This window comes from Vicia villosa, linkage group LG1 (assembly GCF_029867415.1).
Source record: "Vicia villosa cultivar HV-30 ecotype Madison, WI linkage group LG1, Vvil1.0, whole genome shotgun sequence".
NCBI classification, from domain to species: Eukaryota; Viridiplantae; Streptophyta; class Magnoliopsida; order Fabales; family Fabaceae; genus Vicia; species Vicia villosa.
Genome location: NC_081180.1, coordinates 46127022 through 46199110, shown reverse-complemented (window position 1 = coordinate 46199110; position 72089 = coordinate 46127022). Strand labels below are relative to the sequence as shown.

The window sequence follows — 72089 nt, the reverse complement described above, 5'->3', positions numbered from 1 at the left end:
TCTTGAGTTTTGACTGTATAATGACTGTTTTGCCCTTGGGAGTCGACTGTTGACCTAATCAGGATTTGAGGGACTAAATTTGCTCTGTTTGACTTGAAACTTTATATGGAGATACTTTGGGATGTTAGTGACCCTATGGAACCACCTTGAGCCATTGATTCAATGATTTTCCTCTGAATTATTCAAACCCTAGTTTAGAACTTCTGTGTGGGAGACTGTGTTTTGGAGCTTTGTATTTTGATTTGAATTTGAATAGAAGGAATAATGTGGGCAAATTTTGGGGTATGACACAACAACACTTAGGGAGTACATTGAGAAATATAGAGTCTACGACTTTCTGGTAGGACTCAAATCTGACTTTGACCAAGTTAGAGTACAAATTCTTGGCAAAGAAAAGGTATTGAATATTAATGATGTAGTGTCTATAGTAAGGAGTGAAGAAAGTAGAAGGGAATTAATATTAACACCACCACCTGTGGAAAGCTCTGTATTGCTTATTGAGAAGAGTTCAACCATGCTAGTTGATCAGAAGAAAATGGGAGAAGCCTATGTCAAGAAGAAGGGCGAAGAGGTGCGGTGTACTTATTGCAACAAGCCTCGTCACACTCAAGAAAAATGTTGGAAATTGAATGGAAGACATCCTAATAGAGAGTGGGGACAAAAAAGAGACTTATCTAGAAAGGGAGGACATGCACACATGGCTGAAAGTAGTAGTGGAGACAGTTTAGAAGGATGGTGCACCTTAACCTAAGTGAAATAGAAAAGTGAGATTTCTCCTCAGTAAGTTAGAGAAACCAACAGGTACTTGTTCTTTAACACATTCAGGTACGTTTCTATTATTTTTTCCATTTGGCAACTCTCCATTTTCTTTTGGACTTAATGCTTCAGATATACCATTTATACAAACTGGATACTAGATTCAGGATCCGTTGACCATATGACACCCTTACTCACACACTTCTCCATTTATTCACCTTTCCCCAGTAACAAAAAAATATCCACTGAGATGGCACCCTTATGATTGTAGCAAGTGAAGGAACAATTTAACTTAACTCATCCATGACTCTTAAAAACGTCCTTCATATCCCAAAATTGACTACTAGCCTAATTTCCATACATAAACTCACAAAATACCTATCATGTAATGTTATTTTCTATAATAACTCTTGTGTTTTTCAGGACAAGAATTCGGGGAGGACGATTGGAAGTGTTAGAGAATGGAATGGTCTTTACTACTTGGATAATAAAGATTCATGCCCAGATTTTCTCAGCAACAATTCCTTTTTTTCCAGAATAAATAAAGACCAACAGGGAGAAGGTTCTCTTATACCATTGTCGCCTGGGTCATCCTTCGTTTAGAGTCATTAAGCAGTTATTTCCTCTTTTATTCAAAACATTAGATGTTGTGAGTCTTCATTGTGAGGTATGTAAGCTTGCTAAACACATGCGTGTACATTTCTCCGTTAGTAATAAAATGAGTACTTTTCTATTTTATCTAGTTTATACAGTTGTGTGGGGTCCATCTAATATGCCAAATATTTCAGGTGTTCGTTGATTTATCACCTTTATTGATGATTGTACTTGGGTTACTTGGGTCTACTTACTTAAACAAAAATATGAACTTAGTTATGTGGTTCCTCAATTTCTCTCTATGGTTAAAAATCAATTTGGTATGAGTATTAAGAGGATTAGTTCTGATAATGCCAAGGATTATTTTAATCATAATCTTAATTCTGTGTGTCAAAATAGAGGTATCATTCTTGAGTCTTCATGTGTTTAAACACCCCAACAAAATGGAGATGGTGAAAGATAAAAATGGGCATTTTTTAGACCAAACATGTGCTATGATATTTCAAAATAAAGTTCCCAAGAAATATTGGGGCGGCGCTGTTTTAACTACATCATATGTCATAAATCGTTTGCCTTCTAATTTCCTTGATTCCAAAACTCCTATGGAAGTCTTATCATCGTTTTATCCTAATGTGTCTACCTCTAATAACCTCGCTCCTAGGATATTTGAGTGTACATCATTAGTTTATATTCATAGTGGTGGTAGAGGGAAACTTAAAGTGTGTCTTTATAGGATATTCTTCCACCCAAAAAGTTACAAATGTTATCATCCACCATCTCATAAGTTCTTTGTCCCTCGAGATGTTACTTTCCATGAACAAGAAAGTTACTTCGTTCAAACTCATATTCAGGGAGAGAACATAAATAAGGAGGATGAGCGCCTTATACTTCCTCACCTTACTCTTGGACCTGAACATGATTTTGAAAAAGATGAAACTGATGTAAGATATGGGGAGAATTTAGTATATAAAAGAAGGAAGACCATTCTTGAATCTATTCATATCCAAGAGTCTGCCCAGGAGAGGATGCGCCATACCTGGTGGCGCATACACCTAAATTTGCATGCATTCCCCATGCCAGGACGCGTATATAGTATGGTGGCGCCCATTCGAACCGCTGACGAAAAGTCTATTGCCCATGTCCTCATAGTTTCGTCGTGTTGGTGGTGGTACAGGTTTAATGTAAGGTCGGAAGTTTAGGGGCATTGATTCGGGGTGGTAGAGAGGGAATGTTTCTTTTAGTCTTTGGAAACCATATGTAGATGATTGTGAATAGGTTGGGTTGCATGGGTCATATTCGTCAATGGGGTTCATATCGGGGCTAAGGTTTCTTGTGGAGGGGTCATAGGCTTTGTGGTTGTATGGTATTGGTTCTTGGTATTGTGTTTGAGTGTCTGACATGTATTGGTCTTGGGGTTTGGTGTTTGAGGTTCGTTAACGTCTTTGGGTTGGTTGTTGAGGGGTGAAAGCTTCTCGGTAAGAAGGTTGTGTTTGTTGTTGGTGGAAGGTGGTTTGGTAATACACCTAGGTTGGGTTTTGGGAGGTGGATGCTTGTCGGTAAGAAGGTTGTGTTTGTTTTTGGTTGAAGGTGGGTTGGCAATATGTTTGGGGTGGTTGTTGGGAGGTGGATGCTTGTCTATAAGAAGGTTGTTAGGCTGGTTGTTGGGTTTGATGTTGGGCATTTAATGATAACGCTTGTGTGCGTGGGTCGATCAAATACATCGATTATGACACAAACATATGAGGCACTAGTGTAGCTGATATATACAAACTCGTGTAGTTTAGTTGGTCTCATTTTGTAGGGCATGATAGAGAATTATAGGACATGTTGGTGACGATTCTTTCACATCAGACACCATTCCTTAGAGATGTATTTCCAATTTTGATACCTTCATTGGGCATCAACCCTTTGGAGATACCATTGACCCAAACACGTGGGGGTACCAGGGATTTCTTGATGCATGCCAAATTGCAATTTCTCACAATCACTTTGGTGCATCTTCACGGTGGTGAACCAAATAATCGATATTTTTACAGTCCAAACTTCTGCATCACGGAGGTTGGGTACATGGTTCAGACCCAAATATGGCCTCCAAATAAATTGTTGTTAGGAAAAAATATTATTAGATTTTTAATGAATCATGTTAATATTAAAATTAATTAAATAGAAGTAGAATATATGAATAGTTTAGTGGTAATTCATGGTCGGTTCAAATGTGATCCAAAAGATTACGATATAGGATGACATTCAATCTAGGACATTTGATGTAGTTCATCCCTTGTACACACAACCTAAAACAAAAATTGAGAAAACAAATTATTTATAGTTATTTTAAGTATAAATTAAGAAATTGAAATAACATTATTAATATACTTTGTTGTGTATGAGAACATGTATTCGTCGTTGTGCTGGGGGTTAGAAGTGACATTCTCGGCCAACTACGTGCTTGGAGCAAGAAAGCACATCCATAAAATGTATAGGTATCATTTACGGCATTTTTACACAATGAACTATATAGATGGGCCAAAATGGCGGAACCCCAACTATAAGTCCTTATTTGATCAAGGTCTTCAAGCAAACTTAAATACATAAAATCTATAGTATTTTTGCTACTTTCTAGAAATAACAAGTTACCAAATAATATCATAATATAACATCTCGTTTTAAGTATTATATCAACCTCGGTCAAATTTTCATTCAAAGTTAGCGAGCCATGATACTCTTTAAGATCCTTTAGATTAATACCTTGACCTCTCGATCTCGACCTCAGCCTTTCTTCTTTCATATCTCTCCCTAACATTTGCTCCATAGGGCATTGACCTGTTGAACTGAGCCATTTACCTTTTACCATTAATTGGGAGACTCAACAATATGTACACATTCTCAAGTGTGACTGTACATTCTTGGAAGGTGAAAAGTGTGTGTTTCGGGTGTCCATCTTTCTAATAAATAAGGTATAGATTTTGGATCAATAGTGAAATTAGATATATTGATGACACACTAAAACCTGCACATTTTAGATAAGGCATAATTATTGGGTTGGGATAGATATACGCGTGTGAACGATAACAAAACCTATTTACATCCTAAAAAAATAATATTAATAGTAATAAGTAAAGTAAGTATGTTGATGATGAAAATAAAAGCATTGATACATGAATACATACAAAGGATGCAATATTATCGACGATTCCTCTATGAGTATCACCTATAGTTATGAGAGACATATTTGATAAAATTGGATAGTTTGTGAACATGATGCAGATGAAGTGAAGGAGGTCTGTATTTATAGTTGAATAAATATTAATGAGGCTGAATGAGGTGGTTGTGCATGGCCGTGCATGGCTGAAACATGGCCATTTCCCTTGTCCTTTGGCGCCACCTAAGGAGATGCATACACTCTTCTTTGTTCTCATGTGCCATCATGCATGGCTTGTTCTTGGTCAAAGTAAGCTTCAGCATGGCAACATAGGTGTAGGTTAGGCTTGAGTGGCAGCTTGCATGAGCTCGTGACAGCCTAGGCAGGTTGTGTCACATCACCATGTATATAGGCACCACCTACAATGGCGCATGCATGTATTTTTTGAACCTAGGCACCATCTAGAGTGGCGCATGCATGTATTTTTGCTTGTGTGCGCCATTTGCATGTGTTTGCATAATGGTGCATTTTATCTTGTGCACCCCATCTACAACGTTCCAACTCAGTTCTGAAGGCTCTCTGGTTGTTGGCATGCATTTTGCTAAAACATACTAAGGAAGTTCATGTTTGAAGAGATGCTAGATGACTTAGCATTCATACTTCAACATGTTAAACAAGATATCATGACATCCTGGCTACAGAAGCTGATCTGACAAGTAGATCATGCGGTTTTATTTGCTACAAGAATCTTTAATTAAGGTCAGAATATTCAAAGAAATCAACCAGCTGATATTTTTGACAAGATGGTTTCAATAAGAAGATTTCCATGTTGTCTATTACTGGAGACATTATAGGAAAGATTGGATTGAAGACCTAATTTCTTGGAGAACAAGTAGCAGAATTTTGGCAGTCTCACTGCTGCGATTTGAAGCCCATTCCAGAAAAAGACATATCTATAAATAGAAGGGTTGTAACCTAATTTATGTGTGGAACTGATATTATTTGTTTCAGGGTTTAGGAATCCTTATTTTCCGTGTGTTCCATATGTGTACATTCAGAAATCTTTAGGTGTTGAATGTTGTTTTGATCTCCGAAGCTTTTAAGCAAGGAGGGTATTTGCATCCTCGTAAGCTTTTAAGCATAGAGGAGTAGTTTGTTCTGGAAGAGTATCTTCTGGTTATTTTCTTTAGTTTTTATTTTTGTCACAGGGATTGTGATTGGAAGGGATTTTAGGAGGGCCTCATACCTAGGTGAGTCTTAGGTAGAAGTCAGAATAAGGATAGTGATTAAGTGAGAAGGGTAAACTGGGACTGTTTAACTTCGAATTGATACTATCGGATATTGATTTCATCCTGGCTTAGTATCCCCCTGAGTAGAAAGGATTGTTCCGAACTGGGTAAACATAACGCAGTGTTATTTACTTTCTACACGTTTATTATTATTACTGTTATCATTCGTGTTCATAACTCAGATATCGTGTCGTGACATCTTATTCGACATCACATATCTAATACCAGAATTTCAAGTTCATTTCATCTGAAGTGTTTCATCTTTCTCTTATTTAAACTCAACCTAGTTTAATTCAAACCTCATCTCAAACCAACATAACACTCACAACAAATACTCACTAAATGGCATATGCACCACAATACACTATTAACGCTCACATCAATGGTGAGACGTACCAGTGTGATGTATATGGGTTTCAAATTAGAAACACCGATAATACTCTATTTACAATTAATAGAAAATCCAACTTCTCAATTTTCAGAAAGAGAATAGAGGGGAAGTTAAAAAAATTAAGTTTCACAAATATTTTATTAACAACCTGTTTTTAGTGAGCCCAACCATGTCAAATATTTTAAGGTAAAAGTGCAAGATGACGATCTTGAATATTTTGGGTACGACTATATCGATTTGTACATTTTGCTACAACAACCACACATATTACAACTGAAATAGATATGACTGACAAAATGAAAGAAAGTATAGTATATGTCGTCAAGTTAGACACACAATCCTAATTGTGGAATAAGCTCCACAACATAATCATTGTTTGTATTATATGTAATTTACTTGTATTAGTCAATGAAATTCGATTTTAAATTCTACTTTAATTTTCATATTCAATCCAACATTCAGGTACATTAAAACAAAGACATTCACGCATAAAATGACTAAAACAATAACGCGATAATCAAATAAAACGACTACACACATCAATCGATCTACGAGATTACAACAATCAAGACAATATCATCATAACCATACATCATCAAAATGACATCATTGTCGGTTTTAACAAGTTTTTCAAGAATGAGTTTTTCCGTTTTGGTTGGACACTTTCACCAACCTATCAATTCTTCTAATCTGTTCACCTTCAAGAATGTCTCCATCTAACCAACATATCAAACTCCTTTGAAAATGCTCGAACATCTCCGTGTTCCAAAGCCTGGTTTTCATCAGAGGTATTGTCGCAGAGAAAATAACTTGAGCATTCCTTTTGAAAATTGTAAACACCGGAAAAATGTTTGAAGACATATTTAAGAATGAATTGAGAAGATATGGTAAAATGGTGCAGATGAATCATGTATTTATAAAAATAAAAATAAAATAACACATGAGCCACACTGCATGCATGACACATGCACTATATCAGATGAGTGCATGCACCACCATACTATATGCGCTAGCTGACATGATGTATGCATGCAATTTTAAGTGTATGCGCCACCAGATATGACACATTATTTCCTCGACAATTTTTTTTTTTTATTTTGAAATTTGACTACTTGCATGATTAATTTAAAATTTTGGTTATTAACGTAATTTTGTTGAAAAACCTAATTATTGATAAAAAGTTTTCGTGGATGTGCTGGTGCAACTTTCCCATAATAATACTAGTAGATATTTTGCTTTTGGTGGAACCTTTAATATCTATAGATGGGAATAGAAAAAGCGACCAAAAAGTAACCTCGTGGGGCAAGTTTTCTCGTGAGCCACCATATCCTCTGTGGGCACACCAATGATTCCATGCCATTTTAGCTAAAGTGCTTTTCTTTATGTTCCTATTCTCCACTTCCCACTACAATTTTCATTATTTATTAGTATAATATTTTAAGTCCTCATTTCTCAAATTTCGCTCCATTTCAACTCATCTTGATCCACAGTGATCTATAGTTTTACCGCCATGACTGCAACTGCTACTTCCACCCTGTTTTCAATTGCAATCAACCCAAACCATGTTCTTAAGCCAAAACGTTTCATCCTTCAACCGAATCTTCCTTTTTTCAAATCTCTCAAATGCATCCATTCCAAACCCAACACCTCTCTTTCCTGTTCCACCGTCGCTTTTCCCGAAACCGCCGAGCTGGTAGTGCCTTCCAAGCTCCGCCATCTAGCGGATGAGTTTCAGTCGTTTCCCGAGCCAATGGACAGGATGAAGCGACTTTTACACTACGCGGGACTCATAACACCGATGGATGAGTCGGTTCGGGTTGACACGAACCGGGTTATGGGTTGCACTGCCAGGGTTTGGGTTGAGGTGAAGATCGACGGTGAAGGGAAGGTGAGATTAACGGCTGATAGTGACTCGGAGATCACGAAAGGGTTTTGCGCGTGTTTGGTTTGGGTTCTTGATGGGTCTGAACCGGAAGCGGTTTTGAAAGTTTCAACGGATGATTTGGTGGCTCTTAATGTTGGTTTACCGGGAACCGGTCGTTCTAGGGTGAACACGTGGCATAATGTTCTTGTTACTATGCAGAAAAAGACGAAACAGTTGGTTGCTGAGAAAGAAGGGAAAGTTCCGTTTGAGCCCTTTCCTTCGTTGATTATTACTGCTGATGGCTTTGTTCCTAAGGGTAGCTATGCTGAAGCCCAGGTTAGCACTGTCTTTTCATTTTATTTTCTTTCCAATCATTATTACTAACATTTTTATGACTTTAATTTTAGTGGTAGGCTGTTTGCTTGGGATTGAGCTCTTTTAAAAACTCGAAAGTGATTAGTTAGATCATTTATAATAAGTGTCTCACCTATTTAGAATTAAAGCACATTAATTTAGTAATTACTATTTTCAAAGTGTTGGATTGGAGGAATTTGATGCTTAGCGAGTGTTTGCTTATGTGGTGAAAATAATTGTAGGTAAAAGTGAGTTGAACTAAGGTGATTGAAGTTTTGACAAATTTATATAAAAAATTTATATAAAATTGAATTGAATAATAAATTTCAGCATAAAAATCACATTTAAACTCAAAAGTAGAAATTATATTTAAACTCAAAAGTAGATATTCGAACTTTAAGGAGAATCAATTCGGGAGGAAAAATCAATGATATTTTAGAACAACACCTTAAAATCATTCAAAAATCAAAGCTACACCTCTAAATTTGCTTTTGGTTCCTTCAAAAATTAAATCAAACATACACTTAGTAAGTTACGCTAACATTAAAAATTATGACATTAAATGAGTAATATGTGTATTTGTCTATGACACACGGAGATCCCAAATACGACTTCGACATTGACACGATGATACCGATAAAAATTTAAAGAAATAAATAAATTAAATGTAATCATAAGTGTCGATGCACGTGACCGACACGGTCACACCTTTTTTTCAAGTCGGTAACGGTAATACGTTGATATTTGCCAATCCATTTAGACACTCAAATGGAGGAGACGTGGCTGTTTGTTTGTGGATGTCATTATATATAGAATCTCTTGATACCGCCATAAAAGTTAAATAATAGTGGTGTCCTTTTCCATTACACCTTGCAAGAATTTGATGCTTTTTTTAGCAATACTTTCCTGTGTTTAGACTTTGTCCTGTTATGTTAGAGATACGTGAATTTACCTTTTTTTATCACGATTGTAGATGTTTACTTTCTAAATGAATATGCTTAGCACATTATCCATAGTGCTTTTACTTCACAAACTGTATTGAAAGTTCTACTTTATCTAAAGTCAAAGCATATTTGGGGGTGTTTTAGTTCTAGTTTGTTGAGAAGTCGCATATTGTATGAGTGGTCCACATTCGGTTTTGTAAGATTTGTGCAAGATCAAATTCAAAGTTTTTATGATAGTATCCAAGTCTATCTAAAATCTGTTGAGTCATCTGTCATTGGCCGCTCGAGTCATGCTGAAGATGTCCAGTTCTAAATACGAGAAGTGTGTTAAGAATAAGAAATTTTTTATTGGACGAGATATAATCTGAAAAATGTATTTATAGTTCGTGGAGAATAATCTAACTTATAAGTTGATTTTGTATAGTTGAATTTGGTCAACAAAAATTTTAAGATAGTTTAAGGAGTTCATTTGCCCATACTTACACTCAAAAGACAAAGATGCCGTACTGATCAAGGATGATAAAGAAATGGATAGTGTTAAGTTGTAAATAGTACTACCTCCGTTTCAAAATGACTATCGTTTAAGGTTTTTGCACACGGATTAATGAATGTAATAATGTCTTCAGACATTACATTTTTACTAAATTAACCTTATTACTGTGTTGGAAGTAATGTACATAGTAATAATTAAAGGACACAATTGGAAAAATAGTAATCATTACTACGAAAAGTGAAAATGACATTCATTTTGAAACAAATTTTATTTGCAAAAACGACAGTCATTTTGAAACATTCATTCTACCGTTCACGCAAATTGGGATTCATTTTTCTCTATCTTGGACGAACATTAATTTAGAAAAATACATGTGTTTCATGATTGCTTTATCTATGCAAGTAACTTTTCTACATCACATCATTATGAATGGATCATGGACTATCGACATGCCAACAAATGTCATAATTTCATTGAATCTTGACCTAGCTTTCCTGCAGGCAAAATACCTGTTCCCTAACAAGTTAAAAGTTGATGAACTAGTCAATGTGCTGAAGGATAAGAAAATTGGTGTAGTTGCACATTTTTACATGGATCCTGAAGTCCAGGGCATTTTAACTGCTGCTCAGAAGCAGTGGCCTCATATCCATATATCTGATTCATTGGTCATGGCAGATTCGGCAGTCAAAATGGCAAAAGCTGGATGCAAATTCATAACAGTGCTAGGTGTGGACTTTATGTCAGAAAATGTGCGCGCCATCCTTGATCAAGCTGGTTTCAATGAGGTACGTCTTTCACCTGTTTGTTGATTGAAATTGGTAACTAATACAAATATCTTGTATGAAGCATGTATATACGCTGCAGTATTTAGATTAGAAAAATATAGTATTAGTGCTACTTCTTAATCCTCAGTCTTTAATTTTCTTCTGATGGATTATTTGTAGGTCGATGTTTATAGAATGTCAAATGAGCGTATTGGTTGTTCACTGGCTGATGCTGCAGCTACCTCTACTTATATGGAGTATCTTGAGCCAGCTTCTAGGTCTACTTCTTTGCATGTCATATACATTAACACTAAGTTAGAGACAAAAGCATATGCTCATGAGCTTGTGCCAACAATAACCTGTACTTCATCAAATGTTATCCAGACTATTCTACAGGTCAGTCTTATGTAACCTTTTGTGTAGTCCTCTTTGTCGTTGTATTGGTCGTATGAGTATATCACATGATGACCACAACAATGCTAGTTTAGCGCTTTTTCTTATAAACTAATATGTTTATCTCTTATGCAGGCATTTGCCCAAGTGCCAAATTTGAGCATATATTATGGGCCTGATTCTTACATGGGTGCAAATATTGTAGAATTGTTCCAACAGATGACAGTAATGACCGATGAAGAGATTGCTGCGATACATCCTAAGCACAATGTAGACTCTATTAAATCATTACTACCACGGCTTTACTTTTATCAGGTAAGGTCTTTAGGGTGTTTTAAAAATTTAAGGAAGAAGTCACTTTATTTGCAATTGGATGCGCTGCATTAATATGGGTTTTTTCGCATTCACCATTTTGGAAGCTGGCTTGGCGTGAATCCATTTTTTCCTACTATTTTTTTCTACATAAAATGATTTTATTCAGTGTTTTAAGAATTAGCTTCACAATATTTATTGTACATGTCATGATTATATGCTCTTGCCTTTTGGTGCCAGGATGGATCATGCATTGTTCATCATCTATTTGGCCATGAAGTCGTGGATACGATAAAAGAAATGTATTGTGATGCATTCCTTACTGCCCATCTAGAGGTACCTGGAGAGATGTTTTCATTGGCTATGGAAGCAAAAAGAAGAGGAATGGGAGTAGTAGGGTCCACTCAGAATATATTGGATTTCATAAAAGACAGGGTTCAAGAATCTTTGGATAGAAACATCGATGACCATCTCCAATTTGTCTTAGGAACAGAATCTGGGATGGTGACTGCCATTGTGGCAGCAGTTCGAAGTCTGTTAGAGCCTGCAAAATCCTCTTCTCAAGGAGCAAAAGTTACTGTTGAAATAGTGTTTCCAGTTTCATCAGACTCAATCTCGAAAACAACTCCTAGTCTAAATTCAGTTGAAGCCAGTGATATCAACATTTCTGTTGTACCAGGAGTAACTACCGGGGAGGGTTGTTCCATTCACGGTGGTTGCGCATCTTGTCCTTACATGAAGGTAGGATCTGTCTTTTGTACACCATAGGTTCTTGATTAGATGTGTTGTACTCTTCAACTCTATCCTTTTTCTCATCAAGATTGGTCAATAGTGACTGATTTTTTATATTTGGACTAGTTGTAATCTGATTGTTTCTTTAACCTTTCAGATGAATTCTCTTAGCTCACTCCTGACAGTTTGCCATCATCTACCCGACGAAGAAAATATGTTGTCTGCATACAAAGCAGAGCGATTCAAGTTGCAGACTCCAAATGGTCAATCAGTGGCAGACGTAGGATGTGAACCAATTTTGCATATGAGGAACTTTCAGGTTAGTTTCTTGGTATACCATTTTGTACACTGTTGATATGAACTGAAAATCACGCACTTTAGATTAACCTTTTGGTACTTGCACAGGCTACTAAAAAGCTTCCAGAGAAACTGGTTGATCAGATTCTTCACAACAATGACAGTGGAAGGTTGGTGTGATAAATTATGCTGGTTGATCAGATTCTTAATCCCAGAGAAGCTGGTTGATCAGATTGTTCCAGAGAAATAATGTTATATATATGCTGCTCTACTGTGAGCAATTCCACGTTGCAACAAAAGCTAGGTTTGTGAGAGGTGTTTTCTTATTATATGGTAGTAGTTACCACAGCCAGATTTTGTTGTATGGTAGTTTTTCTTAGCATAGGAAACTTCTAATATTGATTATAATTATTAATCACAAAACAAAGTTCGGTATCAGATATAGAAAAATAAGCCACAACACTTAGTCCATCCAAAACCCTTTGGTATTTGGTGACTTAGTTTGTCTTGCGATGACTCTTGGGGAGCTTGGCTCTTGGTTATGTTGGGATCTTAAGGCCATGGTTTCCTCATTCTCCAAACAACTTACATGTAAGATTATTGCGTCGACAAACTTTTGTAAGTTGTAAGCTGCTAATTGTTTTGCAGCTTCTTTGGAGATTTATATTCAGGCACTTATAGTCACCAATGATTTGCTTGATTACTAACTAAGAATCACCCAACATCCGAATATGATTGTAATCATAGACCATGCTTTCTAATATCCTTAGCCTCATAATCAATACCCCATATTTAACTTGATTATTAGAGAATTTATGATCTAGCTGCCATCTGAATATCCGAATCTTCCTTTTTGGGCTAGTGATTATTATGCCACCTCCAATTCCCTTGTGGATTCTAGATACATCAAACATCATCACTATCTAGAGTCGACTCGATTATCAGATGTTTGACTTCAACCCAAGGATGTTGAGGTAAAAAGTATGTAATCCTTTGACCCTTGATTTCCCCTAAAGGCGCATTCTTTATCACAAAAGCAATGAGCTTGATGACCCACTTCAGTAAATGACCTTGCACTATAGGCCTATTGAGAAGCTACTTGACTACGTCGATCTTACACTAAACCAACACCTCTCTAGGTAATAGATATTACTTTTAGTTTGGTGCAAGCAAAATATAAAGACAAACATAGTTTCTCAATAAAGGTGTATCTAGTCTCTGCAACATTTAGGAGTTGATTAAGACATTCCAATAATACCTTTGTCTCATCTTCGTCGTCTTGAGGTTGCAGAAAATCAATTGATCCATCGATGGATGTAATGTATTACTTCAGCAGGCTTCTTGGAACTGGTTGTACAAGCATAAGTGGATTGGTCAGTGCTTCTTTGATTTGATCAAAAAACTTTTGTCGTTGGCTCTTCACACCATCTCGCCCGAGTCTTTTAATATAAGAAGTGGTGAAATCACTTTCTTTTTCTTAACTAAATTGGATATGAATATCCTTAGAAAATTTATATTTTTCAAGAGGCTTTGCCACTTTCTAAAGCTGATGAAGATTTATTTCTCGATTATTTCACTTCTAATAAAGTTTTTTTCAAATTTATAACAAATGGACCATGACTACACACATTACCTTTTATGAAAGTAAACCAAAAAATGATGTAAAATGACTACACACATTACCTTTTATGAAAGTAAACCAAAAAATGTTGTAAAAGTAGAGGGTAGTGAATAGTGATTGTGTAGGTATTTTAGGAAAAATTCTTCTAGAAAGAAAAGACAAAGATAAAAAAGACCAATTTCCTCATCAAGATCTGCCCACATAATGAAAACCCTTAAAGGATCGGCCTCTTGATAATGTCATATGATATATCTCAAGGGAATGGTCAAACAAATCGAAATATTAAAAAGTTACTTAAGAGATTCTAGAATACAAAAAGAAATCTCAACTCACATGATCACTTCATATTACATCGACCAAGATAAGGAAAATAGGCTGGTAGAAGAAGTAAGAACCAAAGTATGGTTAACTTTCTTCTTATAAATAAACTTTTTCCTTTACATGTTTATATTCTCTAGTTAAAACCTAAAGATTCGCCTTGGTATCTATCATGCATTGAGTAAATTTTTATATCTTAATCTTTATCTTACCACCAATACTCCATGTTAAGTGGGATAACAAGGTCATACATATTTCATGTTCATACAAAATTAGGTTAAAGAAAAAACACAAAATGGTCTAAATGCTTCATTACTATCTTAAAGCGTCTTGTTAAGCCATCTCTTGTGAAATGTTTTGTCATAATAAAAAAGGATAAAAATGTGGTTTTATGTTTGAACACATTTTGATTATTGATTTAACAAGATAAGATATTCTAGATATCATTAAATAACGACATGAATCAAAAAGTGTGACAAGATCCGCAGCTTCAATTGTTTTTATCTTCTTAGGATCATATTGTAAATAATGGTGTATATCTCTTAATATTAAAAATATAGTCACACACTCACAAAATTAGTTTTTTAAACATCACTCTTTTGAAATCTTTCAATAAAAAATTTAAAAAAAAAAAAAAGGAAAAACAATTTTTAACTTGGATATCCACAATTCATCCCCTTTTATGTTTGAATTCACCTTTTCAACATATGCCTCTTATAACACCAAAGATAGTGGAGTTGAACTTCTCTTGGAGAATGATTACGATCTAATTTTTGAAGTTGCAATAAGGTTTGAATTCCTAATGTCCAACACCAAATAAGTGGTAGTAAAATTCGATCGACAAATAGCCACCTCACAAATAAAGGGGGAATATCAGGCTAAAGACACAATCATGCAACAATATCTAAAGATCAAAACATTTTTTTGGCTTAATTCCATAAGGGAAAAATCATTCACATGCCTAAGAAACAAAATTTAAAGGCATCCATTTTGTTTAAGCTAGCCAATTCCAAAGCACGAGATTATAATCAATATGTGACAAGAAACGATAAAGACAAATTCCCTAAGGTCTCATCATTAGTAAATACTAAGAAAGATCAAGGTGAGTTTGAAAAAAAAGAGGATAAAACACCTATGAAGAACTCAATGATGTGAAGTACGAGTTACACTTGAAAGAATGACCTAGTCTTTAAGCCATCCTGTTGTACCCCAAAATTTGCCCGCACTTTTAAAAAAAATAATAATATATGCGAAGCTATTTCAAAAAATTGGATTTTATAAAATCTTGGGTTCATTTACATTGGCATCCTGAATTTTATAAATATTCGATTTAGTCTATTTTAAAATATAGTAGTTTACTCTTAAATTGCTTATATTTTAATAAATGGACAATGTTGGTCGATGCTTCATACACCTTAAATTGACTTTTTATTTCAAATAAATAACATAGCACAATTATTAAGAAGGAAAGGCTTGCAAACAGAAAGTCACGAGTACGAATCCTATCGGGTGCACTTTGCTAGTTTTTAAACTTTTTTTTAATCTTTTTTGCACCTGGACGTACCTAGACACAAGTACGTCCAGGTTCTTAATCTTGGTCATCAAGGAAGGTCCATGGGCCTTTGGGTTGGATCATTTCCTTTTTATGAGTGATTTTAACCTAATTCTCAGTCTATAAATAGGCACTCCATACACTCTCTTTTCAACAACAATTTCATCAACAATTTTCTAATCCTAATCAACCATTCTCATTCTCTCCCAACCAACAATTTTATCTGCTTTTTAAGCTTTTTACATAAACACTTTCTCCGTTTTTTTAACTTTGTTCTTGGCCAATGATGACACCTGAGGCCTCCCTTTTTCAAATGATTTTACAATGTTTTGGCCGATGAGTAACACATGAGGCCCCTATCCTTTATCTGTTTTAATTTTAAAAGTTAAGTCATATGATAATATACCTGATGACTCGGTCTTTGTTATATTTTATTCTAACTATTCTTATTTTAGTGTCATACACTAACTGTTTTTTTTTTACAAAATTCATATATATTAACTATTAATTTTTATACTAACCTTTGTACATACTCCCTCTGTCCCAAATTATAAGAGAAATTCTCTTTTTTGATTCATTGAATAATTAATGTATCTGGTCTATATATAGACCGGATACATTAATTATTCAATGAATCTAAAAAGTGAATTTCTGGGACGGAGGAAGTATATTATAACACACTAGTATTTATATAGAAATTCAATTTCTCTTTTCCATCTTTAATCAAAGAGTTCACAAAGTTTTTTCTCTCATTAGAATGAACCATTTCATATACAAACTTTAAACTTTACTTACTTTTCTTTGCAATTCTTAGTTACAGTGAAACAGAATCTGCAAGTAAACCATGTAAATACAAATAACATAAACCACTGTGTACAAAATCAACACCAATTTCTACCTCACTCAAAACACCATTACTCACCATCTCTAATTTCACCTCTAACCTACAAACATTCAACAAAGTAAATCCATCGACACTACCGACAAACTATTTCATAAACCTCCAAATGAATTAATGATAAGAGTATTATGTGTTATTGTTGTGTTCTTCAATTTGTTTACAGGTTGACAGAAGAAATTCATAAAAGAGCAGATAAACAACAAAGCCAAAAAACAAGAGAGGAATTTGTTTTGCAGGGAACATAGAGAAGAAGAGAGAACAAAGCTCTGATGCAAAAGTCTCCCGGAAAACCTAACTCACAACATGTATGTTTAGCTCGCTGTGATTTAAACTGAAGTCCAGCATCGACCTCGCTCTCAACGTCATCATCGGTTGAACTGGAGCAGTATGTCCGATTCCACACGGCTGCACCACGATCCACCGACGAAGTTCCACAACAACACGACATCCCAACCGCCGCGATTTCCCTCATCCGACTTCTCCTCCGCAATCGGACTCTCCACGACCATGAGGCACAAACGACAACCACCGCAAGGTCCCCGGAGGCTGCTATTCGCTCAGACCACCACCACACACAAGTTCGGATGGATACCTCTCAGCCGAGTCAACTTCAAACGGTTGCTTGTTTTTGATTTCGGTAACACCTTTCTGCTCACCAATTTTCCATTATTTGATGGTGTTATTAATTTGTTGTGTTTGAATAGAATGTTGAGAGATTTGATTCATGAACTTTTTTGTTATTATGTTTTGATAAGAAAGATAGAAACAGAATGTTGTGTGAACCTATACCATGTTTGATAAAGTTGAGATTTTGATCTGAAAACAGAGAAACAGGGGGCCGAAAGATAGTTTGAGTGAGGGAGTGGGTCCTCATTACAAGTTTTAGGGTTTCATTATTTTGTATTGGGCTTAAATGATCTCATAGATGCCCATCCGAGTTCTTATCCTCACCACCCTAACATCTGCACCCCCCATTGACAGGCTCTTCTCTTTTTTTTCTTTGGGCTTGCTTCTTGGCCCAACACTCAATTAATATTGACAATTCTTTTTTAAGGTTGTTCGTTAGCCCATATTTTATTCTTGATATCTTTAATATTCTTGCTATAATTTTTATTATTATTATTAATCCATATAATTTTAAAAATCCAAAAATACGTTTAATTTTCTCTTTATCATTAAAAATACCAAAAAAAATAAATATTAGTTAATTTATTTGTTATTAATTTCTTGATTAGTGTTTATCATTCCTCATTTTTTTTATCCGTACTAACGTTTTTTCTTCTGTGCAAGGTACCTAGAGTACTTGGACCATCTATTGTGGATATTTACCATTTGTTTAGCTTTTGTGCATTATCTATTTCCATTTTTCACTTTTAATTGCTTTTATTGTAATAATCGTAGTTTACTTTCCCCGCATCTTTATTATCTGTAAAATCCCCCATCCCGAAGCCTTGTAATAGCGTAGGAACTTTACATTCCGCACTTTAATTTTCTGTACATATTTAACTGTTAGTAATTAGGGTGTGTATGACAAGACTAATGAAATCAATCGTAGCTAACTTAATTCAAAGATTAATTTATCTGAACACAACACACGTGATTGCTGCACACACTCACCTCTAGGGTACGCCCCTCTTGGTTGCCTTACGAATAAAAAGGTCGTGTCCCTCGAAATGTAGAGGTACCCATTAGCAAAAGTCCCTCAATATAAAATCGTCACTAAGTCCCTCGATGACCCTCGATTGTTGCCTACGAAAAAGTGACAATCGTCCCTTCGAATTTGCTAAAGGTACCTCTACCTGTTGCTTTCAACGACCTCGATGACCCTTCGACTGTCCCGAACACGTCCAATCAATAGGACTACCTACCCTAAATGTTAAGGATAGCCCTACCCCTTTCTTAGAAGGATAAAAGGCATAGAAAAAGACTAATGTAGGGTAGTGCTCTTAATATGCCTAGCTTGATTAAAAAACTCTTTTTTTCAATACTATTTCAAAGACTAAGGCTACGCATTTACGCTAAAGTCCTTATGTCCCTTTTCAACTCAAATCAAACAAAACAAACATGAGCTAAGTAAATTAAGAGCCCGTAGACAACTACGGATGAAAAGGGTGCTTACACCTTCCCTTTTCATAATCTACCTCCCGAGCCCGTTTTCTTAAGAAAGGGTCTTTTTCTGTTCTTTTTACCCTTCCAAGATGTTGGACAAAATAAAAGTCGGTGGCGACTCTTGCTTAACCGCGACATTTCTTTAAAAGTCAGTTCACCGTATTACACATCCCCAGTTATGTTAGACCAAATTTATAGCGCTACTGATCCTGCTAGTTTGTCGAGCCCAAAGCAATGGCCCAATGAAATTGTTATACCAAAATGTGAAAACCCAAATTGTTCCTTAGAGTATTGAGAGCCTCTATATCAAAAGAAATGAGGATCAATTAGAAGAGATACTTTTGAAAAACTATACAAAGGTAAAGAATTTCTTTCGATTTGAAACATAACTCAAAAGTTGAATTTCAAAATACATTGGATTATTTTCTTTCCCTTATTCTCTTTCTATTAAATAAAATATATATAAGACATATCTTATTTTGTCAAATAAAAAAAATCCGCTTAGACAGAGAAGATGAATACATAAGCAGGAGGATACAATATCTTCCTATTATTTGGTGTATGAGAAAACAAAATAAAAAATCACAAAAAAGAATCATGAATTAGCGGTGGAGGTTTCATATATGAATGTGTGTTTTGAGAGGTGAAAGAATTTGGAGGATATGGCGATTTTGATGAATATACATTTTTGGGTTGATGAATATACGTTTTTGGATTTTTCCCGAGTTTGAAAATTTTGAATTTTCTTGGGTTCAAAGAAAATAGAGAATGTGGTGAATAGATGTCAACTAGCTAGGATGTCACACATGCAAAAATAGACAATGTTAATAGGAAATAGACTAAAAGGACGTATATGAGACAATTTAAAGAAAAAAATGATCAAATTTATCTTTTTAAAAATAAGAGACTAAAATGGATCTTAAAATATAGATAAGGGATGAGACAGAGGTATTTAACTAAACTATTAACTAGGGTATTTTAATCTTATTATTATCAACGTCAACATATTAAAAAATAAACATAAAATTAAATATATAATAATTTTATTTCAAATAAAAATAATATTATTTATAAATAATAATATTTTATTTTTATTGATATATAAATTAAAATAAATATCATTCAAAAAATACGATAAATGTTTACATATTATTTATTGGCTTTGGCTAATATGCATAAGGATTTTACTTATGCACCATGCATAAGCCTACATAAGCCATTGGATCATGTTTTTAATCGAGTATTGAATATTGAGTATTGAGTATTGAGTATTGAGTATTGAGTAATAACAATTGATGTCTAGAATTTGATCCAAGGGTCCATAATAATCTATGCATGGTGCATAGATTTTGAAAATTTCTTTACCCACCTCCCTATGGGGGTCACCCCCAGCGAAAAACCAAAACTGCCCCTGCTTCGGAGATTCATCTCCGAAGTTTTTTTTTTTTTGAATTTTTTTTAACTTCGGAAATGCATCTCCGAAAACACCAAAAAAGTGGTGTTTTCGGAGATGCATCTCCGAAGTTAAAAAAAATTCAAAACGTGAATATTTTCGGAAGTTCATTTCCGAAAATATTCCTGCATATACAAATTTCCCTCCTTCACTATTTCATCATTTTTCTCCAAAACATCTCAAAACCCTCTCCAAAACCCAATCAATCTCCATCCATTTTTCGCCCTAAAATCAAGTTTCAAACCGTTGATCACGTTAAAGGGAGCATAGAAAGCTACAATTTCAGGTAAACATCACTCATTTCATCCTCTATTTCACTACATTGATTGATAAATTTTATGCTGAAACTGATATGGTTCGGAAGTTCATTTCCGAAATATATTACCTAATAAATTTCGGAAATGAACTTCCGAAATATGCCCTGGCAGTTAAAAAAAACAGTTTTGGCCAATTTTGCTAATTTATTCATTTGTTAGGTATGGTGCATCCGGACAACATTGTGCAAGACGATGGAGTATTAGATCCGGAAATTGTCAACGTTAATAACGATCCGGTTATTGACGTTACTCCTATGATCAATGCGGTCGATGTTCGGCAACATTTTACAAATGATCGGAGCTTCGGTAGTCGCGAACAATTGATTGATTGGGTTCGGAAGGAAGCTAACAAACATGGATTTGGAATTGTTATTTCAAGGTCGGACAACGGAAATAGTAGGCGGAAAGCTTTCGTTGTTTTAAATTGCGAACAGGGTGGTAGTTATGTACAATCAAACCGGGTGCTAAAACACGAGGACACGGGATCGAGAAAGTGCGGGTGTCCGTTTAAGTTGCGTGCTAATCGGAGGGTTGATGATTTGTGGCGGTTAACCGTAATTTGTGGAATTCATAATCATGCCTTGGATGTCAAGTTACACGGACATCCAATGGCGTGTCGTTTGTCCCGCGAAGATAGGAATGTGATATCGGACCTAACGATAGTTAAAGTGGCGCCTCGCAACATACTTGCCGATTTGAAGCGTAAGAATCCGGATAGCGTTTCAAATATCAAGCAAGTTTACAATGAACGGCACAATCTCAAAGTATTGAATAGGGGCCCTCGATCGGAAATGCAACAACTTTTGAAACTACTAGGCGATAACAAATATGTTTCAAGCTTCCGAACCTCCGAGGATAAAGTTACGGTGCGTGATATTTTTTGGACTCATCCCGAAAGTATCAAGTTATTCAACACATTTCCAACCGTTCTAGTCATGGATTCGACGTACAAGACAAACAAATATAGGCTTCCGCTTCTAGAGATAGTCGGTGTGACCTCGACGGACAAGACTTATTCGGTGGGGTTTGCTTTTTTGGAGTGTGAAAAAGAAGACAACTTTACGTGGGCCTTGGGAATTTGCAAGTCTTTGTTAGTTGATCAAGAGGTTATGCCAAACGTCATTGTCACTGATCGGGACAATGCTTTGATGAATGCGGTCGATACCGTCTTCCCGACATCTACCGCTTTACTTTGCCGGTATCACATAACTTGCAACGTGAGAAGCAAGTTGAAACCCGCGGTTGGGACAAAAGATAGGCCGGATGAAAATGGTAAAGTTGTCAAAGCCGGTGTTGTGGTTGATAGGATAATGGCGGCATGGAGGGAAATTTTGGATGCATACTCCGAAGAGGTGTATACCGAGAAATTGGTACACTTTAGGTCTTTGTGTGGTTCCATTAAGATTTTTTGTCATTACGTCGAATCCACCATTCTTGACAAAGTTAGAGAAAAAGTCATGTGCGCTTGGACAAATCGGGTTAGACATCTTGGTTGCACCACGACTAACCGAGTTGAATCCGCACATGCGGTCTTCAAGAGGTGGTTGGGTGATAGCAAGGGAGATTTGTGTCGGGGATGGGACACCGTCAACCAAATGCTCCAAAATCAACACAATGAAATTCAAAAATCGTTCGGTCGGAGCAAGACGGTTATGGAACACCGGTATAAGGGCCAAATTCTATTCTCCCAATTGATTTACAACATATCTCGAACGGGTTTGAATTTTTTGTTTCATGAAGCTAAGCGGTCGGAGACCACAGGGACACAACAAAAATGCATATAAAAGAACAATTGCGAAAGATCGCATTTCCGGAGACCACCGATTTGAAACCGCCATCTCAACCGGTTAAGACGAAAGGTGCACCGAAAAAGTCCAAAATTACACAAGATGACACGTCAACAAAACGATCTCCTTCCTACTTTTAACATGTTGATGCATCGTTCCCGGAAATTCATGAGACACCTAAGTCCAAGTGTAGTGGTAACAAAGGTGCCCGTATTTCGAAGCCACCTCGCACACCGCCGATAAAAAAATCACCCATTGTCTACATTGATGAGATGCCACTTTTTATGCACAAATATATCGATAACATCGTTGATGTTGGAGGCGACGGCAATTGTGGATATCGGGTCGTTGCGGGTTTGCTCGGTAAAGGGGAAAATAATCACACTTTAGTCCGACGGGAACTTATTGCGGAGTTGACTTCGTATCGGGACATCTACGGCCAACTATATGAAAATCAAGAAAAGTTTGCGAAAATTCATGATTCACTTGTTCCATCACTTACCGGTATCGCTCCGGTCTCGAAGTGGATGTCATTCCCCGATATGGGTCATCTAATAGCAAGTGCATATGATATTGTATGCGTCGATTTGACGAGGTTTGGACTAAGTGAGACTTTCTTTCCACTTCATAGTCGACCGCCATTGGACTCGTCGGGCCGGATCATATGCATCGGGTATCTACGATCGCGGCACTTCGTCCAAGTGTTTTTGAAACCGGGGTGTCCTATACCGGCTACTTGTTGTCAATGGACCGCACATCGTTCAAATGAGGCGGAGACTTGGCCGGATCCCTTCGTTTCAAGAATGGCGGAGTTTGAAGAAATGATGAGCCAAGAGCGCGAGCAAAATAGAGAGCGGTCGAAGAACGTGCCTATTTTGGACTTAGGATCCACCGATTGGTTCGGTGAATTTTAGTTCGTTCCTATTCGTTTTTTGTTTGTAATGACCATTTTTTTTATGTATTGTTGTTTATCATGTAAAATCGGACCGATTCAATACATATATAATATAAGTATGTTTTATGTCATCTTTGTCTAATTTATGTTTAATGTCAATTCCATTTGTTCAATTTACACAACACACTAAGCAATCAACAAAATGTAAAATTTATGTCTGTTTCTGCATAATTCGGAAATGAACTTCCGAAATATACATGTCTGCCTCCAATTTTCGGAAGTTCATTTCCGAAAGGTCCCCTGAGGCAGGATAAGGTTTGTTGGGCCATCAATGCTCCAATAAGTCTATAAATACTACACACTCTTCTTCATCCTCCTCACACCACAAAACACAAATGACACAAACCTACCCCCACCTAGCATTCGTTTACTTTGAAACCGGCTACCCGATGCCGTTCCAATTTCGCTTCTCGCGCGACACGCTGTTTGCGGAGTTGATACCGTCGCTTAACACGCTTTTGCACTATCCCGAGAATCGAAAGGTTGTCAAGCTCGAGTACCGCTCGCCATCGCTTAACGACGAGGGAGGCATTAAGTTCACACCTTTTGAGATCAAGAACGACGAAGATTTAGCGGTTTTGTGGACAACGTTCGACCAATTTTCTTCGAAAGGCCCGATCGAGTTGGACGCGAAACTTCAAAGATCGGCGGACGACGTTATCAAAATGTTGACTCATCCCCACCTACCCGTGTTCAACAATATGAAACTTTAATTTTCAGTAATATTATCGTTGTAATCTTCACCCGATTAAATAAAGCGAATCGTTGTTGTTTTTCATTTTTCTTCTGTCCAGACATAAATTCGGAGGTTCATTTCCGAATTCCCTCAAGGGGGGTGCGTTCGGAGATGAACTTCCGAAAACACCACATTTTCTGAAAAGTAACTTTATTTCGGAGATGCATCTCCGAAATCAATATTTTATATTAAAAAAAACACGTTTTCGGAGATACATTTCCGAAAACACCTTTTTTTACAAAAAAAGTACCTTTTCGGAAATGAACTTCCGAAACAAGGGGTAGTGTGGTAAATTCACCAGGGGTGGGCAAGAAGGTTAGGAGGTGGGTGAAGAAATTTTCTAGATTTTTATCTATGCACGGTAACTGCACCCTAATTTATTGATATCTCTAAAGAATATATAATAGTGTGTAAGATTTTGTATAATATTGTGGTTTGATTTGATTCAATTTATGAAATACTAATTTATGAAATACTAACCGCAAAACTAACAATATGAGTTTTGTTAAAAAATAGCCTAAACATATCTAAATAAATACAATTTTTTGTAATTTTTCAATTTGATTCTATTAAATTAATAATTTTTTATTAGACCGATTAGATTTTGAACACCCGTACTGTTAACTCTCTGAAGAAAATAGTTAACAAACAACCATCTACTTAATCTAAATGCAAGGTTGTCATGATGGCAACCTTGAAGATAACCCTAACTCTAATGCTGATGTGGCATGATTATAGCAACTTTGAACATAATCCTAACTATAATGCTTACGTGGCATAATTTTAGAATTTTCAATTTTTATGAGCCACTATTTTTTCTAACAATATTATCTACTTAATCTAAATTAAAACCACCTTTCTAACCACTATATTTTTAACAATATTATTAAATCATCTTTCTAGGAATAACAAATAGTAATAGTATAATAATATTAATAAATAGTTATTACTTTATTACTAATCCTTCAATAATTATATTTTATTAATAATCCTTAATTTTTTAAATAAATTTATAAAAATATATATTCATAAAAATGGAAACAAAAATAAAATTTAAATTTAAAATTGTGATATTTTAATATTATTATTGTTAGACAATCTTTTTACATTAAGACATTGAAAAATTTAAAAGTCAAACAAATAGTTTTCCATGGAAAATTCAAAATTCAAACAAATAGTTTTCAATGAAAAATTCAAATGTCAAACAAATAGTTTTTCATTTTTTTAATAAATTTATAAAAATATATACTCATATAAACAAAAACAAAAACAAAATAAAAATTTTAAATTTTACTATTTCTTTGTGCATTATTATTTACTAAATTTGTAATTTTTTATCCTAAATTGAAATTCTTGATATTTATAAAATATATACTCATGGAAATAAAAATAAAATGTAAATTTAAAATTTTGATCTTTTAATATTATTATTATTATTTTTTTTTTGTTAGACAATTTTTTACATTAAGACATTGAAAAAATTAAAACTCAAAGAAATAATTTTCCGTTTCTTTAATAAATTTATAAAAATATATGCTCATAATCATAATTCACCCACTTCTTTAATTAATTAAATAAATAAATATAATAATAATAATAATAATTAAAAAAAAGTTCATATAAATCCATCTCTTCAACTAATATACGTAACCTCTCCTATTAATTAGATAATAATACTTACAATAATAGTAATAATAATAAATAATTAATCAATTAATTAATTCATATAAATTCACTTTCTAAGTAACTTCCACATAGTTATAACCTCCTCCTATATATATCCCTCTAATGAATTAAATATTTTAAATAAATACTAATAAATTTCTATAAATCTAAAGCAATATACATAACCTCTCTTATTAATTAAATAATAATAATAATTAGCAATAATAATAATAATTAATTCTATATAAATTCACCTTTTCAAATAACTTCTACTAATTATAACCTCCTCCTAAATATACCTCTCCAATGAATTAAATACTATTATTTATTAATTACTTATAATTAATCAAAATCAAAATAATTAGAAAGAGTGGGTTTAGTGAGAAGTTATCTATAAATAGGGTTTAGTGAAAGGTTAGTAGTATACATGGTAACAAATTGGAATCTCTTATGCGTTATAAATGACTCACGTGATTGAAAAATTAGAGATGTTCTCATTTTCTCTTAATTTTACAATCTTCTCATTTGCTTTATTTTCTATTTTTAGTTATTAACTTTGAAACTTTTTTATGTCTTTACATTCATCATATTTTTCATACATTTCAACCATGAATGATTTTACTTTTGTTGCAGAGAAATGAAGACATGAAAAATGAAGATATGTTATAACACAATGCTATGGTATTAAATAGTTTATTATTTATTCTCTTTTCTTATTTTATTTAAAAAAAATAGTTCATTATAGCATCAATTCCACACTTTCACTATTTTCAATCTTCCAGCCACTTCTGATGCTCTTATCTATCTATTATAAAGCTAAAGAGCATGTTTTTTTTCAAAGAAGAGATTGAAATTGATAGAACATGTTACAAAACACCAAAAACATTAAGGTTTTTTTTTTATAAATATTTCTTTTTTCCCTCAACAAAAATTTATGTTATTCTCTCTTTCTCTTAGGTTTATTTATCCACATATTTTATATACTGTTTTAATTAAAAATCTATTTTATCAACTTTAATTTATCAATTTATTATATTATTAATTTCATTTTGCAGATATCTTCATTTCAATGATCAAAAAAATTTCACACAAAATTAAGGTAATCTATAATTATATTGTATATTTTATTTTATTTTATAAATTATGTGATATTAATATAAAAAAAAATCATATTTATTTTTGTAGGTACCACCATCATGCCTTCTTGGATGAAGCAATATGTTTATTTTATTTATTTATCAATTTATATATTCAACTTATTTTTATTATATAATTTTTATTATGTACTTATTTTTTTCTTTTCCTTTATTTATCATCATTTTATTATTATTTATCAATGACTTAAATTTACTTAACTTTATCGGTTTTAGGATTTCTTTCTTGATCCATGTTATTTATACTTTACAATTGATTATACTATTGTTTTATTTTCATTTTTAAAATAATTCAAAAGAATTTACTCATGCCTACAATGTCTTCTACTAAATTTTCTCCTCAAAATTAGTAGTAATTATAAATTATTTTAATGATATTATTAAATAATTAATTATAAGAAAAATATTAAGTCAAAATAATATTTAATTCATTAAATCAATATAATTAATTAAATTAAATTGAACCACTTTCTTTTTTATTTATTTACTGGACCTCAATTACATACCAACTATCATGTCATTACCCACTAATACCTTAACTATTTATTTTTTCATTATTTAATAAATCGGCAATTTATAATTTTTCCTAAGATAATCAACCAAAAAATAACATCTTCACGGTGGATTCTAGAATGAGGGCCCTATTAAGTCCCTCATCCATGTACCACTAATTATGACCTTTAGATGAAACGATTCCACATGATTATATTATTAAGTACCGTATTAAATTAGATTTTTTTATTCATATTTTCTTCATTTCCACCATATATATATTTCATCTCTTTAAACAACATGGTTTTCTTTTTCTCCATTCTCAATCAAAGACAAATTAATGTTCCATTTATCTCATATTTGTGTTCCTTCCCACCTTCTAAATCAAAAATGGATTTTGTCTGAAAAGTCTTTTTTCCACTTTTGCAAATGGTGATAAGCATATGTAATGTAACAAAACAACACCATCGTTAACCTATCTAATAATTCATTTTCCCTCTCCGTTGATTTTTATACCCCTTCTGTAAATAACAAGATAGTGAATTCATTTTCCGTCTCCGTTGATTTCTATACCCCCTTCCGTAAATAAATGTATTGAAAGTTGGATTTAAATTTTTAATTAAAGAAGTGACTATTATATGAACCAATTGCATAAATCTGTGAAGTATGAAGTCTCACTTATTAACTGAGTTGCAGCAAAGTATCATGCAAAGAGAAATAAGTCCAAAGCACTGATGGAAAATATCACAATAATTGTGTTTAGTTATAAAAATAATTTATTGTTATTATGAGAAAAAGATGACAGTCTCACCATATAATGTAAAAAATATTTTTATGGAAGATGAATAGATTCAATAATAAGAGGATGGAATAATAACACGATGGATGATTGAAGGGTGGGAGAGGTAGTTTTAGGCAAATTTAGATTTTAGAAAAAAAGAAGTTACTCTTCAATCTCAACCAATAGCAGGAGATGAGAGGAGAGAGAAAAGGTGGAGTGAGTAATTGTGGGAGAAAAGTTGTATGTAACCCATTTTTATTCTAATTCATCTGAACCTTTTAAATATATCTAATGACATCTAAAAGTGGTGCACCGGTGAACCACCTATTAGATGGTCCACTCTAGATGCTACCTTCACTTTTTTATGTAACAGTGAATTTCTTATTTTATGTGTTTATTTTGCATATAAATATTTAAAAATAATAATTCTAATTTATAATTTACAATTTTTCACTTAATTTTTAATTCTAAGTTATGATTAGTTTTTCTTATATTTCAATTTCACAACTCTACTTATTTTTTATTTCAATTATTAATTTGTCATTAGTGGTTTATTTTATATTAAATAATATTATAAAACATAAAACACAACACATTCGAGACATAGTTGATATAAAATTATTCATATTAATATATTTTAATTTAATATAATTACTAATAATATTTAAATAAAACATATCCGTGCATCGCACGGGTGTAGGTCTAGTAAATCAAAAACCAATCTAACCAACCTAATTAATTTAAACAAAACTAATTACACTTGAGACAAAACTCTCAATATCTTCTAGAAAATTTTATCTTTCCAATATACCAAAAAGAAAAAAAGAGAATTTGTTACCTAGTTTTTCTAACTGCCTATATTAGTTAAATTCCAGTTGTAATCTCCATTTTCTTCGTAAAAAAATAACAAATTAATATAATTTCATAAACAACAAATTAGTTCCAATTGACAAACCAAGGGAAACAAACAATAATCGTGTTGTTGCTACCTTTGAGTTGAATTACCGTAACCATGTAAGAGATCTGGTTGCAATGTCAATTGCAACGTGGTAGGAAGACAGTGGCAGTCCCGTGTTTGACAACTCAGAAAGACATTTTCAGTTCTTAGAATTTTTCATTACGTTAACGTACAAAATTCCTTAAACACGTTTCAGATCTACCTTTCCATGCTAAGAATCACTGCATTCTAATTTATACGTCATTGTTTTACATCAACATTCATAATCAACACAAGTAAGACCCTCTTTCTTTCTTTCATTCTCATGTTTTATATATATATGTCAAGTTATGTTAGCATAGGATGTTTGTTTTTGTCGGTTTTTTTGTTTTTGATGTTTTTATTTTGATGGCATTATAGATATTATGTTGAATTTCCAATAGGTGATGTGCTTGTGGAGATTAGATAGAAAGAATAACATCATGGGTTCTGAAAATTGGATGAAAAGTGCACATGATCAAAAACAACCTCTCTTTTCGTTCGGATTGATATCCGATGTGCAATATGGTGATATTCCGGATGGTCATTCGTTCCTCGGGGTTCCTCGTTACTATAGGCATAGTCTTCTTGTGTTACAAAGAGCAGTTCAGAGTTGGAATAATCATAAGAGGCATAAATTTGTTATAAATTGTGGAGATATTGTTGACGGGTTTTGTCCGAAAGATCAATCTTTTGATACTGTAAAGAAAATTTCCGGTGAATTTGAGAAATTCCAAGGACAGGTACATCATTTAATTGGAAATCACTGTCTATATAATCTACCTCGCAACAAGTTGCTTCCGTTGTTGAAGATTCGTAGTCCAGAAGGCCATGGTTACTACGATTTTTCGCCTGTGCCTGAATATAGATTTGTTTTCCTCGACGGATATGATATAAGTGCGATTGGTTGGCCTCGTGATCATCCGAGAACATTGGAAGCTATGAGATTACTCAGGGAGAAGAATCCGAATGAAGATAAGAATAGTCCAACCGGTTTAGTTGGACTTGAAAGAAGGTTTCTTATGTTCAACGGAGGCGTTGGAAAGGAACAAATGGAATGGTTGAATAATGTTCTTCAAGATGCAACGAAATCGAAACAGAAAGTCGTGGTTTGTTGTCATATGCCTCTAGATCCTGTCGCGTCGTCTAAGGAAGCATTGTTGTGGAATTATGATGAAGTGATGAGTTTGATACATAGATATAGTTGTGTGAAGGTTTGTTTTTATGGTCATGATCATAAAGGTGGATACTCCATTGATTCACATGGTATTCATCATAGAATTCTTGAAGCTGCATTGGAATGTCCTCCTGGTAGAGATGCATTTGGATATGTTGAAGCTTATCATGACAGAATATCACTTTATGGCACTGACAGAATGCCAAGTACAAATATGTATTTTAATAATGTTTAGATGTGACCAAATGGTTGCTCTTACTTATTATGTCGTCTGTGTTGGTTCTGTAGTGACGAGAATTGATTCTGATTGAATTGATTGTGTAAAATTGATTTTTGTTTTATTTAATAAACATTGATAAAGAAACTTGCATTGAAAGGTAAAAACATGTATCTCATGATTTATTCATAAACTTAGAACTATAAAGCATTATAAAAACATTCTACCATGAAGTTTCCTTCTTATGTCACTCAAAATCAATCACTTCTTCTGTGATTTTCCCTTCCTCTTCTCGATATAGAAGAACACGCCCAACGACAAAACCGAGAAAGCACTGAAACAAACAGAGCAAATATCAAGAGTCGCATGGCGTCCACTGATCGCGTTGATTTCAAATAAATTAGTACTCTTATCAGCATTCGTGGTTTGCCCGTAAGCAACTTCCACGTCGTTGGAGTCAAATGCGTAGGCACGTACAAAGTACGTTGCTTGAGGCACAGCACGCTCGATCAACCAGTCGTAGGTTTGGACCGTTTTGTTGGAAGCATTGTAGGGCATTGCAACCATTTTGTGTTGGCATGTCTTGTCCCTTGAGAGATCGTCAACGGTCTTTCTCCATGCGCGGTCTTGTTGGCTTATGTGCGCGTAACATAACTTCAGTTTTATTGTTTTGTATGAAGAGTCTGTTCCTGCTGGGAAGGTCTTGTTTAGAGACCATGTTCCACTGATTTTGTCCACTCCAGATGACAAAACTGCATAAAATTTTTCATACCAAAAATCAACTCAATTCATAAAATCAAGGACTGCATAAAACTTGACAAATTTTTTCTTAAGAAATGTTAAAAGCAATTGGCCTGATAGCATAAACCCGACAACATATTAAGAAATGTGGTTGAGTCTAACTCATTCCTACAAAACCGACTTATATACAAAACCGACTTATAAACATATGTTCAGGCTATATAGTATTCGATGTGAGACACTTATCAGTATCTCAGAGATTATTCAAATTCAAGAGAAAGGATTCATCAAAATTAAACATGATCTATGTGATTCATGATCTATGTGATTCATGATCTTATTGTTACTTACCTTGTCCTTCCTTGGGGGAAGCAGTGACAACAAGGGTTCTTTTCAAGGAAGAAAAGAGAACCTTTCCATAACAAATTTCAGATAAACAGCAGAGAAGAAGTGATGCTACCAAAAGCTTGTGAGCTGCCATTCTCCAACAACAAAAGCACTTTTGTTAAGAAAAGTCAACTTGTAAGAGGGAGAAGACTTGAGAGAGCACCCAATGAGTTGGAAATAGGAATGATATGATGAGAAGAATCTGAATGGAGATTCACTCATTCTAAAGCATTATATACATAGATACAAAGCCCAATCCAAATTAAATAGTACAAATTGAGTTTTGACTTTAGGTTATGACAGACATAAATATTTTTTAAAAGTCTAAAGGCCCAAATGCCATAAATGTTGTTTAAAAAAGTGTTTGAAAGAGGAGAAAAATAGTGGGCGGAACAAGCAAGTAGTAGAGATAGCCTTTGAAGATATTGAAGGGACATTCTATTCAAAACCAATGCTAGCTTGTTGGACTGATTGAAATAGAATAGTTTAGTTTATGGATTTTGTGTCTGAATTTTGTGGAGAAAGAAACAAAATTAAGTTATTCCTTTTATAATTCTTATTGTGTTATATACAAATTTTCTGTAATATTAGCGGGTTTTGGTTTTAGCCATTTTGCTAGTCACATGAAATGAATTTTTTAATTTTATTTACTTTTAAAGGTCTACGTGGAGTATTGATCAGTGTCCAAGTACTGATGTTGAAAGAGCCTATATGAATAGCATCCCATATGCTAATATAGTTGGTTCTTCGATATATGTTATGGTCTGTACTAGACCCGATATAGCATATGCAGTAAGTCTTATAAGTAGGTACATGACGAATCATGGAAAGGCTCACTGGAAAGCATTGAAGTGGATTTTAAGGTACATAAATGGGTCTCTGAACTGGGTCCTAATTTATGGTGGAGTCTTGGGTGAAGATAGTAAAGCAGCAATCGAAGGATATGTCGACTCTGATTATGCAGGTTGTATGGATTCTAGAAAATCTATTTCTGGATATGTTTTCACTATGTTTGGAACAACAATTAGTTGGAAAACAACACTTCAGAAGGTTATTGCTCTATCAACCACTGAAGCAGAATATATTGCCCTCACTAAAGCTGTGAAAGAAGCATTGTGGCTTGAAGGTTTTGCAAAGGAGCTGACACTTCAAGGTCGAGGTATCACTGTTAAATGTGATAGTCAAAGTGCAATACACCTGTCGAAGAATTCAACCTATCATGAGCGAACTAAGCACATTGATGTGAGGCTGCATTTCGTCAGATGAGTAATCGAGCGTGGAGAAGTCCAAGTGCTAAAGGTTTCAACTGAGGACAATGCTGCTGATATGATCACAAAGACATTGCCGAGTTGCAAGTTTTTCCACTGTATGCAGTTGATAAAGCTGCATGAAGAAAGCTAGTTTGTTCCCTTGATGTTGTAGAGTTAGGTCCAAGGTGGAGATTTGTGAGATATTGGATCGAACTCTAGTATGGTCGAAGGGTAGCTTCTTGGTTCGACAGGATTAAGCATGAAGTCGAAGGTTGTTCACATGCTTGTGTCGAAGATGCTAGGGTTGTTAGCATGTTAAATTAGGTTTAGTATTTAAACCCTAATTTGTTAAGTTAGTTTGTTTATTAAGTGTGCTTGTGTAATGGGGCTTGTGGAAAAAGCCCATTAGTTAGTATGTTAGGTTTTATTATAAATAGCATACTAGTCTCTTATCGTTGTAAGTTGCAAATCCTAATTTAGGGTGAGAGAGGTTATTTGTTATTCTTGTAAACTTGTAATCTTGTTTTAAGAGAAAGTAAAAGAATAGCAATTATAACAAATTCCTTGCGTTCTTCTTATCTTCCCTAATTCCCTATTATACTTTGTTCTTGTCATTGTTTTTCACAACAAATTGGCGCGGTGAGCGTGGAGAAGATGTCTTCAACAAAGTATGAGATTGAAAAGTTCACCGGAGTGAATGATTTCGGTCTGTGACGCTTGAAGATGAAAGCCCTACTGGTTCAGCAGGGTTGCTTGGAAGCGTTGAAGGGAGAGGCAACCATGAATGCAAAATTGACGGCAGCAGAGAAGACGAATATGATCGAGAAAGCACACAGCGCAATTTTGTTGAGCCTTGGTGATAAGGTTCTTCGGCAGGTATCAAAGGAGACGACGGCATCAGGGTTATGGGTGAAACTTGAAAGTTTGTACATGACCAAATCGTTGGTAAATCGACTCTATCTGAAGCAAGCTTTGTACTCATTCAAGATGATTGAAGACAAAGTGTTGGATGAGTAGTTGGATATGTTCAACAAGCTGATTCTTGATCTTGAAAATATTGATGTGAAGATCGATGATGAAAATCAAACGTTGTTACTATTGTGTTCTTTGCCTCGATCACATGTTCATTTCAAAGAAACTCTCCTGTATGGAAGGGAGTCCCTGACCTTTGAAGAAGTTCAATCAGCCTTGTATTCTAAGGACTTGAACGAACGAAAAGAGCATAAACCTTCGACTGTTGGTGAATGTTTGGCCGTTAAAGGAAAATTCTTGCGAAAGGATGGTAAGTTCGACAAGAAGAAAGGCAAAAGCCATTCGAAGTCTTACAGTGGCGAAGCATCTGGCATTCAATGCTATCATTGTAAGAAGGAGGGTCACACAAGAAAGGTGTGCCCTGAACGCCTAAAAGATCATGGAGGTAAGGATAATGGTAATGCAGCCATTGTTCAAGATGATTTTGAATCATCTGATGTTCTTGTGGTTTCAAGCAGTGACTCGAGAAGAGAGTGGATTATGGATTCAAGTTGCATTTGGCACATGACTCTAAACAAAGACTTGTTCGAGGAATTATGTGATCAAGATGGTAGATCAGTATTGCTGGGAAACAAAAAGGCTTGCAAAATTGCAGGTGTTGGATCTGTGAGATTCAAGCTCCATGATGAGTCAATAAGATTGTTGATTGAAGTCAGGTATGTTCCTGATTTGAAGAGAAATCTACTTTCTCTTGGTGAATTCGACAAGAAAGGATATGTTTTCCAAGGAGAGAAAAGTATCCTAAGAGTCATGAAAGGGTCGAAGGAATTCTTGAGTGGCGTGAAGAAACAAGGCTTGTATCCCTTGAAGCTGAAGTTGTAAGTGGTTCGAAAAATGTTACATCCAGGAAACCTTTGTCGAAGACAGAAATCTGGCACATGAGATTGGGCCATGTCAGTGAAAGGGGCCTGGTCGAATTAGGGAAATAAAATCTGCTTGGTGGAGACAAAGTCGAGAAGCTGAAATTTTGTGAACCCTGTGTACTTGGAGAATCTTGCAGAGTGAAGTTCAACAAAGGCAAACAAGGAACACATGGATCCCTTGATTACATCCATGCTGATCTTTGGGGGTCTGCAAGGTGTCCATCATATTCAGGAGCAAGGTATTTTCTGTACATAGTTGATGATTATTCCAGGAAGTTATGGGTATTCATCCAGAAGACTAAGGATGAAACTTTTGAGAATTTCAAAAGTTGGAAGACTCTGGTCGAAAATCAGATTGGCAGGAAGGTCAAGAGGTTGAGAACCGATAATGGCCTTGAATTTTGCAATGAGGCGTTCGACAGATTTTGTGTTGTCTCTTGTATTGCAAGGCGTAGAACTACTCCAGGTACTCCACAGTAAAATGGTTTGGCTGAAAGGTTTAATCGAACTATTTTGAAGAGAGTCAGATGCATGTTGACTAATGCCGGATTAAAGAAGGTGTTTTGGGCTGAGGCCGTTTCGACATCAAGATATCTGATAAATAGATGTCCTTCGACAGCGTTAGATATGAAGACACCTGAAGAAGTTTGGTCGAGACATCCACCAGATCTCGACAAACTGAGAGTATTTGGCTGCGTAGCCTATGCTCACATTAGGCAAGACAAGGTCGAACCTAGAGCTCTGAAATGCATGTTCATGGGATACCCTGAAGGAGTCAAAGCTTATAGGCTATGGTGCATAGAGCCAGGTCACAAGAGGTGTATCACCAGTCGAGACGTAGTTCTCAATGAAGCTGAGATGACTTTCAAGAAAACTGATGATGATGATGATGGTCGAAGTGCAGAAGAGATGGAACAGGTAGAGATTCCTGTTGAGGTGGAGCAAGCTGATGCTGAATTGCATATCCCTGATGAAGTCGAAGAAGAAGCAAAAGATGTTGAGGAAGTTGAGGAAACTGTCGATGACTACCTATTGTCAAGAGATAGGTCAAGAAGAGTCATCAAGCCACCTCAGAGACTTGGGTATGAAGATCTTATAGCTTATGCATTAATCTCTGCCAGTGAGGTTCTTGATGATAAACCTAGAGATTATAAGGAAGTTATGAGGAGTCAAAATAAGACTGAATGGGTGAAGGCCATGGATGATGAGATAAAATCCCTTCATGATAACCACACTTGGGAAGGAATTGAAGGAGTGACGTCGAAAAGATACAAGGCAAGGTTGGTCGCAAGGGGTTTCACTCAGAAAGAAGGTGTTGACTTCAATGATGTGTTTTATCCTGTTGTGAAGCATAGGTCCATTCGAATGTTGTTTGCCATGGTGGCACAGTTCGACCTTGAACTGGAACAGATGGATGTGAAGACTGCGTTCTTGTATGGTGATTTAGATAAAACGATCCTGATGAGACAACATGAAGGGTATGTCGAAAAGGGAAAGGAAGATTATGTGTGCAAGCTAAAGAGATCTTTATATGGGTTGAAACAATCTCCTCGACAGTGGAATAGGAGATTCGACAAGTTCATGATACGCATAAGTTTCATTAGAAGTCAGTTCGACCATTGTGTTTACTTCAGATTTCGACCTGGTAATTCATTTGTTATTTTGTTGCTTTTTGTGGATGATATTCTCATAGCAAGCAACAATGTCGAAGATGTAATGAGGGTGAAGGCTGAACTCAATAAGGAGTTAGATATGAAGGATCTGGGAGCCGCTTCCAGGATTCTTGGAATTGACATTCGGAGAGATAGAAAGAATTCGAAGTTATGCTTATCTCAAGAGGCATATCTATGAAAGATTCTCGAAAGGTTTGGTATGTCGAATTCGAAGCCAATTGTGACTCCGACAAACCCTCAATTCAAGCTGAGTATTGATCAGTGTCCCATTACTGATGTTGAAAGAGCCTATATGAATAGCATCTCATATGCTAATATAGTTGGTTCTTCGATATATGTTATGGTCTGTACTAGACCCGATATAGCATATGCAGTAAGTCTTGTAAGCAGGTACATGACGAATCCTGGAAAGGCTCACTGGAAAGCATTGAAGTGGATTTTAAGGTACATAAATGGGTCTTTGAACTGGGTCCTAATTTATGGTGGAGCCTTGGGTGAAGATAGTAAAGCAGCAATCGAAGGATATGTCGACTCTGATTATGCAGGTTGTATGGATTCTAAAATATCTATTTCTGGATATGTTTTCACTATGTTTGGCACAACAATTAGTTGGAAAGCAACACTTCAGAAGGTTATTGCTCTATCAACCACTGAAGCAGAATATATTGTCCTCACTGAAGCTGTGAAAGAAGCATTGTGGCTTGAAGGTTTTGCAAAGGAGCTGACACTTCAAGGTCGATGTATCACTGTTAAATGTGATAGTCAAAGTGCAATACATCTGTCGAAGAATTCAGCCTATCATGAGCGAACTAAGCACATTGATGTGAGGCTGCACTTCGTTAGAGGAGTAATCGAGCGTGGAGAAGTCCAAGTGCTAAAGGTTTCAACTGAGGACAATGCTGCTGATATGATCACAAAGACATTGCCGAGTTGCAAGTTTTTCCACTGTATGCAGTTGATAAAGTTGCATGAAGAAAGCTAGTTTGTTCCCTTGATGTTGTAAAGTTAGGTCCAAGGTGGAGATTTGTGAGATATTGGATCGAACTCTAGTATGGTCGAAGGGTAGCTTCTTGATTCGATAGGATTAAGCATGAAGTCGAAGGTTGTTCACATGCTTGTGTCGAAGATGTTAGGGTTGTTAGCATGTTAAATTAGGTTTAGTATTTAAACCCTAATTTGTTAAGTTAGTTTGTTTATTAAGTTGGCTTGTGTAATGGACCTTGTGGAAAAAGCCCATTAGTTAGTATGTTAGGTTTTATTATAAATAGCATACTAGTCTCTTATCGTTGTAAGCTGCAAATCATAATTTAGGGTGAGAGAGGTTATTTGTTATTCTTGTAAACTTGTAATCTTGTTTTAAGAGAAAGTAAAAGAATAGCAGTTATAACCAATTCCTCTTATCTTCCCTAATTCCATATTATACTTTGTTCTTGACATCGTTTTTCACAACAATAATGAATGTATTTGGTCTATTATGTAGACCAAATATATTCATTATTCAATTAATCTAAAAAAATTTTTTACTTATAAATAAGGCCGTTGAGAATATTTATTACAAGTAGTATATATAAACTAACATTTCTTTAGACTAGTTTAATTTAGAGTCTATTAATCGAGTAAATGTTCAACTTATTCCTTTAATTTTAAAACTTGTATCAATCTAATTCCACACAATATCGATTTTCAAAATGTTTCATCAAGTTAATATTTTTTAAATCAATTTTTCCTTCTCTTTTGGTATGTTTGTAATTAGAATAACGTTCGATTAAGACTAGAAATAAATTAAAAACTAAGGGAGTAATATCATAAACACATTTGGTAAAAAAACATAGACATATAAAAAAACTTGATTAACAATTTATAATTATAGACTATATTAAAATGTTTATAATATGGAGGACTAGGTTTATAGAATACAATACAACCCTATAGTTTAAAAACATTATTTACTCATATTTTATCTCTAACGCAGATATTTATGGAAGAAAATTTTTTATGAAAAAAGTTTTGGGGGTCATCATGCTAACAAGTATTTTGGGGCACTTATTAAACATTTAAAATAAAGAAAATATTTAAGATTTAATGCATTAAATACACACAATATTCTTTGAAAAAATTAATTATTTATGTTTTTAAAGCATTGAAAAATAATATTGAGTAAAATATTTATATTTTTAATTTATTAAACAATGTTCAACATACATTTTTAATCTCTTTAATCTCTTAAATAGTGTCGAAGGCTCTCGTTAGCATTTCCCAAAATTTTGAGGTGAATTTTTTTACTCAAATGCCACAATTTAAAAAAAACACCAATATACCATACTTTGAAAAAAAAGTTTTCCAAAATACCACGGTTTAAGAATAAACTAGTCCAACCATTGGACGAGCCAATGAAAAAAATATATTTTTATATATAGACTCGACCATCCATTAGTCGAACGTTTGTTAAGTCGGTTAACATGATAAATGACTTAACAAGTATAGAATTTGAAATAATTTTTTAAATTTTAAATAGTAATGAGACTTATTAAATTGGTTAATAAAAAACTTGATTTAAAAAGTTAAAATAGAACCGACTTAATAAACGTTCGGCCAATAGTTTCCGAACCTATATGTAAAAATATTTTCTTTCATTAACCGTCCAATGGAATATGGATGAACAAGTGTGCCATGTTGATTTGTTTTTTTAAAGTGTAGTATATTATTAGTATTTTCTTTCAAAATTGTGGGATTTGAGTAAAAAAAAGTATTTTGAGGTCATTCAAGTTAAAGTACAATACTAGTCAATCCATAATTGCTTATATAATTGTGTCTTTATTCTTCCTTTCCCATTTGAGATTATAGTGTTGTCTTTGTTTTGTCCATTATGTCTCGGAAAGGGCAAGCAGACAACATTTGTATACGTACGTTGATGTCACTTTTAGCCGTACAGTTTACATAAAAGCCAACGCAAAGGGGTTAGTTAGACCATAAACTATTTTTTTTGGACAGCCATAAACAATTTTTAATTATGTTTCTTTTCTTTCATTTTTCTTAATAAAATTAAATTCTTGAATTTAATTGAGTCATATTCTTCACTAATAAAAAAAATTAATTGTTAGTTGGTTTAGTAGTGATTCCCCGCAACTGCGATCGAAAGGAGGCTGGAATCACTTAATGTCAGAACTGACTTCCGACCCGGATTAAACCGATGGTAATAAAAAAAAACTTTAATGTCACGTCACATTTTTGTTTTATTTTATTTTAAAATAAAATAAAATAAAATATTTAAAAATAATTTGTAATGAAAGTATTTGATATCCAAAGAATTTATTTAAAATTAATTTAAATACAAAAAGAGTAAAATTGTATAGAGGAGAGGTATTCTTACCTGGGCTTGGATCTTCTCCTTCCATTTCTCCTCTCCTATTATCTCCTTCACAATTTCATCTCTATCTCTCTCTAACACCTTCTCTCTCTTCTTCTTTTTACTATTATTTTTAAGTTTTCAATATTGTATTGCACATGTTTTAATTGAAGGAGAGGGAAGGATGGAAGGAGATGATCCATTGTGATTCTTACCTATTACAAAGTTGATAAAATTAATAATATAAAAATCTTTTTAAAAGGATAACAGCGGTGTTGGATGCGAGTTTTTAATTTTTGATTTAAAATAAGATTTTATGATGCTGCCAACCGCTATTCCAATCACTTCTTTGATCGTCATTGATTATCACTGTAACCACCGCTAACTACTATCAAGTATTACTCTGAACACTTTCGATCACTACTTTATTTATTTATAATGTCGAATTTAACCACGATCGCCATCACTCTAATCACCTCCAACTACCATGTTGATTATCTTCAACCACCATGTGGATCACTCTAATCATTGTCAATCACTCATCTCACTAATAGTCACCACCACCAACTACCACTCTAACCAGCACTCCGACCACAATAAACCGCCTCTGGTCATCACCGACCACCACTCTGATCATCACTCTAATCGTCGACCATCACGTTAATCACCATTAATCACCACTCTAACATGCATTTATCGACAACCACTACTTTTAACTATTATTATTAGAATTACTACTAAAAATACATTATATATTTTTAGTATTTTAATTGTTTTGCAAATCTAATTATATGAATTGTTTGGATTATGATATGCTTATCATGATTATTTATTTGGCTTAATTAGTTTCGTGATCCCTTAAATTAATTTAAAGATTCACTTTGCTCTATTAACTAATAAATGTTACTTTTTAGTCCCTAAAAAATAATTTTGTTAGCTACCTTGATCATTTTTGTTAGATTTTGACCAAAAACATTAACTTATAGTTATGTAACAATCCAGTCCGCAAAATTGCACATAGTGAGTCATCAAACCTCCATAAAATGTGTTCTTCAACTTCCTTTCAAACCACTTCACTCTATGGAGAATTTTTAAGGTTCTCTAAAAAACTTCTAAATCACCCGCCTTCAACTTTCTCCAATTTCTTTTTAATTTATCTTCTTTCCAAGTTTCATTACAAGTTGTTATTTTTTCTAATTTTTATCCGTTTTTAATCCAAATCCTCTTTATCTTTAATTCTAAAAATGCCAAAAGACGCTGAGAGTTGCGAAATCTCACGTAGTGTCTTATTTTTATCATGATTGATTATGAATTTGTTTTTTTATGTTGTTGCAACATCGAGAGTCAACATATGATTCGGCCTAGATTCTCATTAACAAACTATTTCATTCATTTTAAACTGATATAATATTTCACAATATTTACTATATGTCTTTTTTAAGCTTAATTTCTTAATATCTAATTAAGCTAATTTTAACCAATCGTTAGTTGGTTCAGTGGTGATTGGCGCTGAACTTGGTAGGGAGGACCAAGGTTCGATCCCCCGCAACTGCGATCAGGAGGGGGTTGGAACCACTTGATGCCATAACCGACCCCCGAGTCGGACTATACCGGTGGTGATACACAAAAATAAATAAATAATTAAGCTAATTTTAATAAATGAGAAAATAAATAAGTAAATGGATATTGCTTAGATTTATTGGACACGTAACTCCATACATAAGAAGGGGTGAATTGTGGAGGTATGAAAATTGTTGATATAAAACAAAATCATTTTTAAATTAGATTTTGAAAATATTTTATCAAAAACGTTTGAATAGGTAGTAGAAATTCAAAGTAAAGCAATTCAGTGGAAAATAAAAGAGATAAGGGAAGACAAAACAACCCCAAGAATTTATAAAGGTTCGATCTTTAAAAAGTGACTTACTCCTCTCCAAAGAACTGATCTTGAGAGTATTCAATATTGATAGAGAGTTTTTAGAAGGTTAAGCTCACGAACCCCCTTCTACAAGGAAACAAAGTTTCAGGCTAAGTACCAGTCAAACCACGAGCTGAGGCTTGAAGCACTTAGTCTTCAATCCAAACAATGAATAGAGCTTGGAGCGGTTAGTCTCAAAGTCAAACAAATATTTTTTACAAGATGATCTTGAACCAAGATGGAATTTTGAGTTGGACCCCTCTGAACCGAACCAAAGTTTTACATGGGCTGGCCATGAACCAAACTGATATTTTTATCGGGTTGATCTCAAACCTACTAAGTTTTTACTCACGCTGAACTTAGAAACTGAGTTAGATTTTACACCAGGATGGTTTCGAACCAACAAAGCTTTTGACCAAGCAGAATTCAAGAACTATTGTGAATATTTTTCACTAGTTATTCTTTACAAACCCAAAAGAGATATTTTCTTCAATGGCAGGTGTTACGCCCCCAAAATGCTTTCAGTATTACCTATTGAACATACAAACCAGCACAAGTCTTTTCAACATGCTTTGTCCTCACTCACACGCTTTCTGGGAAACATCTCAGAAGGTCATCCATCGGTAGAACATAATTTCAATTGGCATCAGAGCAGGTACCTTATTCTGGTTGGGTGAGCTCCAGGGTTTTCTCCACATTCTATTAAAGATGGACAATAGTGAATAATGAGGGTCTATGAATCAGCCACCAATTCTTAACGGTACTCCCTCCGTCCCAAATTATATGTCGCAATGGCTCACTTCACACAGATTAAGAAACAGTAATAAATAAAAGAGAGAGAATGGTGACTTTACCAAATTATCCACATTAAATATTGATGTATTCGAAATAACATTAATATTAAGTGAGAAAAAATAAATTAAGAGTATTTATTAGAGGGTACAATTGGAAGATTAAAATATAAAATTTTATTGGTAATGCAAAGTGACAAGTATTTTCGGACAAATTTTTATTCTAAATGTGACATTTATTTTGGGACAGAAGGGGTACTAACTATGATTATTGAAAGGCTCACATGCTTTCCTTTCTCAAGTATATGAATAACAAGACTTGCAAAATAATCATAAGTGGATGGATTCCTACAAAGGTTATAGATTAAAATAACACTGAAACCTTGAATCCTGAGAAGGGGTGGTCAAAGGAAGAAGATAAATAAGCACTTGGTAACTCATGTGCATTTAATTTAATTTATAATGGAGTTGACAAGAATATATCTAGAATCATTAATAGATGCACCAATACCAAGGAAGCTTAGGAAAGTCTTGAAATTGATCATGAAGGCACATCCAAGGTTCATATGTCAAGACTCTAACTCTACAAGAAAATCGAAAATATGAAGAGGAAAGAGGAATAAACCATTGATAAATTCAATGTCTGCCTTTGTGGTATTGCCAACAACTCTTCCGGCCATGATGAAAATATATTAGAAGAAAAGTTGGCTAAAGAAATTCTTAGATCTCTTCCCAAGCGGTTTGATATAAAAGTCACAACCATTGAAGAAGCACAAGATGTAAGTAAATTAAAATTTAATGAATTGATTGAATCTCTACTAACATTTGAAATGACGGTTAATGAAAAATATAAGAAAAAGAGTAAGAGTACTGTGGCATTCAAAGTTGATGTTGAAGAAGATGATGACATGTTAGAATGTGATACTAGTGAAAATTTAATTTAGTCCATTTCCCTTCTATCCAAAAGTTTTGGTAAGGTCATGAGAAGACTTGACAGGAGATCAAGGAACAATATCACAAACAAGTTCAAAGATAACTTGCCTCAGAACTCCAAAGGTTGAAGTTTTGCTTTAAGAAAAGGCGTGCTTCATAGCTATCATCTCTAACTTAAAGGAAGAAGTTGATCACTTAAACTCCAATCTTGAAGGTATGACTAAATCTATTTAATAGATCCATGGGTTTTTGGTTGGCATTAATTTTGCTAAAACATGGTTCTTAACTGATTTTGAGCAAGATGTTGTAACATATTGACCAACTTTCATGACAGGTTCTGCTGTCATGAGGTTTTACGTATGTTCTACCAGATGTTGTGACATGTTATACCAGAACATCATGACAGTTCAGACTGATTTTAATCCTTGAATATTTGATTGAAAAAAAGAATTTTTGGAAGATTCAGGTACTCATACAGGTGCAGCCAATCAAGGAGTTTTTAGGAAAAATGCATATTTGATTGAGTTTCATAAAAATGATCTTTGATACTTTTTTAGGAAACTAAGATTTGATTTGTTCCTATTTTAGTGAGGATCTTGCAGCTGATTGAAGTTCAAAGGAGACTATAAAAGGAGACTTACTAAACTTAGTATAGCAAGCATTCACAAGAAGAAAACTGTGAGTGCCATACCCGCCCCGCCAAAGTCCGCCGCTCGCCAAAACCCGCTCCTCCTCCAAAACTCACTCTTTTTTTAGTTAATTATAGTAATTGCAATTCTTGATGATTTATTTTATACATTTATTTATAAATATATGTAATATTTTTTAGAGTAAATTTGTTAAAAAAATTACTTTTATAAAAAATTGTTTTAAAAAATAAGTGAAAAGTTTAATTAAAAGGTAAAAAAAGCATATTAATTTATTAAAAAATATAAATAAAAATAGGCGGGTAAGCCCGCCGCCCGCCAACCCGCCATCTTGGCGGGGCGAGCATGATTTTGATGCCCATTTTACTAGGCGGGCATGCCCGCCCCGCTCGTTTTTTGGCGGACATAAGGCGGGGCGGGCGGCGGGCGGGGCGGGCGGCCCGTTTTGCCATCCCTAATGAAGACTGGTATTTTGACAGTGGATTCTCTAGACATATGACAGGTGTGAAGAACTTATTGGAAGATGTTAAACCTCACACAACTAGCTATGTTACTTTTGGAGATGGTGCCAAAGGAGAAATTAAAGGTGTTGGAAGACTAGCTTGTGAAGGATCTCGTAAGCTTGATAGAGTCTTGTTTGTAAAAGGTCTGACTGCCAATCTAAAAAGTATTATTCAGCTATGTGATCAAGGTTTTAAGGGTATGAAAAAGATTGTGTCTAAAGAAGTTAACCCAGGAATTCCTAAACTCAAAATTGAAGAAGGAAGAATTTGTGGGGAATGTCAGATTGGGAAGCAAACCAAGATGTCACGCCAGAAGCTTCAACATCGGACCACTACAAAAGTTCTGGAACTTCTTCATATGAATTTGATGGAACCTATACAAGTTGAAAGTCTTGGTGGAAAAAGGTGTGTGTATTTCATGGAGACGAAGATCTCTTAACATACATACAACTTGATAGCTATTTAAATAGTCTTTCTATTTTTTATATAAAATAGGTAATTTTTTCGTCACTTTAGATTTCATATTCTCATTATAGGTTAGATAACAATTTAAACCATTAAATCTATCAATTAAGAATTTTAAATGATCTATCTTAAATCTTAGATTCATTATCAAATTTAGGGGTGTACATGGGTTGGGTCAACCCACAAAATTCGGTCAAATCCACCAAAAAAAATTCAGAATAGTGGGTTGGGTCGGATAATTGGGTGGACATAGGTTTAGAAACTAAAAAACCCATTAAAAATTTGGGTTTCGAAAAAAACCGGACCCAGACCCAAAAAATCCATTGACCCACTAATCAAACATTTATTATTACAATTTTAATGATTTGGATGAATGTTAACTTAGTTGTTGCAATTTTAGTCTCTTAAACATTTACTATTTTAATGAACTATGACTTTAACTAATTTTAGATATTTCATTCTTGGGTTAAATAAGTTTTTAATCCCTACAAAAAATTTTGTCGAATTTTGGTCCTCACAAAATTTTTCGTCATGAATTTTGATACTTCCCGTTAGATTGCTCTAACGGAGGCTTATGTGGCAAGCCACATGTCTCGCCAAATTAGGCAAACGCAGAAGTAAAGAAAAAGAGGCAGATTGCAAGGGTTTTAAATTCTCTTTAAATAAATGAAAAAACAATAATTTCTCACAAACAATTAATCAAATAGTTTGTAGGCAAATCGTTTTTGTAGTAGATTATACACATAAGTTGTATACATGTCGGCCACAGAATAGCTATCATGTTTACTACTAGAGCTAACGTTTTCTGTATATAATGTGGGTGAGCCAAGTTGAGCACAACAAACAAACTGAACATGAATATCAAAGTTAAACTTTAACACCCCTATGTAACACCCTTATAGATAGGTAGTGCTGCAGGCCATAATATATAAGAGGTACTGCACTTAGAGGTGATATAATGTAAAGATATCAATTTTTTCCATACAAAATCAAGTTAAACCAGCCATACAAATGCAACTATCATTACTAATGTCAGCATGATTAAAGTAATGACAGTTGCATCCTCTCTCTGTCTGATAAACGAGAGAGCTTAGATGAAGGTAACGTTACCAACTTTGAGCAACCATTTGTAGATAGAATGTGACAACGAACTATAGATTGTTTAAAATTGGACATTTCTATAAAATCTCAAATAAACCACCACTAACTCAAAGAAACTTCACATTGCATCAAACATCACATGCCAACGATGTTGTTAGACCACACATCATGACACTTATGTAGCAGCCAACAAAAGTGTGAATAAACATATAACTTATAAGTAACTTATATAGAACACTTAATTCCATTATAAAAAAACAATTACTAATCATATAATGAGTTTCAAAATTAAAGAAAATTAGTTTTGTTTGACAAAAAATATGGCTCTTTCAACTACAAGAAACGGAAAAAGGAATACTCACCATTGCAGTTGCATAGGTTATACTACAAAGAACAGAATCACTGTGAACATATAATGTTCCATTGCTTGCTTGACCCTCTCTACCCTTTTCATTTGAAATCTTTCCTTCCAGTATTTCATGCAACTGTAAACATATTAGATTTAATACGTTAAGATACATGGAAATAATATTTTAATATTACAATATAAAACTACAGTTAGAATGATTGAGAACAAAGTTTAAATAGATTTTGCTATCATCTCTTCCATTTTAATTTCATTCATTTGAAAATGGAACAAATGATATCATATGTATCAATGAATAACTTATATGAAGCCAACCCATTTGAGAGAAGACTCAATACTTGTTCATATGTATAGTACCTTAAAATCACAATCCAAAATACTTGCCATTATAGCTTAATTAAAACTTGAATTCCCTACCAACAGTTTGATTAATTGCTTGTAAAAAATTATTGTTTTTTAAGTTATTTAAAGGGGGTTTAAAACCCCTGCAATCTGTCTCTTTTTCTTTAGTATTGACTTTTACTGGCGTGGTGCGACACGTGGCGTGCCACGTAAGCCTCCGTTAGAGTAATCTAATGGGAGGGACCAAAATTCGTGATGGAAAATTTTGTGAGGATCAAAATTCGATGAAGTTTTTTGTAGGGACTATAAGTGAAAAGTGTCATATTTATAAGGACCACTAACATATTTAACCCTTCATTCTTTGATTATTTTAATGCTAATACTATTTTATGTCATTTAACTTTAATTTGTTGCTATTATTTTATGATAATTTTTATTAGTTTATGTTATCCTTATTATTTTATCATGCTAAAAAATAGTAAAAATAGATTATCTAATTTGGTTTAAGAACATAAAAATGTTATAATTTTTATGAAAATATATGATGACTCATCATTTAATCATTTAACATTAATAAAACAGAATAAATATTTGGGCAACCCACTATCCAACTAAATTCAATCAGAAAATTAGTGAGTTTGTCCAAACTGACCCATTGGTGTGTTATCTCACCCAAACCGAAGTGTCCTATATGGATTGGGTTTGACCAAACCCAGTCCAAACTTGCCCATGTTCACCTCTAATCGAATTCATTGACTAAAAGTAATTGAATTTACATTAAAGAATTTGAATTCAAACACTGAAATACTATTTTATCCCACACTCCAATTGTCGGATCGAAATTTTATATCTAACATTCAAACAACTGTTAGTCATAAGGGCACAAGGCTTAATAACAATATGATAAGTTCATATCCCACACACCACTAACTTAACATCTAACAACTTGCTATCAAAATCAAGCCTTTATTTTGCCTTAAAAGGAAACCAAATGGCATACATCAATCTCCATAAATAGTGTTAATGTACACCCATTTCCTTGAAGAGTATAGCATATAACAAGTAATGAGTAATGACTAATGAGCATGGAATCATCACACATGTATATATTGCAAACACTAACTCAATTACAGAACAGAACTACGCAGAAACCAAACAACTGTGTCACAACATTACTAATTACAAGGACCATAAGTAATTATAGTCACAATCCCAAAGGTTGTCTGTAATAATGAACTCCTGGCTGAAAAAGAGTGAGGTGATCAATAGCCTTTCCGAACAATTCTTTCAAGTCAGGATTTTGAGCTAAAACAGAATGAGCAAATTTCTCCAAACTAATCAATACATGCTCTTGCTCAAGAACCTTACTATTGCCAACATTTATCGCAAGATAACAAAGCAATTTTAGGCCATGCACTTGTTGATGATCATTTACTTGTAGCCACCTCATTAGCTTGGGAATTCCGTCAAGCTCAAGGATTATCTTAGAATGGTCGACGCGGTTGTAGTTGTCGTCACAAACAAACTTTTCCAATGCAACAACTATTTCCCTTGCCACATTTAAATCCCTATTTCGAAGGTGTGAAATCAAGGGACCGATAACATGAGGAACCTTTCCAGGAAAGTTTTTAGCTAAGGACCCAATTGACTTAATAGCTGGAATTAGGAATTTAGAATCACTCTCTTCCCGAACCACCTTCAAAAGCTTATCCAAAACTTCCTTAGCCGCGGGTGCGGTAGACCTAAAAGCATTTCTTCTAAGAGCAGCATTGGACTCTGCCACGGCTGCAATTTCCATAACAGCCATGAGACAGTTGAGCTTCAACTTGTCGCTTGCAGACTCAATAATCTTAGCTAAACAAAGCAAACCTTTAGTCTCCGTAATTTTCTTGCAAGCTAATAGACACCCTTTAGAAAGTTTCCAAAGAGCTTTAGCACAACTGACTTTAACATCATTCCTCAACTCAGGGCTCTGATCAGCTTCTCTTTCTCTGCAAATGCTTCCATCATATCCAACCTCAGACATATTGAGAACTAGTGAATGGATGCCATTTCGAGCATCAATAACATTATCAATTGACAATAACGACACCAGGGGTTTAGTCACATTAGCCAGTATAAACTCCTCACGTGCAAGAAGGTCTTGATCAGCCATAGCGGAGACCAAATTAGCAACCGAAACTCGAACTCTGAATACTCCATCCGATAGAGCCTGAACAATAGCAGGAACTGCAAGATTGCTTATGAGAAATCGAACGATCCTTTGTTGATCATCATCATCAGAGACAATGTTAACAAGAGCATTGGAAGCTGCAATTTGACATTCAGGGAAAGAAGAATCCTTAAGAACCTTAAGGAGAGGCAAAACACCACCTTCCTCCATGATAATGAACTTATTCCGAACATTAATTTTAGCAATAGAGCCCAATTCCGTCGCGGCTTCAGCACGGTCGCTAGGATTACCAAGCTGAAGGGTATAAATGTAAGTCCAGACCAAAGCCAATATTGGATCATTACAGGCAATAGGAGGGATTGAAAGATCAGTCCCTTTAGACTCAAAGATATTCAACAACCACAACATATCACCGTTAGAAGATTCTAGAAGGTTGCAGACTTTCCGAAAATCACCATTACACCTCATTGTTAACATGTGCTTCAGCACACCAATACCTCCTTGCTTTTTGCACCTCCGCACCAGTGTGAACGTTTTTTCAACATTCTTTGAAACTTCTCTCACCATGCGACGAATTGGTATATCGTTCAACGATTTGTGGTTCGCTTCCACCGCTCGCACTACACATCGGAGACTTTCGCAGAGTATCTCCACCTTCGTAGCTAGTTCGTGACATTCCAGCTTGGATGATTTAGCTTCCTGTGCCATTTTCATGACTTGGTCTGCCATTAGAATCGGAATCAAAAGCTCCTCCTTAAGACTCTTTTCATCTTCTAGCTTAGAGTTAGGGATATTAGAATTAGAATTAAGACTTTTCATCGCTGAAACAGAGAATGGAAAATTGAAGAAGATTGTATTTGTGGTGTTATATTTTGCTACTGTGAATGAACTTGAATATGTTCTGGGTGATAATAAATAGAGTAATATAACATTCGTGAAAAGCAAGAGTGTTGAATTTTCTTTTATAAATAGTTTTAGTCTGACTTTTATAAAGGATGTGTGGTTTCGGTTGAAATTACTAGAGAGTTCGTACGAAACTAATAAGAAATAAGAGAGTAAGATGTGATGCATCTCTTTATAGATTTGTTAGTTAATGCACACGGGTTGTTGTTGACTCATACTTAGTCAATTGCAAACGACTGTCGTTGATTTATTTTACGTAAAAGAGATTCTGTATATAACTTTTATTGTTCATAGCTTTAGAAAAGATGAATACTGCAAGGAAATTTCCTGTCCTACTACCAATCTCTACCAAAATGTACGGAACCAATTTATAAATAGTTTTCACTAACTGGTGTATTATTTTATCAATTTTATTCGTATCCGAATTCATACCATTCAGATTCGTGCAATTTATGTTGAGCTATGGTATGTTTACGTCAATTTTTTACACCATATATATGCCATTGATTTAGCAATGCACGGATTCCAAAATGAGATAAAAAACTATTAAAAAAAATGATAATTATGTATTTTAGGTATAAAAACAGTGTAAATATAAATTTTAGTGTCATAGTAGCATTTCTCACATTTATGTTTTAGTAATTATCCAACATTCAATCAATCAATATCACTTTTTATATAGTAATTTATTTAAAAATATATTAATTTTAGGTGAATTCCTATCTCCTCAAAGTAATTCTAAATGCTTTAGGGTGTGTTTGGTTTTGAAGAGAAATTGTGAAGAGAGAAGTAGGTTAGAGAGAGTGAGAGAATTGGTGTATTGTTTGTTATAAGAGAAGTATGAGAGAAATAGAAGAGAAATAAATGTAACTATTTTTGAAAAGACAAAAATAGCCTTTACTAAACAAAATTATTACACCATGAATTTAAAAAATAGATAAAAATTAATATTTTAATAATTGGATAAAATTGGCAAATGTATCGATACTCTTTCTCATTTCTCTCCAATTATGAGAAGATTGAAAAAATAGCGGGACTCATTGATTATAGCTCTGTCTCTCTTCTCTTTCTCACCTCAACCAAACAAGAGAAGTTCTACTCTTCTCTTCAACCTCTCTCTCTCTTCAACTTCTCTCTCTTCTTTTTCTCCTCTACCAAGCACACCCTTAAAAACAATAAACAATTATACTATTAAATAAATAAATAAATATGTTCAAATTAAATGGTATCATACTATTCTATTTTTTGTAATGTGTAGAGAAGTTGTCTCGTAAGGGTGTGTTTGGATTGACGGTAGACAAAAGAAGATTTCTCAATGCATCCATTGAATCTCTTAGCCACCGGGCGCAATTTCAATTATGTTCCCTGCTTCCGTATATGCACACTCGGAAGCACTTTTTTTAAAAAAAATTGGTTTTTTCCGTAGATGCATCTACGGAAGCGTTAAAACATAGTAAAACTTGTGATTTTTCCAATTAATTGGGAAAATCTCAAGTTCATGAAATATTTCGTAGCTACATCTACGAAAGGGTGTGAAAAAAAGTGTTCTGTAGATGTGCCTAGTGAATATTCTGTTATATTTTAAATCAATTACATTTCACTCAAAAATTCAATTTTTATAACAAAAATAGGAGTTTAGGAGTGAAATGTAGTTAATTTGAAAATATAACAGAATGTTCCGTACGTACATCTGCGGAACACTCTATTTTCAAATCCTTCCGTAGATGTAGCTACGGAAGATTTCATGAACTTAGTTAACTTGGGATTTTCCAAATTAATTGGAAAAATCTCAAGTCTAACTATGTTTTAACGCTTCTGTAGATGCATCTACGGAAAAAATCAGTTTTTTAAAAAAAAATGTGTTTCCAGAGGTATATCTACGGAAGCAGACGATCAATTTTGCCAATTCACAGGTGTATGAGAGATCCAACAGGTGTGGTTAGAAATCCTCTAGACAAAAGTGATTCTAGCAGCATTGTGTTTGGTAAAATTAATTTTATTAGAATTGAATTTAACTGAATCGATTTATGTTTGGATACATTTATGTAAAAGTGAGTTGAATAAAAAAATTTAGTGTAAAAATCTTCCAAAATTAATTCTAGAGGCAAAAGCTACAAATTATAGCTTAAAGTAGAATTTATTTGGAGACAGAATCAATTCTATTTTTGGTAAACCAAACACCTCAAAATCACTCAGAATCAATTTTACATCTCTATAATTGATTCTGAAAGCTTGTAGAAACCAATTCAAACATGCACTAATTTTTATAAGGTAGTGATATTGAACTAAGCTTTAAACTTCAAAGTATTAAATCGTGTATCTTTTCACCATTCATAACACATAAATCTATATTATCTATCGCATTATAACCGGTAAGGTTTAATTATTCTACATAGTAACTTTACTTATTCGAAATACATTAAGTATTATCATACTTGTGTTATGGAGAGCAATAGAGTTTTTAAATTCTGATGTGTAAAAAAGAAATTCATCAAGTTAGTTAATTATTTGAGTATGTATTTTAGATGTGGCCTATTTAATACCAACACCTATTAACTTGATTATACATGTCTCACTTTTGATTCAAAAGTAGAAGTAAATTAGATGAGACACCCTGTATTCTAGCTCTTAACCTAAAGAATCCCATTAGTTTAACTGGAACATTGTGTTTAGACATTCCTTCATGCGAGGTGTGACATATTGAAAGGTGGGATGAGGTTGACCATCTGACCTTGTCCATCCTCATTTTAGTATTACTTGTGTTGCTTACAAGTTAGAGAGTTATTGGGTCGAGGATGTTGGCCTTTGTTGGGCTTGATTTGTGTTATTACAATTCAATAGTCCCTCAAGCACAAAGTTTATAAGGACGGCGTGATTAAGTAGAGACATGATGGTTTATAGTCCCTAAACCACGAGACTGTAAGGGTGAAATGTTTAAGTAGATACATGATGGTTCACAGTCCCTCAAACACGAGGCATACATGGGTAAAGTGGTTAAGTACAGATCATGTTGATTAAGCTAATGGTGTGTTTTTTAAGTAAAGAGTGTGTTCGATGGAAATGTCAAGTAAGATTGAGCTTGATTATGGTTTTCACAAAGGTACGAATGGTGGTATTGTTTAATTTGGAGAGATAGTTAAGTTTTAGGATTAAATGTGTCGTTAATGCTATGAGTAATTAGAAGTTCCTTAGGAATGACTAACTAATTTAGACCGTATGGTGGTTATGCCCTATCATTATTGATGCTCTATCATAATAATGGTGGTTATGCCCTTACTAACGGTTATTTGGTCTAAGGGGCTAACTTCATCTCCATAAATACATGACATGTTTTTGTTTTTCCTCACTAACTCATTTATTCTTATTCATTCTTCAATGGTTTTTTTCATCCATCAATTTGTGACTCCAACATTTCACTAAGTGAAGCTTCATTGCAATTATTGTGTTATGTTTCGGATGGTTCATTATTTTATATAAGTATTTTTTTATTTAATTAAGTTAATATTTATTACTTTTATTATTAATTAGTTATGTTTTCTAGTGAAATTCACATATTTATTAGATTAAATAATATTTTCCATGTTAATTTTTCGTTTGGAAGGATTTGACCTATTTTATAGGTCTCTAGAAGTTATAGAAAGAGCCATAAAAGGAACATTGTGCATTTTTAAGAAGATTTACAATTTTATTTTTTTAAAATTTTCCATCATGATGTCTACGCAGGATTTTGATCATATATAAAGTTTCATAACTCCAATTGAGATGTGACCGACGGAAAATGAAAACTAACATTTAAGATTACTAAAAAAGAGCAGTAATGATGCTTCTCGTGCTTAGGCACGAGTATGATTCCTAATACTATATCATAAAGTATAAATTATACGGTGTGATGTTTATTTTTTGTGTTCACAAAACATTACTCTTCTAATGAATACCAAAAGAACAAATATATAATTAATTTTTAGTTATTTTTGAAATAATAACCGTAAAAAAATAAAACTAACTAATACGTAATTTATAAATGTGATTAAGAGATATATACTTAGGACTCTTTGGGAGTTTGGAGGAAAAGGGAGGAGAGAGTTTTGAAAAAAGAGAAAAATTAAGTGGAAAGAATTGAAAGATTTAGGCTAGAAGAGTTACGAAGGATTTGCTTTTATTCATAGCACTAAAAATCTCAAAATTTAGAAAATTCAAAATTTATAATGAATGAGAGTTTTGGAGGGCTTACATAAATTTTTTAAATATATTTTATTTTGTTACAATATTCTAAAAAATAAAAATAATATAATTATTAACACTCTTTTATAATTCTATATAAAATCAATTTTAAAAAAATATTAAATATTTTTCCATTTTTTTTTATAATAATTCGTTTTTGAAAGTCTTCTCTTCATTGAGTTTTCGTGATTGAGTATTCTAATTTCTTCATTGTTTATTAACAACAATCACCGAACCTTAAACTAAGTCCTCTTAATAGTAACACTTAATATATCAACAAAAAACCCTATGGTATAGTTCTAACTTGTAAGCCTAAAATATTATCTCTGCCTACAACTTTACATTGTTCACTTCATATTATGTTTTCCCTTTCAATGCTTTTTTACCATATTACGATTCATGCAAATATTTGGTCACAAGATAAAGTAAAATAAAGCATACTTTATAGACCTCAATTAGCATTCAAATTAAGTTAGATAGAAAGACAAACACATCTAGAATAAGACAGATGCCGGCAAAATTCTTTTAGACATAGTCATACTGATATCTTCAATGTGATCCATCTTCCACCAATCTTACATTTTAATAACACAAAACCCAACTCTTTTATTCTCCTCAAACATTCTTATAGAGAAATCAGTAACAAACAGTGTGTGTCTCAGCTCATATCACAATGGAGCGAAGGTATATCAGAGAGACCAAAGGGCCACTGACCCTACAAAAGAAGATGGCGGAGACACTCCGGCGGGAAGAACCGCCGCCTGACTTAACCGATTTCATGAACGACATGTTTTTCGGAACAGCAGATACTCACCAGAAAACCTATGACCTTACTGGAGGAGTTGGTGTGAGTATGGATGATGAGGAGGAGGATGATGGGTTTGATGACAGTACTAGAAGTAACAGTGCGAGGTTGACGCAAGAATGGTTGCAAGAAGCACGACGTGTTGTTGCTTCTTCTCCTTCACGTAGTGAATCTCCTGGACGCCTTTTGGGTTCACCTCGCTTTGCGTCGCCCTCGAAATCATTGCTTCCGTCTTCTGATCGAACGGATGCTCTTTCTAGGACTAGGTCCGCCAGAAGGTAACACTCTTCTATTTCACTCAAACAACACAATATACATGGTTTATTGTGCTTTCAAAACACTCAGTAGCAACTTTCTAGTAGTACTAGTATTAGTATATCACAGAGAAGTTAAAGTTAAAACTAAAATTAGAGACATGAAAAAATTAGTCTAACTTTGGTGAAAAATGAACATTCTGTAACAAGGATGAAAACTGAAAAGCCCTTAACCAAGTCTCCATTGTATAATGTGAATCAGATATAGAACAGTGGAAGGGATCAGTGATGAGATACTCTCCAAGACAGCAAAACACACCCGCAACAAATCCGACACATTTTCTGCTCAACCTTCAACACACGGGGACGAATCCCCTGCAACGGCAGTTCACAAATGGTTTTCCAACATCCTCAAACCCAACAACAATAACAATAACAATAACAATAACAGCAACAATGGTAACAGTAATAATAACAGCACGCCACCACCTTCTCCTGATTCTCTCCCTCCACGTCAGCCTCTTTCTCGAAAATCCCGCTTCAAAACCGAACCCTCCGCTGCACCTCACCCACAGGGAATCCAACCTCCTAATCATAATTCCAGAAGAACATTCAAGACTTCTGCACCGTCGCCGCCGGAGAATCCAAACCGGCGAACCACACCGACGTCCGATTCTCTACCACTCTCCCCACCGAGGAACCTCGTGGAATCCGCTTACCGGAGAACGATATCGTCTTCGACTTGCTCGTCGGAGAAGATAGTTCCGGCAAAGCGTTTCGCTAAGGAAGAAGAAGAAGCGGCTGAAGATTATAGCCTCAACGAGTTCTTAAAAGAGCAGAAGAGTCTGTTTCAGAGATTCTCTAAAGGAGAGCTTCGTGCAAATGTTAGAATCAAAATTGTGCTTTCTGGAGCTTCAAATAGTAAGTGAAACAGTAAAATTTGTTTTGTTGATTTCATATTGTGAGAGTGTTGGAATATTAATGATTTTCTTTGTGTTTATAGGTACGGCGTCGATGGTGGCGGCTATTTGCCATGCGTGGCTATTGGGTTATAGACAGAAAGAGAGTGATGACAGTGGAAAAGAACAGATTGTGGTGGTGCCTGTGATGAATGTGAAGCGAGGTGCTATGTGTCATCTCAAGCAAGCTGCATGGCTCTTTCATCATGCTGCTCTTGATGCCACCTCTTTGCTTTTCATTGATGAGGTCACATTTCGTCTTTTTTGTACATATTTGTTTTTATAGTCAAATGTTTATGCTTAGTATGTTAACACATTGTTTGTTTGTTTGTTGTATGGTGTCAAAATTTGATTCGGTAAATGACTCAAAATCAATTTTATGTCCATAATCACTTTTGTGTTTTTACTTAGTTTGCTGATATAGTACTGAAGTTTGTTTACAGGTGGACATGGAAAGCCTTTTGGTGACTGGTAAACTGAGTGTCCTTGTGGTTGGACAAGATATCTTAAATGCAACGAACGAGGTTGGTTTGCATGAAATGATGAAAATTAATTTAAAAAACAAGATTTGTGCCAAATCAATGTCTACATGCGTTAGAATTGATTTTATATTTCTTATTATGTTCTGTAGGTTGGTTCTCAATGCACTGTTCTAACAGATAATTACTGCGAGGATGCATATGATCTACTTCAAAACTCTGTCTTGAAGAAACTATTGGTAAATTCATTCTACATTTCTGATTAATTCCTAGATAAGTACTTATGCTTATATATTATTTTCAGCTTGCTGGTATTCTGCTAGACACACAGAATCTAAAAGCCTCAACATCAGTATCAATGACAAGAGATGCTGAGGCAGTCCGGCTGCTATTGGTTGGCTCAGCTCCAAACTACCGATACACTTTATTTGATCAGTGTATGGTTTATGTTTCATTGCACATTTAAATTGAGAATTTTTTGATGATCAAGTTCAATGTATATTAAGTTGTTTTTGATTCTTTGAAGTGATGCAAGACCAACAATCTTCTTCTTTTGTGGAAGCTTTGAACCATAACTATTGGAAGCTCCCTGATGAAAGTAAGTATCTATGTTTATTAGCTGCAAGATCATATGTCAAATCCAAAACAATGTCAAATCCAGTCAAGCTTATTTTTTTCTCGAGTATGCTGGGATTAAAGTCAGATATTCATTCAATTGAAGGATTTTAAATGGAACGTTTTAAAAGATGGAAGTAGAAGGATTTTAAATGGAACGTTTTAAGAGATAGAAGTATTCTAATTAATCTTCTAAAGTTCTCGTGCCAGTTAGGTGAGAGTCACTTGACTTATAAGCTTTGAGCTAACATTTTCTACAACTATCAATCCGCGGCACTTCACTCAAAGAACCCTTTGGTTTATGAGCATCACCTCATGGGTGATAAGGTGAACTTCTCCAATGTGGGACTCCTAAAAATGCACAATCGTTCGAGAGTCGACATACTCATCGGCTTTCATTCCACAACGCATCCCTCCATTTTATCCAGTCAAACTTTTTCAATGAAAGCACCAAATGTTAAATGCATAAGACCAAAGATAGAACCCAACACAAAAGTCCAAACTATTAGAGGGAGCACCCCTTGGCTTGTCTCACATAAAAGTTCTGCTGGGCGGTATACGTGTTTGTTTGTAAAAGGTGGTTTAAGGATATGGTTTAGCGAGCCAGTTGGCTCAAAACTTATACGTATGTCTTTAGCAGGTGTTGGGATTGACACAAATCTTTACCGCATCCGATGTCCCTAGCAAGGCTCGAGAGACCTTGAGTAATACGGAATTTCCATAGAAAACTAATTCATCGTCACGACATTCGGGTGATTCTGACACTGAGAGACGAAAGCTAGGGGAGTGGATGGGATTAGAGACCCCTGTAGTCCTAGCCGTAAACGATGGATACTAAGTGGTTGTGCGTATCAACCCGTGCAACGCTGTAGCTAACGTGTTCCCACCTGGGGAGTACGTTCGTCCTGACCAGAGGTAAGTAGTTCGGCTAAGCCGAAAAAGAGAAATGTGAGAGTTTAGGGGAGCCGGTTAAATGCTTTGCTTTATGAGGGAAAAGCGGGGGCAATGAACTTTCAAGTGGCATGGACGGCCTCGTGTCACTTCTTAGGCTGAGACTGTCTAATGTGGGATTTCTAATAATGCACCACCGTTCATAGGCAATGTCCTTGACGGCTTTTACTCCACAGACAATTCATTCAACTTTGTCTAATCAAAACCCTCCACTGTTCCAAACATTTAGCGAGTAGCCTTTTTGGGAAATCAATTTCCTTAGGCCCTCTCTTTTCCTTTTCTATGTCATTTTTATGCGAGCCTCCTAATAATGCACCACTAATTGAGAGCCGGGGTCCTTAAGATGTTTTCACTCCACGCCAACTAACTTAGCGACAGTTCACTATGTAAGTCTGGTAAGAAGCCCCCACTAGTCAGAATCTCTTTTTGAGAAGTCACTTCTCCCAATGAAAGTACTAAATGTTAGGAGCATATGCCAAAAAGGACAGCTCAACCCAAAAAACTAATCTGTTAGATTGGAAAATCCCTTGACTTATAAGCCACCCTTATTTTAACGAGACTCTCCGATGTAAATCTCCTAAGAATCTCTACTTTTCAATTGCCAAAAGATTACATTGATCAGAGCATATCATCATTACCATGAATCTTGAACTTTATTCTGTTAAAAGAACCACAAACCTTATAAATGCAGTAAGGATATAACAGAATAATTAGCCTGTTACTTAGATAGCAGTTATCTACAGTTATGAACATTTAAATATGGTTACAATTATTTTCCTTTGTTATTCTTTGTAATAGGTGAGCAAATTAGTGAAGGAAACATGGAGCATAGAGTTCGCGAGAGAAAGTCAAGCTCTACATCCGACCGTGAAACTACCATGCCAAGTTCAAAAACAAATTCCACAGACGCAAAAGGTATATTTTGAACCGATGATTCGATAAACCAAATCCATTTAAAATTATTCTTAGTAAGTCAAGTTTACCTTGTTGCAACTAAAAATAAGTGTGGTAACAACATTTATCCTTGCAGTCAAACTCGCAACACCAGTTTTGCAATCTCCTAGTCCAGCACCATCATCAAATGCAGAAAAGGAAGCCGGTCGTGGGAAAAACAAATTCTTCTTGGCTAGGTGGTTTGGATTTGGCTCAAAATGAACTACACTGTCCATGCAACTGGAAACTTATTTTTGCAAAATTCAAATCAAAATAAAAAATAATCATTCAAACCTGAATCCCATATGGGTCACACCAGGATTATGTGATGTAGTTATTGATTTTGACGGTTCGATACTGATTGTATATGTAAACTTACATCGCCATTGTCACTTTTTGCGCGTTAGTTATTAAATTGAATTATTATTATTATTATGACATTTGTGATGAAGAAGAATACATATGGTCCTACCTATCCATTACCCATGTGAATCTTTGAAGCTGTCTGGTTATTATTGTTTTTGACATTGGTAATATCATTCACAATAATACTACTAATCCATTGTCTATATTTCAGTGATACAAAATTCAGTTTGAAGTACTAACATTTATAGCTCAATTACCAAGATTAGATCAACAAAGAACATTTCCAATTTTTGCAAAATATAGGTGTAGATGTAGATATCTCAATATGGAGAATTATTGAGCATGTGATACAATCTATCTTGTTCTACAATTATGCTTATTTGCTTCAACACCAGCTGTAACTAACTCCCAAACCCATTTTGGTCCCACTAGCTTTTTCATTTTCAATGCTTCCTCACTCACCATTCCATTATTTGGTGACCCATTTCATTTTCCATCTTAGATAAAGAGTACTAGTACTTCATTTTCAATGACTATGACAGTGACCCTTTTCATTCAACTTTCCAAGCATAAAGAAACAAAGAAAACTCTGATGAACCACTCACACTAAACCCTTCCACAGATTCAACACTTCTAGCTTGAATTGACAGTGGAGAAGATGAACAAGATGAAATAGTAGATGATAAAATTGGCTTAAAAATAAACAAAGCATGTTTTAAACCAGGACTAAATAACCAATCATGAACATCCCAATAAACTTCAATTCTCATTTTACTAAGATGAACTGATTCATTACCTCTAAACTTCCACTGCAAATGCTTCACATGAATCACCAAATGTTCATCGATTCTTATCTCCATCTCTGGCTGAACTGATCCAACAACAACAGAATCTCCATTTCCATTTCCTCGGTTTTTGCATTCAATTGAAATCTCATGCCACTTACCCTTCTCATGAAACTTAGCTCTAGTTGAGAATCTCTTCTTTCCAAAAATATGTTCTTTTTTCGAAACCAATATCGGATCAATAAGTGCTGGTCTACACCCGGTTCTTCTATAAGCATCTTTTTTAAGATCACCTAGAAGAAGAACAACCTCTTCATCACAAACAACAGCTACATAGTACTCCGAAGTTGGTTCTGTTTCGCCGTTGAATTTAGCAGCTTTAAGGTCCCAGAAAATATCAACAGCTTTATTACCATCTACTACAAACCTTTTGGAGCCTTGTTTCCTCCAAAAATACCATGGCTTTAGTTCAACCTTGCAGGAATATTGAGCTTCTCCTTCTGGACCTTCTACCGATATCGAAAGCCCGTGAAGTAAAAGATTCTTGCACCATGTGATGGTTATCAAACGGCAGTGATCAGCTACCTTTGTTCTGTATACTGACATGTAAACACTCTGACCAGAACGTGTCACGCCTGCGCCATGATCATCGCCAAGCTTCTCCGCAGTGGAAAAGCAAGCAGGAACACCAATTGAGTCTTGCATCGTCGTGATCTTTGATATTGCAGAGAATTGCGATCAATATAATATAGAGAATCGCGGCGACCAGTGTGATTGATATCTTAGTCCTGAGATATCAAAAACCTTGACGTCGCGACTCAGGTAACAAAAGAACCTAGAGATGAGAAGTGGAATATGAGATTGAAGAATAGATTTGTTAGGAATTTTAAAAGTACTTGTGAGTGAGAGGGTGAGAGATCTTAGTCACAAGGTGAATGAATGATAGATGGTGCCAGAGGTGATTTTGGAAGCATTATTAATTGAAATTAAAAACAAGTATTTTCCAAACTGGCACATGAGTGAGTGAAAGAGCAACTCTTTTTATATTATTATGCATTATTTCTCATTTAGTTGAGACCTCTATTTTTTTAATGGAGGGTTAAAATTTACCTTTTTAAGTACAAACTTTAATTTTTAGAATCCAAGGTTGCTTTATTTATAGTACTAAATTCAAAAGTGGTTATTTCCAGGCATAGTTTGATGCAGAAGTCATTTTTTTTCGTCAGATTTGGTGTATAGATTTTCACAAAGTTAGAAATCATTTTACTATTCAGAATATCACATGATGTGGTCTATAATGACTTGGTCAAAGCTGTTATGGAAAAAAAGATCAATTATAGGAGTAGTTATGAAGGTTAGCTTTTCGATGCAAGTTGTCATCATATTTTCTTCTTTGTTTGAAAGTATCTCCTTAATACCATTGCATTGCATGTGACTTTTTATTAAAGATAGCTTTTAATCAGTCATTAAGAGTTTTTAATCTCAAAAATTGTGTCTTAAACGAGTTTCATGGATGAAATTAATTGATTGTTGAAACAACTACTCTTTAACAACAATATCTTAAGCAAATCGTGAGATTTATCATAAGTGCTTACACATGTCGAGCTTGTGTTGGTGGCTGATACTGACATGTACCAGGTCGGTCCGTTTAGATGCTTATCGAAAAAGTGCGAAAAAATATGACGGATCTGGGTCACATTGTTAATTGTTAAGAGCATGGATTTAAAACTTTGACTTGTCCTAAAAGAAATGAAAGCAAGGCGGGATAAATACGCCGCCACTACACTTATAAAGTTTAAAATTATAAAAAATTATCTTTATGTCTGCATATGCATAAACACAAGCAAAAAAAATAGAATAGAGCGGAGCTAATATATTAAAGATGTGAATTTAAAATTTTGTCTCAACTTAAATAAAATATAAAAAATATAGTATATGTTTGATGGACCAGATCCGTTTTTCAACCCTAAATTAATCCAAAAGAAGAGAAAGTTAAAGATGAAATCGTTAATCAAAATTCATGTCATAATTGCATTTGACCTTTGTGATGATATTAGTTAATTTAGTTACCTGAATTGTCCACATAATTTGTCTTATAAAAGAAAAAGTGTCCACATACAATTGGATAACGTTCCAACTGTTTCACACCTAAGCCTCACACTCGGTTCTCATTCAAAAGCGGGAAAAACAGAAGAAAAAAAAATACTAATATTAGTAACTCAAGAATAATAACATAACATTATTTAAGAGAAGAAGAAAAAAAATAATAATACACTGTATTCTACTTGGATTCGATGTAGTTGTGTCAGAAAAAATATATAACTTATGCTAATGTTTTTCTTACATTAAAAGTTTGAAAATGTTTTTATCTGATCGATATGAAGGAAGGGAAATGAAAATGAAAATGAAAAAGAAAAGTAGTAATAAAATGCGAATCACGTGAAGCATAGAACGTGGTCTATGAATAGAGAGCTTAGTACAGCATATTTCATGTGAATAAAAATATGATAAATTTGGGATGAAAGAAATGATGACAAATGTGTTTACCACAATCCTTTGTGTTAGATTTTGGCAAAATAAAGAAAAAGTTAGGAATAATTAAGATTCCTGTTTGTCCTTATCTTTCTGGTGTTATGTTAGTATTGATAGTGCTTACCTGTATCATTAAGGGTGATTTGCTAGTTTTACCTTATAGCATTAGTTATTTTTATCTTTTAAGGTACAAAACAGATAGGTTAATTTATAAGGCTATAAGAGAAGAACTTGCGTGATTCGTTTTGTTCCCTGTAAATTAATGATAATCAATGAAGTGTGTAAAATGTGAGAAATAAGAAAATTGAATGGCAAGAACACAAAAGAAAATAGTTTATCCAATTCTAAGATTAACTCATATCTATGGGGACTGAATTTGAGCTGAATGATCTACTATGAATATTAACAAATTTATACATTTGAGAAATCATGAACAATTAATTATATTTTATGTTTTGAGATGAAACAGAAAATATGTATGGATGAATGAATGAATTCTTCCGATACGATTGTGAGAGTTATTGATATAATGGAGCCGGAGGACCCGCAAAGTTAACACTTTAACGTTCAAGCTAGTGAAGTCAGAAAGGTGTAGTTGTTAATGTAACGGTGATATATACTTGAAAAGTCGCGTCGTTGGACTTCCATATGATGGATGGTTGAAACTTCCCTAATCAATCCCAACTTGTGAAGGGGGATCGTCCAATCGAATCTAACACCACTCGATGCTTGGGTGAGTAGGATCAGGTGCTTGGCTTTTTAGAGAAGTTCCACTTGATCACCCGTCTTACTTAGATGAGCTCTAAATTGGTCTTTCATAATTGGATATTTAGCCGACCCAAAACAATTGCTCTCCAAATCCTTATTGTTACTTAGTGAAGCAAGGATTGAGATTGTCGGGCCATTCTCTTTTGTTGTCTTGTGCTTTCCAAGTAAGCCCTTGCTTGACGAAGGAAACAGTGGAAAAGGCTAATAGTTGAGAGTCGGTGGTCATGGAAACATACACATTAAATGCATGTCCTGTTAATGGAATATTTCGTAATGTCCTTTTTACACGTGGCTTCAGATCCATAGGGTAGGGAGTGACACTTCTATTCGAAAACTCAATTACACTAAAGTGTTGTTTCGATCTCAATGTTGATCTTCATCGTTGATTTCATCTTCTGAGCCTCCCTATGTTCTGGATCGTAGATTCGTCGCTTTTGTCTTCTTATATAAAGGTGGTTCCTTACTACAAATGATTTTTCCATCTTTTTTCCCATACACTCTATTTCTCAAAAGTTTCATTCTAATATTCCCAAAATTCGGGCGACACTTTACTCTGTTCATTTGTCTCATCTTCTTCGATTTTACATTTCATCGTCATTTCAAATTTCCTAGATGATTTTCTTAACTTCTCGTTCGCTTCCACATTTATGGTTTCTCAGAAGTAATATTTCTCTCTCTTTGTCCCATTGTTGTTGCTCTTATTTTTTTGTCATGACCAACTTAGGAAACCCAAACATAAACTTTGTGGATCTATCTAGTCGATATGAGATAAGTAATGCTTCCTCGCGCATTAGAGTGATTGACATAGAGGTGTTGGATGTAGTTCCTCAAGCGATGATAACTCACCTAGTGAATGTTATAGAGATTAATGATAGATCTAATTCTTGGACCAGTTCTAATGATGATGATAACGAATTTGGGTGTCCTCAATAAGACAAAAATATTGAGGAAATCATAGAGAAAGATATGTGGATAACCTATTTAGGTCTAACATTAGAGAAGGTGGTGGTGGTTTTACTTTCCTTGAAGTGCACACGGTGAACTCAGAAAGGGTTGAGGATTACCGGGGCAACTTGAGGGCTCATGTTTATATTAAAGGTTTTAGGATTCTAAATGGTTAGGAACCTAGCGATGATGAAATTAGGAGGTATCTTGAATCATAGGAACACTGTAGAGCTCACAGTCGTGATTTTTTGTTTATTGACAATGAGAAAGAGATGGTTCGGAGGGGAAAACAAAGTCTTTCACTTTGTCCCGATGTTTTCTAGTATCATGGGGTGGAAATTGAGGCACTAGGGACGACATTCATCTTTAACAAGGCATGTAGGTTGGAAAATCCTCATCGGGATGTTGACTCGTCTTCTGACTAGTCGACCACTCATATAGATCCCGATAAGAGGTTGTGTAGTTCCTTCGATAGATGTTCTCTGCCTCTTTGTAATTTCTTTCGTAACTCTAATTGATTTATAATTTCTCTCGTTATTTTGTCGGGTTTTTCCCGTGTTACAGCGTATTCAAGTTTTGAGAACTCTTAATTGTCTATTATATATCATCTTGCTTACACAAAAAAAAAACTATATATAACATTTATCTCAAATACAAACTAGTTAGAGATAACTAACAAACTGTACTTGTATATCCTTTACAAGAAACTAATAGAATTTGGGACACATAAGAGCTTTTGAACTCACAACATAGTGTTTTTAAGTCACAGCTAGAAATTCTCGACTATTAGAGTTTAATAGTTAACACTTAAAATGTAATGGGTTAGATATGTTTTTCGTCCTTATAAATAATTTAAATTTGATTATAGTCTTTATAAATATTTTCTTGGAATAATTTTTTTTTCATCCACACTTTTGGTCTCTTCTACTAAAATCGTCATTAAATTTGTCGCTAAGTTGTAAAAACCTTCGCTAAGTTACAGCAGAGACCAAAAGTATGGATGAAAAATTTTAGGATTACCATTCTTTGAAGACTTTTTTTTTTGAGGAACTTAAAGTAAAATATGAGATATTTATGAGGACCATAACCATATTTAACCCAAACTTAATTGAACCACTGATCAATAACAAAGGTGGAAAAAAACAAGAAAGAGAGAGTATGAATGAGATAATATTTTCAAAAGGTTTTTAAAAATACTCAAACAAATAAGGTAAGAAGGAAAAGAAGAAAAAAAGAAGGGATAAAAAATCACACACATAATTTAAATTGATTCACTCCGTTAACTAGAGATAAGTCAAGTTTCCTCTTACTTGAGAGATTTTGATTAGAATCAATCCTGATTATAGATCATCATTAAGACAAACAAGAATTACATTTTCTTGCCTCACACTAAAAGGTTTCCTTGTTAAGTCATTAATTATATCCTTGCCTCGTACTAGAGGACTTAAGAAATTACAAGTGTTAACTTTTTTAAGAAAAATATATAAAATAAAAGAGGATGTGTGTCTAGCTGTTTATTATTTGCAAATATTACAATGAAATGTAAAACTCACAAAATATTTAGAATGATGTTTAGTAGTTCAAAAGTCTTGGGAATTGACGGCATTCGAATTTGATTCCTTTATGTAGTTCTTAGATACTTGATTTCTAACTATTTATCCTCGCCAATAATTTGTGTGTATGGAATAGAGCATTTGAAATTGCAATCTATGTACGGAACTTTATCATTTCATTCATTATACTGATATCTTTTATGATGTGACCGCTAAGAGAGCATTCTAAATGTTGACTCAATATAGTAGGACTTTTATCATTTGGACACATGTGATCAATACTTCATCTGCGTAAAGGTTATCACTTGTTTTGAATATAGATGATTACGTTTGCTTTGAGATGTAGATGATCAACTTTTTTGAATTTCACTCAGATGATCATTTCCTTCTGAGAAAAAATGATAATATATATGTCTAGATGCAAATGATTATTTAGCTTGATTTCAAGTAGTCAAACATGTTGGCTCTAACCCACGTGATCATACTTTGACCTGATGCAGATGATCGTTAACTTTTTCTTAAAGATGTTTTATAATTGTTCTACACATGAAAAAAAAAAGCGTTAGAGTACTAACTATTCTCAACTATGTTGTTATGTTAAAACTCCATAAATAAAAATTATTGTTTTTTAAATCATATTTGGCTCAACAATATTTCTCATTTTGATGATGACAAACATAGATTGTGGAAAATTGTTTGATCGAATTTTGAGGTGTTTGATGAACCAATAACTCGGATTAGGTGCGAAACCTCCAGCACAGCGTGTCACCCGCTTGCTGCTCTTCAATGAAGATCCTCTGAGTTGAGTCTCCAAATTGATTCGGTTTCGTTGAAACTCTAACCGGTCCAAAACAACTTTTTGTTTAGAATTTACACAACAATTTTTTTAATAAAAAATATAGGTAATTCAGTGGCCCAAATCAATAAAGTATCAGCATTTTAGAGTCTGTTAATATTACTATATAAAGCGTACACTCTTTAGTCTTTTACCCTCTAATAGAATGACACGTGTATATATCTTAAGCTAATTTTGTCCACACATTAGGAGCTTATCTTGTACATATATATAGTTGGTTGTAATGCATTGGATTATTCAATGAAGAAGATTACTTTGCTTAACTACTTTTGTAACAAACTCTTTCTGCATCTTCTTCTTTCTTCTTCTTGATGCTTCAGTTTGTCACCATTAACATGGTATCAGAGCTTACATAGCTCTGGTAGCCATTGTTGTTTTTGCGTTCAAATCGATTGCATCTTTTCTGCTTCCGCCTTTCTTCTTGTTGCGGTTGATTTCTTCACTCATCGTCTTCTTCCTTTACTCTTCTCTAATGGCATACCAGAGCTTTCTTGATTTTTCCACGAATTCGACGAATCTGTTTTACCTGCATCCAAATGAAAATCCTTCGCTCGTTCTTGTTTCGCCATTACTCGATGATAAGAATTATCATACTTGGGCACGATCGATGCATATTGCGTTGATTTCCAAGAACAAAGAACGATTCATTGATGGAACTTTGATCAAACCATCGGTCTCCGATCCTCTTTATGCCCCTTGGATTCGCTGCAACACGATGGTTTTGGCTTGGCTTCACCGATCAATTTCTGAGTCCATTGCTAAGTCTGTTCTCTGGATCGACACTGCTGCAGGTGTGTGGAAGAATCTTCAAGTGTGCTTCTCTCATGGTGATATCTTCAGAATCTCCGATATTCAAGAAGATTTGTATAAGTTTAGGCAAGGTACGCTTGATGTTTCCAACTATTTCACACAAATGAAAGTTATGTGGGATGAATTAGAGTCTTATCGCCCGATCACTGCTTGTTGTTGTGCTATTCCGTGTTCTTGTGGTGCGTTATTTTCTATCCGTGTATATCGTGAGCAGGACTATGTTATTCGTTTTCTCAAAGGTCTGAATGAGAAATTTACACATGCTAAGTCCCAAATCATGATGATGAATCCGTTACCAACAATTGACAAGGTTTTTTCACTTGTTATACAACAAGAAAGAGAATTGAATACTTCCAATGCTGTTGCTCTTCCATCCTCTACAAGTTTTGAGGAATCTACAGCATTCCACTTCCATTCTAAGCCTGGTAACAATTCAAACACCAATACTGGCAACACTTCTGGAAAAGGAAAATCACATAATTATGGTGCTAAGGGTCAGAATCGTGTATGTACTCACTATGGCAGGACTAACCATACTATTGAGACTTGCTTCATGAAACATGGCTATCCACTTGGATTCAAACACAAACGTAAATCCACGAATTCTGTTTCTAATGCTTCTAATGCAACATGTCAGGATGCTTCTCAGCAAAGTTCAGCCAACTCCACTTTCGGTTTCACCCAAGAGCAGTATAACATCATCTTAGAACTACTTCGACAGTCTAAACCTAGTCCTCAAGCCAACCTACTCTCCACCTCACCTTTTGTGCTAAACTCTCATTCTCACAATAATCATGGTAAGCATAATTCTCTCTGGATTCTTGATACTGGAGCTACAGATCACATTGCCTTTGATTTGTCTGTTTTTATATCTTATAAGTCTATTGTCCCTGTTCATGTTAGCCTGCCAGATGGCTCTCAAATGACTGCTTCCATTTCTGGCAGCATAGCCATTTCCCCTGCTCTAACTCTTCACAATGTGTTACACATACCTTCTTTCCATGTTAATCTAATTTCCATTGCTAAACTTGTTCATAGGAAAAATTGTAGTGTTAATTTCACTGATCAATCTTGCCACATTGTGCAGAATCATTCCAAGGAAATGATTGGTATAGCTAAGCTCCAAAGAGGACTTTATGTTCTTGATTCATCCACTCTTCATCATGCCTACCATTCTTTTGCTTAGAACCCTTGTAATCTCCGGCACTTAAGATTAGGCCATATATCTGATTTAGGTTTACAAAATATTTCTAAGGTTTTTCCTTTTGTACCTTCACATTGTAATAATCACATTCCATGTGACTCTTGCCATTTTGGTAAGCAAAAGAGGTTACCTTTTCCCAATAGTGTTACTAATGCAAATGCTCCTTTTGATATTCTTCATGCTGATATTTGGGGTCCATTTTCCACAATGTCTATACTTGGTCATAGATACTTTCTAACTTTGGTGGATGATTTCACTAGATTCACTTGGATAATTTTTCTCAAAACTAAAGATCAAACCAAAGCTAGTGTTATACAGTTCATGGCCTACATAGAAAATCATTTTAAAACATCTCTCAAAATTTTCAGATCAGACAATGGCACTGAATTTCTCCCATTATCTGATTTCTTTGCTTCTAAAGGTGTTTTACATCAAAAATCTTGTGTTGAGACACCCCAACAAAATGGGGTAGTTGAACGAAAACACCAACACATCTTGAATGTGGCTAGGTCATTGTTCTTCCATTCAAAAGTACCTCTCAATTTGTGGAACTTCTGTGTTCAGCATGCTGTCCACATTATAAATAGACTCCCTACCCCTATTTTAAAACTAAAGTCTCCTTATGAAATGTTAAACCATGAGCCACCCTTCATTATTCACTTAAAAGTTTTTGGTTGTTTAAGCTTTGCTGCTACTCTTCATTCTCACAGAACTAAATTTGACCCTAGAGCTAGGAAGACTATCTTTCTTGGTTTCAAAGAAGGAACCAAAGGATACATCTTGTATGACCTCACACACCACAATATATTTGTCTCTAGACATGTTATATTCTATGAACATTATTTTCCTTTTCATAGTACTCCTCCTTTATCCACTAGTGCTGATAATACTCCTTCTCAGCCCACTTTTTCCTATGATGACCTTGATCCTTCTCATCAATCCCCTCAGTCCACTGTTGTCTCTCCTCCTCTGGACAATTCTTTGTCCTCTTCTGACTCCCTTCAGCAGTCTTCTATGGTATCTCCTTCCCCAAGTCATAGCACCCCTAGTCATAGCACTTCTAGCCATGGTACTTTTCCCATTTACAGCACATCTCCTAGTCATAGTACATCTCCTAACTCTGCTCCTCCTAATAGTCCCATCACTGACATCTCCATTCCTGTTGTTAATACTGTTCCACCTTTACCTAATACTATCTCTCCTCAGTCTACTCCTGGTAGTCCTTCTTTATCTAATGGATCTATCAATCCCTCTCCTCTTGCTCTTGCTGACCAACAGTCTATTAATGAGTCTTCTCCTATCCTGAGACATTCTACTCGAGCTTCAAACCCTCCCAGCTATTTAGCTGACTATCACTGTTACCTTGCTAACAATAATTCTTCAGCCTCCCTACCAGCCTATCCTTTGTCATCTGTTCTTTCTTATGATAAATGTTCTCCTTTGTTCAAAAAATTCTGCTGTTCCATTTCTTCCATTGTTGAACCAAAAACCTTTTCCCAAGCTGTTAAACATGACTGTTGGATTAAGGCTATACATGCTGAGTTATCTGCTCTTAAGGACAATCATACTTGGACCTTGGTTGATCTTCCACCTGGGAAAAATCCTATAGGTTGCAGGTGGGTTTACAAGGTGAAACATAAGGCTGATGGATCAGTAGAGAGGTACAAAGCCCGGCTAGTGGCCAAAGGCTTTACTAAAATGGAAGGGGTTGATTATTTTGATACTTTTTCCCCAGTTGCCAAGCTCACCACTGTTAGAGTTTTGCTCTCAATTGCAGCCATCAAAGGATGGCATTTGGAACAATTGGATGCTAATAATGCCTTCTTACATATGGATTTACATGAAGAGGTTTATATGTCTCTTCCTCCTGGCTTGACTAATGTTCCTTCTTCCAAAGTTTGCAGGTTACAAAAGTCTTTGTATGGCTTAAAACAAGCCAGCAGACAGTGGTACTCCAAGCTCTCCACCTTCTTACTCTCTCTTGGTTACAAACAATCTTTGGCTGACTATTCTTTGTATACCAAATCAGATTCTCACAGTTTCACTGCTTTATTGGTGTTTGTTGACGATGTGGTTTTAGCAGGGAATTCTTTTGATGAAATCACAAAGGTGAAACATCTGTTAGATCAAAAATTCAGAATCAAGGACCTTGGGCAGTTAAGATTCTTCCTAGGACTTGAAATTGCCAGATCCAGAGATGGCATCTTTTTAAATCAAAGGAAATATACTTTAGAACTTTTGGAGGATGCTGGTGTCCTTGCTTCTAAGCCATCTTCAATTCCTTTTGATCCAAATACCAAGTTTTCCATTCATGAGGGAACCTTAATGGATGATCCTTCTATTTACAGGAGGCTGATTGGTCGTTTGATCTATCTCACCAATTCACGTCCTGATATTTCTTTTGTTGTGCAGCATTTGAGTCAGTTCATGTCTCAGCCTCGTGTTCCTCATCATCAAGCTGCAATTCGTGTGTTAAGGTATCTCAAGTCTGTTCCTGCTACAGGTTTGCTCTTCTCTGCATCTAGCTCATTGAAATTGATGGGCTTTGCTGATTCAGATTGGGCTTGATGCCCTGATATTAGAAAATCTGTCACTGGATATTGTGTAATGCTTGGCTCTTCATTGCTATGCTGGAAATCTAAAAAGCAGCATACAGTCTCCAGGTCCTCTACTGAGGCAGAGTACAGAGCTTTAGCTTCCATCACATGTGAAATTCAGTGGCTTTCTTATCTTTTTCATGATCTCCAAATTGACTTCTCTCAGCCTGCCGCTATCTTTTGTGATAGCAAGTCTGCAGTTTACCTAGCTCACAATCCTACCTTCCATGAACGGAGCAAGCACATTGAGTTAGATTGCCATGTTGTGCGTGAGAAAATTTAGTCTAAATTGATTCACTTGCTACCTATTTCTACTCATGTCCAACTGGCTGACATGCTTACTAAGCCACTGCACTCCCCAGCATTAAAGACTACATTGATCAAGTTAGGCCTTTGCAACATCCAAAGTCCAACTTGAGAGAGACTGTTAATATTACTATATATAGCTTACACTCTTTAGTCTTTTAGCCTCTAATAGAATGACACGT

The 72089-nt window shown here is 34.6% G+C and overlaps 6 protein-coding genes across 7 annotated transcripts; 3 read left to right on the top strand and 3 right to left on the bottom strand.

The window, feature by feature from the left end:
- Positions 1–7524: 7524 nt before the first annotated feature.
- LOC131636585 (quinolinate synthase, chloroplastic) lies at positions 7525–12996 on the top strand. The gene is made up of 7 exons (XM_058907195.1): positions 7525–8369; positions 10325–10609; positions 10769–10984; positions 11117–11296; positions 11534–12034; positions 12183–12344; positions 12431–12996. The coding sequence occupies exons 1-7, from the start codon at positions 7680–7682 to the stop codon at positions 12500–12502; spliced, it is 2106 nt and encodes a 701-aa protein (XP_058763178.1). The 5' UTR covers positions 7525–7679; the 3' UTR covers positions 12503–12996.
- A 16087-nt stretch (positions 12997–29083) lies between these two features.
- LOC131636564 (manganese-dependent ADP-ribose/CDP-alcohol diphosphatase-like) lies at positions 29084–30642 on the top strand. 2 transcript variants are annotated; one of them, XM_058907179.1, is made up of 2 exons: positions 29084–29396; positions 29544–30642. In XM_058907179.1, the coding sequence occupies exon 2, from the start codon at positions 29547–29549 to the stop codon at positions 30549–30551; it is 1005 nt and encodes a 334-aa protein (XP_058763162.1). In that variant the 5' UTR covers positions 29084–29396; positions 29544–29546; the 3' UTR covers positions 30552–30642. The 2 variants fall into 2 exon arrangements, with proteins under 2 accessions (XP_058763162.1, XP_058763156.1); XM_058907173.1 differs by having other exon boundaries at positions 29085–29396; positions 29521–30642.
- Positions 30643–30689: 47 nt separating this feature from the next.
- LOC131636576 (high-affinity nitrate transporter 3.1-like) lies at positions 30690–31961 on the bottom strand. The gene is made up of 2 exons (XM_058907187.1): positions 31626–31961; positions 30690–31285 (listed from the first exon to the last, which is right to left on the bottom strand). Exons 1-2 carry the CDS (start codon positions 31753–31755, stop codon positions 30795–30797), a joined length of 621 nt encoding a protein of 206 aa, XP_058763170.1. The 5' UTR covers positions 31756–31961; the 3' UTR covers positions 30690–30794.
- A 15662-nt stretch (positions 31962–47623) lies between these two features.
- LOC131605394 (uncharacterized) lies at positions 47624–49991 on the bottom strand. Its single transcript, XM_058877754.1, has one exon. The coding sequence runs from the start codon at positions 49882–49884 to the stop codon at positions 48097–48099; it is 1788 nt and encodes a 595-aa protein (XP_058733737.1). The 5' UTR covers positions 49885–49991; the 3' UTR covers positions 47624–48096.
- A 4671-nt stretch (positions 49992–54662) lies between these two features.
- LOC131636543 (uncharacterized) lies at positions 54663–59690 on the top strand. Its single transcript, XM_058907159.1, has 9 exons — positions 54663–55272; positions 55511–56169; positions 56252–56454; positions 56651–56731; positions 56839–56925; positions 56991–57123; positions 57213–57284; positions 59051–59167; positions 59283–59690. Exons 1-9 carry the CDS (start codon positions 54863–54865, stop codon positions 59405–59407), a joined length of 1887 nt encoding a protein of 628 aa, XP_058763142.1. The 5' UTR covers positions 54663–54862; the 3' UTR covers positions 59408–59690.
- Positions 59691–59724: 34 nt separating this feature from the next.
- LOC131636552 (uncharacterized) lies at positions 59725–61359 on the bottom strand. The gene has a single exon (XM_058907169.1). The coding sequence runs from the start codon at positions 61039–61041 to the stop codon at positions 60103–60105; it is 939 nt and encodes a 312-aa protein (XP_058763152.1). The 5' UTR covers positions 61042–61359; the 3' UTR covers positions 59725–60102.
- Between the last annotated feature and the right edge of the window lie 10730 nt (positions 61360–72089).

Coding starts and splice junctions, on each gene's coding strand:
- LOC131605394 (XM_058877754.1), bottom strand. CDS start 49,884: ATGAAAAGTCTTAATTCTAATTCTAATATCCCTAACTCTAAGCTAGAA.
- LOC131636564 (XM_058907179.1), top strand. CDS start 29,547: ATGTGCTTGTGGAGATTAGATAGAAAGAATAACATCATGGGTTCTGAA.
- LOC131636543 (XM_058907159.1), top strand. CDS start 54,863: ATGGAGCGAAGGTATATCAGAGAGACCAAAGGGCCACTGACCCTACAA. Junction 55,273..55,510: donor AGGACTAGGTCCGCCAGAAG/GTAACACTCTTC, acceptor AATGTGAATCAG/ATATAGAACAGTGGAAGGGA. Junction 57,285..59,050: donor TTGGAAGCTCCCTGATGAAA/GTAAGTATCTAT, acceptor TCTTTGTAATAG/GTGAGCAAATTAGTGAAGGA.
- LOC131636552 (XM_058907169.1), bottom strand. CDS start 61,041: ATGCAAGACTCAATTGGTGTTCCTGCTTGCTTTTCCACTGCGGAGAAG.
- LOC131636585 (XM_058907195.1), top strand. CDS start 7,680: ATGACTGCAACTGCTACTTCCACCCTGTTTTCAATTGCAATCAACCCA. Junction 10,610..10,768: donor ATCAAGCTGGTTTCAATGAG/GTACGTCTTTCA, acceptor GATTATTTGTAG/GTCGATGTTTATAGAATGTC. Junction 12,035..12,182: donor CATCTTGTCCTTACATGAAG/GTAGGATCTGTC, acceptor TTAACCTTTCAG/ATGAATTCTCTTAGCTCACT.
- LOC131636576 (XM_058907187.1), bottom strand. CDS start 31,755: ATGGCAGCTCACAAGCTTTTGGTAGCATCACTTCTTCTCTGCTGTTTA. Junction 31,286..31,625: donor TTCCCCCAAGGAAGGACAAG/GTAAGTAACAAT, acceptor AATTTTATGCAG/TTTTGTCATCTGGAGTGGAC.